The sequence below is a fragment of the Arachis stenosperma genome, chromosome 8, assembly GCF_014773155.1.
Source record: "Arachis stenosperma cultivar V10309 chromosome 8, arast.V10309.gnm1.PFL2, whole genome shotgun sequence".
NCBI lineage: Eukaryota > Viridiplantae > Streptophyta > Magnoliopsida > Fabales > Fabaceae > Arachis > Arachis stenosperma.
Window position 1 is genome coordinate 46027490 of NC_080384.1, and position 69605 is coordinate 46097094.

Consider the following 69605-nt stretch of genomic DNA (forward strand, 5'->3'; position numbering starts at 1 on the left):
GAAAGTGTTGAAAATTGAACTGGATTGCTAGAAATTGCTGTTGAGATTGGTTGAAACTTGTTTAATTATGAGAAGATTCATTGTTTCACTACCGATTTTGATGAATTGTGATGCTGGAATTGTTTGGATGATGTTTAATTCTTACCTGTTTAATTGTTGGAACTGTTTTGATTGTTTGGATAATTGTGAACTCATTAAATGTGTTCCATGAAAATCCATATAAATGGTCCTTTCCTCTAAGGCAGAACGCTCCCCTACCGATTCATTTTTACATTTCACAGCTTCGGTAGATCGCTTAGTCCTATTCATCTTCGGCGCAAGAGCGCTCGATCAGTGAGCTATTATGCATTCTTTCAAGGGTGGGTGCTTCTAGGCAAACCTCCTGGCTGTTTCTGCACCCCTAACTTCTTTATTATTGAGCGATCATTTAGGGGGCCTTCGTTGGTGATCCGCACTATTTTCCTCTCGACGATGAAGCTTATCCCCAATCGTCTCACTGGCCGACCCTGACCCTTGTTATTTTGAGGTCATATGTAGTATTCAGAATTTGCCTCGATTTGGTATCGCTCTCGCGGCCCGCACTGAAACAGTACTATACCCCTAGATGTCCAGTCAACTGCTGCACCTCAACGCATTTCGGGGAGAACCAGCTAGCTCTGGGTTCGAGTGGCATTTCACCTCTAACTACAACTCATCCGCTGATTCTTCAACATCATTCGGTTCGGATCTTCAATTAGTTTCACTCAAGCTTCATTCTGGTCATAGATAGATCACCCAGGTTTGGGTCCATAAGCAATGACAATTGCCCTGTGAAGATTCGCTTTCGCTACGACTCTTGTGGTTTTCCTTAACCAGGCCACTGCTTATGAGTCGCCAACTCATTCTTCAATAGGCACGCGGTTAGAGCCCTGAGCTGGGCTCCTCCCACTGTTTGGGAGCTTACGGTTTCATGTTCTATTTCACTCCTCGGTGGAGGTTCTTTTCATCCTTTCCTTACGATACTACTTCACTATCAGTCACCCAAGAGTATTTAGCCTTGCAAGGTGGTCTTTGCTGATTCACACGGGATTCCACGTGCCCCATGCTACTTGGGTCAGAGCATAGGCTAGTGATGCTTTCGGCTATTGGACTTTTGCCATCTAGGGTGCAACACTTCATTGCTTCGTCTAGTAGCACAACGCTTATATAGCTCTCCCACAACTCCATTTTCACGGTTTAGGCTGGTCCCATTTCGCTCGCCACTACTATGGAAGTCGCTTTCGCTTTCTTTTTCTCTGACTACTAAAATGTTTTAGTCGGCCAAGTTATCTCTTGCCTGCCCATGGATTTAGCAGCAGTTCGAAAGGTTGACCTATTCAGAAATCTCCAGATCTACGCTTATTTTCATCTCACTGAAGCATTTCGTTGCTTACTACACCCTTCCTCATCTCTGGGTGCCTAGGTATCCACCATAAGCCTTTCCTCGTTTAAACATCGCCCTTAACTTAAACGCTATACCATCCTAAGGTGCTGTTAGATGGAACGATATGATCAACGTCCATGAATAATAAATCATAGCATAGATCAAACTGTCGAATTGGAAAATTTGGGTGCTATCATGTAGCATAGCTTTGCATCGGCTAAGTTCAGAAGTTGGAGATAAGCAGACTCGAACTGCTAACATCCTCCATGGGGTAAACCACTGTCTCTTAGGCCCCAACTGATTCTACCATAGAAGCCACCGATAGATAATAACTCCCCCCGAGCACAACTTACAACTTTCATCGTACTATGCTCTCCAAAGAACAACTCTTCTCAAAATCTCAAAAGGTGCTGAGTTGGAATCCCATTCTAACTAAGGATTCTTGTGGTTCTGGAGGATCTAGCTACAGAAGAACTGGGAACAGAGAGCCCCCATTTTCGCCCGACTCTTTGGTCTTAAGAATGCTGGTTTTGAGAATGAGTGACTGCCCTTCTCCGACCCTTAAGAATGCTGGCTTTAAGAATCCAAATAATGTGTTCCACTTTTTAACAAGGTTCTATGGTCGGTCTGCGACCCCTGGATGCCGAAGAAGTCCTTGGAGTGATCTCGTAGTTCCTACGGGGTGGAGACAATGGGGTCAGTCCATGGATTTTCTTTCCTTTTGCTGCATTTCATTCAAATGGTTGAAAGGCGATAGTACATCAAGCTGTTCACAAAGGGCAACTTGATCCTCTTCCCCAGGATCCCAAGTGAGGAAACCCTAGGAGAGTCGCCGACTTTAACTACCGTCCATGTAAGATCCTTACTAAATCTGATCAACTACCCATCCCACCTCTTCTACGTTTTTGACAGCCCATCTTTGTCTCAATAGAGTCTTTCAGTGTCATGTTCCTCTTTCCTATTACTTAGAAAAAGTGAGTCACCGGTTCAAGTAGAAGAAACTATCGTTACTGCTTGGACAATTAGACATCCAACCCGTAATCACAATGACCCAATTGCAAGAACGGAGTTCAACCAACTGAGCTACAATTGGTCACTAGTTAATATGTTCCATCAAAATCCATATAAATAATTTGTGAAATTGTGAATCAAAATTAGACAATTAGTTAACAATTGTCCATGAATCTCAAAATTGACTACTTTTTTATACAAAAAATTATATTTTTATCATAATTAGTTATTAACTTATTATTGAGTCTCTATAGTAAGTTTCTAGATTGAAATTATTTAATCTGAATTTGTTTAACTTGTCATTTTTGTATAGCAATTAGTTTTAAACTATTTTTCAAATAAGTATTTAACCTCACCTTTTTATAGACCAACATACAACTATACATTGATATTAGATTAATGATGGGATTAATATTATGTGCACAAAATACTTATACAAATGTATGTTCTTAGGGTAATGAAACCAGTTTTTTGAAGTTAACCCTAATTACTTTACAATTAAACATTAAGTTTCACATAATCATTTTTTTAGGGTAATGCATTATTTAGTTAAGCAAAAGTTTTGATACAAGAAGATAAAACAAGATTAGTTGGAACGATGAAAGTTTGTTAGCTAGTTGATGTGCTGCTAAATTTTTGTTGTTCTTGCTGAAATTACTATATTGATGTGAAATGCTACTGATTTTATGTTGAATATACTGAATTTGTAGAAATTGATATCAAAAGAATGCTTTTTTTGTTGCAAATTTGATGAAAATTGAATTAAATGGCGTTGATTTGAAAACTAATTTTTGATTTTACAAAGTTAGAATGCTTTGAAAGTTTAGTAAATGTGTGCATTTGAGTTGATTAGTAAAAATGATTAAAACCTCTTGGTGGGTGGATTAGGATTTCAACCATTGTATGTTGCCTTAATAAGATTTTGGATAGAACCCTTGTAGGGTAGAGAAATCCGAATTTTAGGGGAGATTTTGTCGAATTTTTTATAAGTTTTTGAGTGAAATTGAGCCATTAAACTTAAATATGTTTAGTAGAGTTGGTGAAATTAATTGTGTTTTTGTCAGTTTTAGTAATATATTCTTTTTGTAGACATGGTGATAGGTAGCAGAAGTCGATCGAGTGGATTACGTGGGCGTGGCTGAGGGTGGGTTCCACCGAATTTCTGATGACTGTCCAGTCATTGCCCTTTATCCCGACCACTATGTCGACCCCTGTGACATCACAGGCGGCACCATTGGACCTGCAGTAGTTCATGATGGCCCCAAACCTTAATTATGTATCTCTGATAAACCCATATTTTATGATAATTTTTGGATAGAAAACGTGGAGTTTATCAACCTATTTTGTATTTATTCACCAAAAATGCATGCTTTTATTATTTTTTTCTAAATTGTGCTTAAGAGTTAAAAATATACTTTTTGGATAATTAAATTGACAATTTTAACTCAATGATATTCTATTTGATGCCGTGATGTGTTTGTTGAGTTATCTCGGGTTAATAGGGCAAGAGTGGCTTGGAAGATGAAGCAAAAGCATGCAAGAGTGAAGAAATCATGAAGAATTGGAGATTTGAAGATTTAACTGTCGTGTGTACGCATGACCCACGTACGCATCTTCTGCAGCTATCTCAACTTGCGCGTACGCATGACACATGCGTACGCACGACCTGTAGCGCATGCATCATTAATGGAAGCACGTAACCGCGATTTGGGGCTGATTTTTAGGCCCAAATCATCTTTATTCTGAAGGAAGAAAAGGCCAAGGGAATGGGAAGCAAAGGGGAAAACACTTAGTCATAGTTTAGGAAGCTTCTGTTCATAGTTTTTAGAGAGAGAAGCTCCTTCTTCTCTCTAGATTTAGGGTTCTTGAATTATTTTTTGTTCTAGTTTTTGAATTGGATCTTGGTTACAGTTAGTTTTGTTAATTGAATGTTTGTGTTCCATTTTATTTTTGCTTAGAATTCACTAGCTAGTCTATTTCCTTTTATCTTGTTACTTTGTGGATTTTGTCAATTTTAAATTTTCATTAATGCATTGGTGTTTTCATATTTTATTTACGTTAATTGAGTTGCTATTTTTGATATTTGGTAGTGATTAGATTCAATTTTAGCTAATTTCTACAATTCTATGATGTTTTCTCTTATTGCCCACCAAGTGTTTGATGAAATATTTACTTTAGTTATGGAGTAGATTTTTGAATTCTTGACTTGAGGTTGAGTAATTAGGCATCCTTGAGTTATCAGTGTCCAATATTGATTGGTAATTTAGGGTTGTTAGTTGATTTGGTTTCCACTAACAGTAGTATTTCACTATGTTTAATTAGTGAGTTACTAGAATTTGTGGATAGAAATCAATTATGCCTACTTGACTTCCTCTCCCGTGTTTAGGGGACAATGAAGTGGGAATACTCTTCATAATTACCATGTTTGTAGTAGGTAACAAGGATAAGAAGCCTAGTTTCCCACCCCTAGCCAATGCCATTTTAAACATTAGATTACCATCTCGTTTATTGACTTAATTCTCTTAGTCTTTTTAGTCTAGTTCCGTTACTTTCTAGTATAGTTATCTTTTAATTGTTGCCATTTCAATTGCATGCTTACTAGATAGTTGTTTACTTGCTCATTGCTTTTACTCCTTGCAATTTTATTGTTAGTTGCTCCTTAATTTCTAGTTGTTTTACCTTTCCGCATTCATAATTAAAAACCTCAAATTCTATAACCAATGATTTACATTATATTGCAAGTCCAATGGAGAACGACCCATAATTGATTTGATTTGTGACAACTTTTTAAATTCTGATTGAGAGTTATTTGTTAGTTTGGACTATACTTACGACGAATTTATTATGAATTTTTTAAGCTAACATTTAGCTCTCATCAGCCTCCTCAGCTACGCTCCCCTACAGGTCCATCAGCGACGACAGATGTTGCGGTGGATGATTCCTCTGGTGCCCCCCAAGAGGATGCCCCGCCACCACCGCCCACGCACCGGATGAGGATTTTGCCCAATAGTATGTAGGCATGAGTACTCGTCTATTTTTATTGTTTTAATTCGTAATCTATTTTGAAATTGTTAAGGTTGTATGTATTTGCGAATTTAAGTTTTTTAACTGATAGGTTTATCCCAGACAACAATGCCTACATGCAGGAGATCACGGAGGTCATCAGGTCTATGTACGACGACATGTGGTTGAGCTACACTCAGGTCCCTACAGACGTCAGAGACCACTGGTTCTAGAAGTGGGCGATATTATTTTGAATTTTTCAATTAATTAACTGTATGTAAACTATATTTTAATTTGATTATGTAATGTTACATTAAATCACTATGTGCAGTTGAAATTTGTTTGGGATCAAGATAACTCTATCTTGATCCGCAAGATTCGACCACCAGGCAGCCAAGCGCCTTCAGCAAATGATGAACGACCTTTGTCACGGGCGCCTGCACCTAGTGATCTAGATTTGTGTAGACATCAAGAGGAAGCTGGACAACCATTTTGCTAGAAACGAGAGCGTTGCCATCTAACAAACATCGCCAACCGGACTTCACCGAGGTCGTCCAGGTATCCAATGGGTCGGCGACCTTCATGAAACAAAGACCAGACTGGTAAGTAGTTTAAGTTAATAATACTCGTCTGTTATTATTAATTTGGATGAATAATATTTGCTGATTAGTTGTTTGATTGCTTGAATTGAATTGGTGCAGTCTAAGTCCTTGAATCGTGAGGCCACGCTCGCAGAGACCTTCAAGGATACACATACCTTGAAGGCGAACAAGGAGAGATTCGTTGACGAATGGTATACGGCCAATTATTTGAGTCTCGATTAATTTGAAATTAATTTGTTTTGCTTTAAAGTCAATTGCGCGTTATTCTAATCACAGCGTGTGGGACACTGGAACAATACACGCAAGCTTTGGAGGCCGCAACACAGCAATCTTAGTAGGCTACTGGGGATGACAGAGCCGGCTCAGAGACCTCAACAGTTCATCCAGAACTCGGTCAGAGGCTAGAGCAGGTAGAGAGATTGCGGGAGGAGATGGAGGTGTATGCTGCTCAGATGCGAGCTGGAGGTAGTGCCGCTGGAGGTAGCAGCACTGGAGGCAGTGACGCTAGTGAGGCCGGTGGCCATGCTGCTGGTAAGAAACCGATTTCAACACCCACTCTACTGCCCCAATAGTGGGAGGGGGACGACAACGTCTACCGGTAGTCTGTAGGGTGCAGGGATGTCATTTATTTTTTTCAATTCTAATTTTCTTTTTTTTAGTTTTGTGACATTTTTGTGGATTCATTCATGCTGTTTTTTTAAATAAATAATTTATTTATTAATTTCAAAATTTGATATATTATTCTGGTTAACCAGAGTGTTATAACAAAATAAGTTGTTCATTTCTATTAGGTGTGGCTTCATTGAGAAAAAATTAAATTATAAAAAAAGACCGTCAGATTTATCAACAAAAATTTTTGACAATAAATTGATGTCAAAAACCATTAAAAGGTGCCAAAGTTACCGTCGGATTAATCCAACGGTAATAACATTCTCAAATTAGACGGCTACATGGAGTACACCAACGATAAGTCTGATACTAAGTTACCGTTGGACGAAATAATCTGCCGATAAATGGTTTTCAGCACCATTTATACCGTCAGATATTATCCGATGATAACATTATTACCCACGGATTTAACAACCATATCCGATAGTAAATCCGACGGTAATCGGTGATTTTCTTATAGTGTTTTGAATTGTGTAGAGTTTTAACCATGATAATATGACATAGAAAGTTTCTTAATTTTGACACAAAAATTTCTTAGCCGTGATACTGGTTCTTATTAAGAGGGTGAGACAAGAAGAATTATGAGAAAGTGAAATAAGAAGGAGAAAATAAGAAGAAGAAGAAGAAGATCAGAAGATGATGATGATAAAAAGGAGGAGTATGAAATTTTTGAATTGTATAGAATTTATTAAAAAAATAAAACTGAAATTGTTTAACCGTAATACATGAGATTTTTTAATTTTGACACGAAAATTTATTAACTGTGATACGAGTTCTTTAAAGTTTCTTGTGTCATACATAAAAAAATCATGTTATTTACAACTAAAAAGGATATACTTTTATTATCGTTAAACTAATTATGCGATATTGAACTAATTAAGAAAAAGATGATGATGATATTGAAGGAGAAGAAAAAAAAAAGAAATCAAACGAGAGAAGAAGGAAGATGACTAATGAAAGAGAAAATGATGATGATGATAATGGTGAAAGAAGACATACGAAGGCATTGAAGAAGCACGAGTACGTAAATTTGACTTAGTTAAAAAAAATTAATTCTTTAACATTTCTTTTATCAATAAAGATTAAAATTAAATATTATAATTTTCATTTTTTGACCAAAATAAAAATAAGAAACTACAAGGACTAAAATAAAATATTAAAAAATTTTAGGACCACAATTTTTCTAACCTTTAATCAATGACTTACATTGAATGGCTTCAAAGTACAATTCATGTTGCATGTTTAAAATAGGGACCGATATTTTTAACGATGAAAAATGAAAAGTTGGTTAGTATTCATATAAAGAAAAAAAATATTGATTACCTATTATTTCTAAAAAAAAATCAACCTTTATATACTCAAATTGTTTTTATATTTATAATCAATTTTTTATATATAGTATAATTAAAGTAGGTTTACATTTATAATAAAATACAAGAACACAATTATATTGTGGTTACATTTTTTATTCATAAAAAATTTTAATTATTTTTGTTGTGAAAATGTTTAATAATTATGGTACACGAATAATTTAATTATTTTATGATGATTGATTACTATGTTAAAAAGAGAACATATATATATATATATGATACGTACGTGGTTATAGGTTTTCATGTTTATAATATTTTTATTGAAAATAATAGATAATCTAATAACTTTTAACGTATAACAATACATAATATAACTAAGGAAAGTATAGGGAGCCAATGGTTTAAGCGTACAATGCGTACAATGGAGATTTATGAAGTATTAGAGATATAATCATTAGTGTTACATTGTCCTATCAGGTTACACTTTTGAGATGAGTGGTTTCATGATATGATATTAGAGTTCTAGATCCGAAAGGTCAGGGGTTTGATCATTGGTGAACCCCAAAATCAGTTTAAGTTTTTGGGATGAGTAGTTTTATGACAAGAGATGTTTATTTATCCTAGTATTCGGATAGTTATTCTGGATTAGTATGAGTGATCCGGATGATTATTCTGGATAGTATAAGTGATGTTCATTCTATTCATGAATCAAAGATTTAATCCATTGTACACTTAGGCCATTGACTCCCTAACACTACTCAAATTAAAATTGTTAACTCTTATGTCTATCATACAAAAGCTTTCAAATATCAATTTCAGGTGAAGTCGACCTGAGTTTCAACCATAATAAAACTTCCTTCTTCCACTTTGGACCACGGCTTAAATGCTCCTATAAATAATTGCAGTAGTGTTCTAAATTCACATGCATATATCATGTCAATAACTACAAGGCTAAACCATATCTAGTTATCTACCATTATATTCTTTCCCATTTTCACTCAGCATCAACACTAACTATGTCTATGGAGGATGAGGAAGCCATTGAGGGTGAGCATTTGCTAAGCCAAGAGTGCAAGAACATGATTATCTCCCTGCCAAGAGAGAGAGGATGGAGAACACGTTATCTCTATTTTTTCCAAGATTTTTGGTGCCAATCAGCAGAAATCCAATCCATAACCAAATTCCAGAACCATTTTCAAGCAAAGGACACTGATATCATTATTGCTACCATTCCGAAATCAGGGACAACGTGGTTGAAAGCCCTAGCCTTCGCCATCGCCAACCGCGGCCGATTCGCCCCCTCGGAGAAGAATCATCCTTTGCTCACTTCCAATTCTCATGCCCTTGTGCCATTCCTTGAGTACACAGTTTATGGTGGTAGATTTGACCACGTTCCTGACTTATCCAACATGGTTGAGCCAAGACTATTTGGTACTTAATTTATTTTTGTTCATGGTTGCTATATATATTATATGCTTAGTTATTATGTCAAATAATGCTACCCTAAACTTAGGCTTGTGTGAAGTGTGACCACTGTTTATCTGTAGGTTGTGGTTGCAATGTGTTAATGTTGTGATTGTGGCCTTTGCAACGGGTATTATAGCTGTTGGTATATGATTCTTGTCTTTCTATATTTACGATTATTTGAATTTGAGTATGTGGGCATTGCAATCCAGTTTCAATGTGATTATTTTATGTTCACATTATGTGTGTCAGTATATCATACTCAATTATAATTTAATATAATTGTAATCGAATGGACTAATAATATTAGGTAGTGTTTGGTAAAGGTATTGGGATTTCGAGCATTGTGTTTGGTAGTTAGAGACTAAAACTAAAATCTCAATTTTCTCCTCTAAAATTTCAGTTTCTTTAGAATTATAGGAGATTGAAATTTTTGAAAATGAGGATTAAAATTTAAATAATTTCTAACAAAAATACCACTCATCCAACTTTCGTTTCCGTCTTTAAAGCTCTACTCTCTCTTGTTATTGTGCCTTCGTCGTCCTGTCCCTGCACTGTTTGAAGAAGAAAAGGGAGAAAGAAAAAGAGAGAATGAGAAAATGAATATTCAAGTAATTTTGTTTGTTTCAGTGTCTGTCTATTAATTTTTGTTTTTCGATCTCTATCTTTTAATTTTAGTCTCTCTTTCACATGCTGCTTAAGACTGTTTTTGAGGTAGAGACTGAGACTAAAAGACATAGACGACTGAAAGATTGAAATTGAAATTGAGACTGAATTAAATATCTATATTATATTTGATGTAAAATGTATTGGACTGAATTATGACTTAGTATTATATTTAATTTAAAATAAATATGGAGATTGGGAAATAGATTTAAAATTTGAAATTTAAAATTAAGATATTTTTAAGAAGAAATATTATTAAAATTTTCGTCTTCATCTATAAAATTTTAGTTCCTTATGTCTCAATTTTCTAAAGATATTAAAGAGATTAAAATTTTGAAAACAAAAATTTTAATTTTAATCTTTGATTATCACACACAATACTAAATTTCAATTCTCTTAACCAAACGCTACCTCAGTACCTAAGAAAATTAGTCTGGCTCAAAGTAAAAATATATAGAAAATATAACAAAGAGTAGAAGTGATAAATCTATCATGACACATGTGGTGGATTTCATGATATAAAGGTATTTAAATAAAAGAGTATTATAGGTCTAATATGTATTTTTTTTATATTGTTATTTTGTATCCAAATTTTCACTATAATATAAAAGTGATAAGATACTAATGCTACTATTTTTCTTTACACTTTTTTATAGTATAAAAGATATTTTTGTTTTTTATAAACTAATTTTTTTAACATTATAAATAAAAGACATATAATGGATGTGCATAAAAGTGGTAGATATAACAGTTCTGATAATGCGATCACAATAGTGATCTTAGAGTATAATTTAAAACACCCATTTTTGTTAAGCATGTATTTTGTTATATTTAATAGTCTTATTTGCATTTTGGAAACATAGGTACTCATATTCCATACCATTCATTGGCCAAGTCAATTAAGGACTCCAATTGCAAGATAATCTACATTTGCAGGAACCCTTTGGACACAGTTGTCTCAACTTGGATTTTCATCAACAAAATCAAGCCAGAATATTTGCCTACATTGACGTTAGAGGAAGCTTTTGAAATGTATTGTGAAGGAAAAATTGGGTATGGTCCTTCTTGGAACCATATGTTAGGTTATTGGAATGAGAGCACAGCTAGGCCAGAAAAGATACTCTTCTTGAAGTATGAAGATCTCAAAAAAGATACAATTTTTCATGCCAAAAATTTGGGGGAGTTTTTGGGGTGCCCTTTCACAATTGAGGAGGAGAATAATGGTTTGATTGAGAGTATAATCAAGCTGTGTAGCTTTGAAAATATGAGGGAATTGGAAGTGAATAAGTCTGGAACATTTGCAAGTAACTTTGAGAATAAGTACTTGTTTAGGAAGGCTCAAATTGGGGATTGGATTAACTATTTTTCCCCATCAATGGTTGAGAAATTATCCAAGATTCTACAAGAAAAGTTGAATGGATCTGGCCTCTCATTTGAAGTATTGCACTCTTAATTATATATATGTACAAGTTGGCTATATTATTGGTAACACAAGAACTATATGTTGAAATATTGTACTCTTAATTATATATTTACAAGTTGGCTATATTATTGGTAACACAAGAACTATATGTTTAAAGTATTGCACTCTTAGTTAATATGTACAAGTTGGCTATATTATTGGTAGCACAAGAACTATATGTTTATATAGTTTGCTTGCTCATCTATCCGGTATTAATTAATTTTTTACCTTAAAAATTAAGTATATTAAAAAACTAGTATATTAAGTATTTTAATACAATTTTATTATGAAACTAATTTTTTTAATTATTAATCAATAAAAAATAATAAATGAATAAAAGTATGAAATAAAAATATTGACTGATTATTGATTAAAAAAATATTTCAATCTTTTTTCTTTCTCATATATCAAATTTTTAAAACGATTAATTAACTGATACCGAAAGAACATAATGTGGTACAAATAATGCTGTCTGCGTTAGTTTTTGTACTTGACTGGATAATTAATTTATTCGTCTTATTTTTTAGTTACAAAATGAACATCCGGATTCACTAAGAATCGAACTCTTAATCTTTCGGATTTAGTGTTCTAATACCATGTCATGATATCATTCATCCCAAAAGTTTCAACTGATAGAAAACGTAACACTAATGATTATATCTCTAATACTCTATAAACCTCTATTGTACACATTAAAAAATTTAGAATCACATGTCTATTTTAGTCATTTTGCATAATATCTTAATTTTGTCTATATCTATCCAAACATAATATATTACATTAGTGTTTTGTCCATCGTATTCAAACACAATATACAAAAATTAATTTTTAGTGTCTCCTTTCTATTGTCTTTGTCTTAGTGTCATATACTGCCCTTCCATCCGGTGCATACCATCTCTCTCAAACAAAGTACATCAGTGATTTGTTACAACGCACTGGCATGCATGAATCCAAAGGTGTCCCTACTCCAATGGTTACAAATTTAAAACTGTCCAAGCATGGCACTGACTTATTTGATAGTTCTACTTTGTACAAGTCTATAGTGGGCTCCTTGCAATATGCAACTCTTACAAGACCTCCTATAGTGATCACTCATTGGAATTGTGTTGAATGAATACTCAGAGATATCTCCGGTACCATCGATCAGGGGCTTGTTTTTCAATCCAGCACTGATCTTCGATTATATTGTTTGCTTTTGTAGATTCTGAATGGGTTATGATCTTGATGATCGAAGGAGCACATCTAGTTATGGCGTTTATCTTGGAGGCAACATTGTCTCATGGTCCAGCCACAAGCAATCTTTTGTTAGTCGTTCGAGTACAGAAGCAGAATACCGTGCCTTGGCCGCTGCTGCTACTAAACTTGTGTGGATCCAGAACCTCCTTAGTGAGCTACAAGTCCGAATTCATGGTGTTCCAACTCTTTACGGTGACAATGTTAGCGCGGTTCTCTTTGTTGCCAATCCTATACTCCACAGTAGCACTAAGCATTTTGAGTTTGACCTTCATTTTGTTCGAAAACATGTCACTCAAAATCAGCTTCATGTTATTCACATATGGTCTGAAGAACAAGTTGCTAATATGTTTACCAAAGCGCTCTCCTTTGATCCCTTCTCTTGGTTCCGTGTCAAACTTAAAGTTACTCGTGTAAAGTTACTCGCAAGAGTAACGTTAAGTTTGAGGGGGCTAATATAGTAGTGTTACTCACATGACAGTTATGATAGTTGCAAAAATCAGATTCTGTTATACTATGTCAGTCTTAATTTCTTGGGTTCTTGGACAGCAAGACATTACTGATTCATAGCTATATATATCCCTTGTTTGCTACTATAATGTAACAACACTTCATTCAGATTACAATTCAATAATTCTCTGTTTTGGTCCTTTACTTTCTCTAGCTTTCTCTAGCTATTTCATTTTTGTATTTTTCTGCAAATCTATTACCATATAACAATTAAGGAAATACTTACATGATGACATTTTTATATTAAGATGACATTGTAAACCTTTAGATGATTAATCAAAAGAAAAGTTTAAGGGTGGCCAATACTTAATCATTAAAAAAAAAAGTGAGTGATCACTTATCATTAGATGTAATCTCACATCATTAAAAATTTTTACTATTAATAATTAATTAATAACTATAAAATACAAAAATTATTGACTCTTAATACTCCCCTTAATCAAATATATTTAGTCAAACCAAATCAACTAATCCACAATACTATCTTCATGTGAAGATGTCATCATAGGAATATCACCTAACAATTAAACCCATAGTTATAAAAATTGGCTCGACCTGCTTGGATTAAAAAATCGGTTACCCAGTCAAAATCAGGCCAAGTCACCAATCAGATCGAAGGTGCATCAGAAAACGAATGTAAAACCACTTTTAATGTTATGGATTTGATCAAAACCAGTGAACAGACCAATTTTGGAAACCGAACCGAGTCAATTTTTTTTTAGACCGCTAAAATGGCGTCGTTTTTTTTTTTATCAAGTGGATTGGAGAATTTCCAATTCTAGGTATCACAACACATACTCACACACTCACACTTTAAGATTTTATCAAATCTCATTCCAACCTCAGCTGAAGTTCGAATTTGGTGCAACTTGTTTAAGAGAGAATATGGTTGCCACTTGATCTAGGCCTCCGCTGCGCGCCGTTTTGAATTTCTGGAAGAGGATAAAACAAACCCCCGAAATCCGATATTACCCGAACCCAAAACCAGAGCCCGGCCCAGCCCAGGTCCCCAGCCAGAAACGGCGCCCCCTCCCCATCCCCAAGACCCCAACTCACTCTCCAATCTCCATCTCCCCGCTCGGCTCTCACCTCCCTACCTCACTCACCGGACACCGCCGAACATAACGGCAGCCAACGGAGGTCAGTCCCCGCGCCTCGCCGTCACCGTAGGCTCCTCTGCTGGTGCCTCCTCCGTGACTGTGCTCTGCTCGTTGAGTTTACTGGTGGAGTGAGAGGTTACTGCTGGTTATTGCGTAAACCCAAAACCCGCCACACTTCATCTCTATCTCTTCTCTGTTAGCGTTCGTCAGCTGCATCTCTCTGCCGCTGCTTCTTCTCTTGCCACCGCTCTGCTGTTCTTCGCTGCCAGGTGCAATGCTTTTTCTGTTCTCCGCTGCAATTCTTCTCTTTTTTTTGTTTCTTTTTATTTTTATTATTTTAAAATTTGATAGTTAGCTTTCTAACTTATGTGTCTAGTACCCTTACTTCCTGGTAAATTTTATTATTTAATTCCATTATAGCTTTTTAGTTATTATTGATGTCAAATGTGTTGCTGCTGCTTAAGTTTGAGTTTGCTGCTCAAATTTTGTTACTTTATCAGAATGATGTTAGGTGGATTTCATGTTGCTCAGTTTGGAAATGAAAGCTTAACTTAGATTGGTGCCGATGAGTTTTTGCAAATCAAGGAAAACGGCTCACATATGAATTGAATTCATTTCCATGTGCCGATGAGTTTTGAATGGATGGCAATTTCTTAGTATACTTCTCCGGCGAAGAAATGAAATACGGAAGAATTGCATAAACGAAATGAAAAGTAGTATTATCTTTTAATTTCCATTTATTGTGATTGATTATCGGTTTACTAATAGGATTTAATTTTATGTGAAGTGTTAAAACTTGTATATAGATATCAGAATATATATTGTTACCTCAGTATTAGTTTTCATACCCACTACATGAATGCTCATCTTTGTGAGTCAATTATTTTGATTGCATGAACTTTTTACATTGTCTGTCCATAAGATATCACATTATATATTGTCTGTGCATTAGAATCAACCTCATATTTTTTTAAAATGTCTATTAATGAATTGCTAATTGATTAAATTCTAACTTGGTGATATAGAAGCGTGGTTGTTTGGACCACAAGGAGTAGTGTGTTAAATCCTGGGCCAACATGGCTACCCAGACAATGTCTGAAACTGCCCAGAAAATCGTCACTCCTGAAACCCTCCGCTATGCGGCCAAACAATCTGAACGTTGCCTTGTTGTCCCTCTTCGTCTTCGCCGTGCCATTAAGAAATACCTTCGAGGTCTTTCTTTTCTCTATGCATACCTTCTTCCACTTTATTATATGTAACACAATAATTTATGAATTCATGTGTGTTATTGCAATTGTTCATGGCGGGCCTATGATTATAGAGCAGGAGGATCCACATATGAAGAGGAAAGTGTTGAGATTATCTCAATCTTTCAATACTATCAAGAATGTCAACCTGCAGCTGACCACCACTACATCAAAGGAGATAGTTGAAGACCCTTTAAAGTCTTTCGAACAATCAAAGCGTTGGAAGATCAAGAGTTCTTATGGCGACATCGGTCTGTCATACAGGGATGATGAGACGGTTGCATACGTCGCTTCTCGCATGCCTGCTGTTTATTCAGCTTGTTACAGAGTACTTAAGGAGGTAAGTGGATAAGTTTATCCAAAAACGAGAATTCTAGTCATATGTTTTATGTTAGTCCTTTCCTATACTATCATAATAGAGATAAAGAGTTGAAATATGATATAATGAGGAAAATGGGACGAAATTGTATGTCTGCTTGAAAAGATGAAACAAAAAACTCTAGGATTGTACTGAAAGGTATTTATTTTCCGGCTGGGCTTTATTAAGTTTCACACTCAATTAAAAATGATCCGCAGGACAAGAAATTATAAGGGTTACTGAGTAATACGGATACATGGGTGCTCTTAAGAGAAGCAATTACGCAACCAAGAACTACCTGAAATAAAAAAGGATGAAATGGATATGAAGTGATTTGCATAAAACAAGATTTATAGTTGTATATTTTTGGACTAAATTTAATCAAACTCAGACGCTGGATTATATTGAATGCAACAACAACAAAGCCTTGCCCCACTAGGTGGGGTCGGCTACATGGATTAAATGACGCCATTGAGCTCTATTATGTACCGTTTACATGTAGATCTCGTTTGACTACCTCATGGATGGTCTTTTTAGGTCTTCCTCTACCTTTCACCCTTTGTCCATCTACCATTTCATCCACCTTCCTGATTTGGTGTTCTGTCGGTCTTATTCTCACATGTCCAAACCACATGAGACACGATTCTACCATCTTTTCCACAATAGGTACTATTCCAACTCTCTCTCTTATATTTTCGTTCCTTATTCTATCCAATCGCATATGACCACTCATCCAATCTCAACATCTTCATCTCTGCCACACTTAACTTATGTTCGTGCTCCCCTTTGGCCGCGCACACTCTGTACCATAAAACATAGTCGGTCTGATAACAGTGCGATAGAATTTACCTTTTAAGTTTTAAAGACACTTTTTTGTCACATATAAAATCAGACGCATTCAGCCATTTTGATCAACCTGCTTGGATCCTATGATTTACATCCTGTTCAATCTCTTCATTATCTTGTAGGATGCATCCAAGATACTTAAAACTTTTAACTTTTCGTAGGATGTTTTCTCCAATTTTCACCTCCGTATTAGGGTTTTTCTTTCGGTGGCCGAACTTACATTCCATATATTTCATCTTGCTATGGCATGCACATACCATATACTTTTAGAGCTTCTCTTCAAATTCAACTTCTTATTTAGGTCTTCCTTTGACTCTCCCATAAGGATGATATCTTCGGCAAAAAACATGTACCATGACACAGGCTCTTAGATATGCTCTGTGAGTACTTATGTGGGATTGGAATCTATTAATCTCTAGTATCTGGGATTGGAAACTGTTAATCTCTCTCTTACACTTATGTGGGATTCGAGCATCCTTAAGGTCCAAATGTTTTACTTCTTTTATTTATGTTCACTATAATAACCTAATATAACTAACTTTTGAATAAAATGTTGCTGGATTTGAAATTAATCTCAAATTGCTTAATGTTTTTTTAGGTTCGTAGAAGGCTTCCTGGTTTCTCCCCAGCCAAGGTATTAGATTTTGGTGCTGGGACAGGTTCAGCTTTCTGGTAAAAGATTCTTGAACTTTACTTTGGTGAATGGTTAACTTTGATATCATAAGTTTTAGTTGTTTTGGACTAATTTATTATTCACTTTTGAATCTGATGCAGGGCACTGCAAGAAGTCTGGCCAAAATCTATGCAAAAAGTTAATCTAATAGAACCATCGCAGTCAATGCAGCGTGCAGGTCGAAGTCTTATACAAGGTAATTTTATGATCCGTTTTATCAAAATATGATAGGTTTCTTGAGGTTTTTAATTATTGTAAGGGATGATATAGAAATATAAGTTTTAGGAAAAGGCTAGAGGGGAAACAAACCAACATTTTGTGTAAATTTGCGGCAAGAGAAGATGGTGCGCTAAAATGCATATAATGATTGTGTCGATGTCATTCTTGAGCAAATCAGAATAATATTAGCTATGCATAGGGTTTATTAATCAATAATAACTGTCACATGCTACTGCAAATATAACCATCAGAATGGGGGATGTCATCATATCTTTTATGGACTAGGGTGTTGCATTGTGCTAGGCTTGCCTAGAAAAGCATAAGTTTAAAAATAGAAAGATTATATATGCTTCCTATAAAGTTTGGAATCATTAAAAGAAAAGTACATGCTTTATTCAAGTTGTTGAGCAAAGTTACTGAAAATAGTGAAGGATTTGCAAACATTTTATAAAGACTTTAAATTTTTTCCGGTCTTTTCATATACCTATGATACACTATCAGTAATCAACAGGATTTGGGTTGGAATTTTTGGTGATCTCGGTCATGTATCCCAAAGGATCTATGGGATGTATCATCAATGCCATGTTTTGGAAGCTAAAACAAAATAGATCAAGCAGCACCGGCATAAAATTTGAACTACCTCAGATTAACAGAGTACCTACAGAACTTTCCAAAATTTGAATATGTAACCTTCTCTGTCTCAGGTGGATCAGAGATAAATAACATACTCATGATTGTCTGCATGAGACTGATATCTGGAATCAATTTTTGGTTCATGGATATAGCCCTATTTACTTAAATCTTTTGGATGTTTGTATGGTATACAGTTGGGATTGTTGATTTGATTCCTTCTCTTGCATTATTGACAAAAGCCAAAGGTGATTAAATCACATAAATCAGTTTTTTTGTTAGAGGTGTTTGGTGACCTGACAGTTTGAAGAGAAGCAAACTTGGATTTGAAGATGGTCGCCACAAACTTAACACTCTAAGATTATTGATTGGCTGCATATGATAGAAAGAACTGTCAGAGGCTATACTTAATTATTACCTATCATATCATTCCAATTTAAGCAATTGGATAGAGTAGTAATAGTCTTGCTAAGAATGAGTGTTTTCTCATGTTGAGATGAAAGTATGTTGCCAGGAGAAAAACAGCGAGCCGTTGGTTTACCTGTTATAAGAGAAAATAGTGTCAGGCCTTGAAGGCACAAGGAGATTTTAAAGTGCGAGATATATCTGATTGATTTCACTCAGTGTGGTTACTCATTTCTACATTAAAATACTTCTCTTTCAAGTGACGATGCTTACAACGATCTGATAACCAACTGTATCCTAAGACTTTTTCCCTTATAAAATGTTGTGGAGTTTACATGAATTATGAAGTGGATTTTCTTGTGGGATTGAATATATTGAATTCTTTCATGTCTGATATTTCTTAGGAAATTCCAGAGAAAATTATTTGATAGTTGATAAAGTGTGGTTTTTGTTCTGCTATAGGTCTCAAGAATTTGCCACTTATTCATAGTTATGATAGCATTCAAGCACTTTCCAAAAGTATTGGGAAATCAGAGAGAGGGCATGACCTTGTGATTGCTGTAAGTTTATTCCTTTGGATTATTTACCTATATTAGCATCAAGTTATTTGGTCTTTAGTTTATGCAAACTATATCTGATTCTGAAATCAGTATGAAATTTTTGTTCTTAAGTAATAATATCAAATATTGATTATTGTTTTGACATGTATGCTAAAGTAATAATAACAATGTTCATATACAAAAGAATTGCATGAGTTCTATATAAAATAAATCTCTAGCAGCATCATCTTCAACAAAATGAGTAATTAATTTAAAAATTAGATAAACAATCTATACTTCATGAATATTCAAAAAATGCTATGTGCACACAAAAATCAGCCACTATGTATTTGTATATAAATACGTACATTGTTTTACTCATTTTCTAGGTGTATTTTGTATTTTAACATATTTTATACGGGTGGATGATTTTTTATGTGCACTTAGCATGGTTGTTCTTTTACTGCTGGTACAATATATTTAGAATTAGAGAAAACCAATGCTTAACTATATATAAAATTTTATTTCTGCATATTGTTTTTCATATATCAAAATCTATTTTTCAGGTCTGATAGATTTGCAGATCTATTTCTTTTTCACTACTCATTTGTCCTATTACATTGAAATATATATATATATAATCACAATTTTTTTCATTGTTTAATAGTTGATATAGAGTTTTAATAAGTTGCACATCTAGTTTAATTACTCCAATTTTTAAATTTTGGTTGAAACAAATTAAGTATTTAAGCTGGTTATTTCTGTTTGTTGGGTTTTCATTGTTTTGTTATAGAACTCTTTGTGGCTTCTCTGTCATGCTGCAAGGTGCATAATTTTGTTTGGCATTTCTCATAAGCATTAGCTGTGAAAACTGTAAATTATCTTTCTCATTTCTTAAATGAATGCTTATTTCTTTCAATCTGTTTCATGATTGAAGTCCTATGTGCTTGGAGAGATCCCATCACTACAAGATCGAATTACCATAGTTCGCCAGCTTTGGGATCTAACACAGGATGTTCTGGTATGATTCTAAGCATATAGTTTCTTGTACTATGAGAGATACGATTTCTGGAACTTATTTAGAATGTTACCATAGGAGCTTTAGGAGCAAAGGAAAATGTTTATAAATCATAGAAAATAATTTCTATTGGAAGAAGTTAATGAAAGCAGTTGTAAATTTCATAAAGTTATATTTTCGTTTATTCTTTTCCTTTGAATATTACTTTATAAAGTAACGATTTTATGTGATTTCGAACTTGATAAATTTATCTTTCTGTTTGATTTATTTCTATTTATTTTGCAGGTTTTGGTTGAACCTGGAACACCTCATGGATCCAATATTATTGCTCAAATGAGATCTCACATATTATGGATGGAAGAAAGAGTATATTTACTGTATTTATATTGTTCTGTTAGGAAAATCTTGAACAATGATAAACAAACTCTGAATGGTCTTTTGCTGAATTTGTAGAGACACCGTAAATCGAGTCTTAAAAATGAAGAAGCTTGTAAAGATTTGATGACTCAGAAAGCTGGGGCTTTTGTGGTTGCTCCTGTAAGTATTTTAGGGCTTTATTGATTTTTTTTTATAATTTATTCTTTCAAGATTTCGTAAAAACGTTAAAAATAGATAATACAATAAAATTGTGTTTCCTATTGTTTCTTATTTTCTATATTTCCTTTACAAAATCAACAACAAATGGAATTGAAACCAAACCAGCCCATTTTCACTCTGCATTTTTCCTATTATGCAGTCTAATTTTGTGTGTTCCATTCTATCTTTTTCATTTAGTAAATTCCCTTTGTGCAGTGTCCTCATGATGGGACTTGTCCGCTGGTAAAATCTGGAAAATATTGTCATTTTGTTCAGCGGATGGAAAGGACGTCCTCACAGCGTGCTTACAAGGTTTCTACTAAATCCATAGTTTGCTTAATGCATTGGGGAGATTCATGTGGTCCTCAATTTCTGTTTTTCTCTTCTGTTGATATCAAAGTGATTAACATTTCTTTCTTGTCTATAATCTATATTGTATCACTTTGCAGCGTTCAAAGGGTGAGCCTTTACGCGGCTTTGAAGATGAAAAATTTTCCTTTGTTGCTTTCAGACGAGGACAAAGACCAAGGCAAGTGTTTGTCTTCCATGTTTGAACCTAAGTATTAGCTACAGTAAGAGAGTAATTTTAATAATTGTCAATGTTGACTATTTTTCATAATATCTAACCTAATATGGACATGTCATCACTTAATGAATTGAACTATGCTTACAATTATATGCAATGTTAACTTGATTAAATTCTTAAAGGTGTAAATCTGTTGACAGCTTTATAACTAAATTCTAAGTAGAAATGGTGAGAGCTCTTTTCATGACTTCAAAACAAGCCTATGGTCATGTTCTGTGGCATATATGCTTTCATGATATGAACTTCTGAAAACTTTTCACTGTTGCATTGGACTAGGGAACCTTGGCCCCTCGATGATATAAAACTCGAGACTCTCAAGGAGCAGCATGATAAAAGAAATCCAGAGGACCTTGAGATTGATTATGGTACTTGTTTACGCTTGTGCGTATTTGTTTCCTGTTGAAATACTTTTTGAACAAAATATATGGTCTGAACTCTGAAATTTTTTCCCCTCATTGTTTTAGAGGATTGGTTGAAAATGCAAGAAGCTGATGATACCCCTCATGAAGTAGTGAATGCGATAACTTGTGATTCTGATGCTGCGGAAACTGACAAGGATGATGGTGATGAAGACGAAGAGTACAAGGAAGCAGAGGAAGAAACAGATAGTGCTGATCTTGGAGGCGGTTGGGGCAGAATTATATTTATGCCTGTGAGGAGGGGAAGACAAGTGACAATGAATGTGTGTAGATCCACCAACAGGAATGCCTCAGAGGGTTCTTATGATCGCATTGTTGTTACAAAGAGCAAGAATCCTACATTACATCATCAGGCCAAAAGATCTATTTGGGGTGACCTATGGCCATTTTGAAGCAAGCATTATGTGTGCTGTGTTCAATTCTCTTTGGTTCATTTCTTGGAGTTTTGGCCTTTCAATTGGAATATAGATTAAATTATAGCATTTTACAAAGCAAAAGATTCAAATCAACCTTCTTCCTTGTAATAAACCAGTTAATGCATGTTAACAATTTTGATACTTGTAAAAGAGAAATGCTGGCTGTATTCATGGGTCAATATGTTAGGCTCATACATTATCTACTATTGGGTTAAGTTCACATAACTCTCCTTTAGCATGAGTGATATATTTCTTAATTGTTATATATATTGTTCAAAGCTATGATTTTTTTTTTCAATAGTTACCAAATATAATGACTTTATTCAAGGTGTAGTTGTTGAGTTGATTATAAAACGAAAGTTAATGAATCAACTACTTAGTCAGTTGTTTATGAATAATAAAGCTGATTTGGCAGCAATTCAATGAGCTATTTGTGATGTAGAAATACACTTACTTAATTTATCTCACCATTTAAATTATATTTAGTACAATTTGGTTCCCCTTTTTCGGGGTTTTTTTTTTTTTTTTTTATCAGTCAAATTGTCTAACCGGAAAAGAAAAAATGCTTTTAATATAAGCAATGGAAAAGTTTATGGGTGCTATTGTGCTAGCGTAGAGTAGCAGTAGGGTTTCGTGAGAGTTCAAACTATGTGAATTTAATGAAAATGCAAGATAAACAATTATTTTGAACTTTGAAGCAATATACCAAGCCAAAAATTGTTGTTTTGATTATATTCTTTAAAACAAATAATTGAATCCTTAAAATGCAACTCTTATGCATTAGAGCTCCACGCAATAGGGCATATTGGATGCGTATTAAATGGCCTCCACAAGAGGCAAAGGAAATAGAAAATGAACCTTCAATAATGAGTCAACGCCAAGATAATTAAGTAAGGTTGCGTTTGTTTATGAGAACAGGACCAGACAAGATACTGAAAACAAGTCACAAAAGATAGAGACACAATTTTGTGTTCTTATATTCTGTTTAATGATAAATTAAAATATTTTATGAAAATTTAATTTATTTTTATTTTTTTTATCCAACCAATTTGAGAAGAAAAATATAATAATAAAAAATATAATTATAAAAAATTAACAAGAATAATGAAAAAGAAAATAAAAAATAAGTTGCGTTCTTGTATTTTTTTGTCAAGACGAACACAAAATATACTAATTCAATGTCTCTAGATATAATGTCTCTGACCATGTCTTATGTGTCAAAATTTGATTTTGGATTATCGTCTTGTATGTGTGCTTGTAAAAATTTCTATTATTTGGAAAATATATTGAACAAGCAGATGAGGTGGTTGTGAAATGCTAAAACGATCAATCAAGGTGAGATAAATTTTGTTTTCAACACCGTGTGTTAATTTTTAAAATGTATGGATAATTTGAAGCAGATTGGTTCTTATGGGTAAACTATTTTATTCACTCATACTATGTTCAACATTGACATAAACCAGGTGAGCACTTCATTATTCAAACGTTCTCCAAAATTTTTAAATTGTTGTAACCAACAAAATTATAAGTTTTATCATTAGTTATTAGTGTGTGAGTGTGTACCAGTTTTGCCTTTGGATTTGTGATGATACAATAATTAGTTGTTTATGAAGAATAGTAACATGCTGTTATTGATTTAGCAAAGCTAAGATGGCAGTGCAATTTAAGTGTTTATTATGTTTATGTTTCGTTAAGAATTAGGTCGCACTAGCTACCGAATTATAATTTGTAAATCAAATCACATCAAAATCAATGTGGTTAGAGTCTAACTCAGGTCATCGTCTTTCAAAGAAGGGTATATCATAATTGATTTGATTTTAAGGGGTTTTTATTTAATGAAAGCAAAGAAAATTCTATTTAAGCAAGATAATAGTAATTAAAGTAACGAAAATATTTGGTGATTAAAAAAAAATTAGCCAAACCTAATTTAGCAATTATTAGTTATCGTAATAATTAATGAATCTTAAATAAACAAATTCTAGTAATAATGAATGAATACTGCATAAAGTAAGTTTTTTTTTTTTGTTTTCCTAGCAGTACTGTTAAAGTAAAACAAGAGTAATTAAAGTTGTATTTATTTTTAGAAGTACTACACATACAAGTTATTTTGGTTTATAAATCATATAAGTTGGGCCAAATCCAACAAAAAGGATGCTCATCCATACGAATGTGTTAACACGCGCACTATTCAACGGTTTTCATAGCGCGCTTCGCGTTGCTCCTCCTCCTCTTCCTTTTTCTCTCCTTTTTCTTTGTGTTTTTTCTCATTTTTTTTCGCGTGTTTCATTTTCATCGTCGTTTTTTTATTACTGTTGTTATTGCTGCATTTTTTTCCCTCCTCTTTTTATTGATTTTGCAACATTATGTATTTTTTTCTTCCAAAATGAATTATGAAAATATGAAATAAGAAGATGAAGAAGAAGCAGCAGCAGAAGATAAAGAGGAGGAAGAGGAAGAGTTTTGAATTATGCAGAAATTATCAGCACACATACACCGAAAATTCTTAAACAATACACCTAAATATCTTCGTGTTACACCCAAATTTGTTGTAAATACAGAAAAGTTTTTCCTCTAATGCTGCATTTTTTTCTTCTTTTTTTCCTTATTTGTTTATTTCTTTTAGTTGAACGAATGTAAGTTCATCCTCTTCCAAGTAATTTTGTACCATTATGTGTTTCTTCTTCTTCTTTGTTTGATTTTTTTGTTTTTATTCTTATTAAAAGAGTAAAACAAGAAGATATTTGAGAAGATAAAACAAAAAAAAAAAGATGAATAAAAAAAAGATGATGATGATGATGATGAAAAAGAAGAAAAAGTAGGAGAAGATGAGGAGGAGGGAGAAGAAGATTTTTGAATTATGCAGAACTTATTAGCACACATACACCAAAAATTCTTAAAGAATACATCCAAATATCTTCGTTTTACACCCAAATACACAAAAATATTTTCTTTAATAGAGAACTTTTACATTACATTCAATTCAAACCATCAACGAACAACAATTTTCACAAACAAAAACATTATTTACCTACAGAATCATAAACTATTAACGAAAACATTAGCTAGAATCAAACCACACCCCAACCGCTTGATTGGATTCAAAATAATCAATTTCGTTCTAGTTCAATTGACAATTTGAACTTGAATTATTCATTATCTTCAACAACGAGATAACTGGTGTCTGATGATGGAGGAGAATGACGAAAAGAAAGGAAGAAAAGAAATTCTAATGAAAAAAGGAGGAATAAGAGGAGGAGGTAATGTTGGTGAGAGAGTAAAATAAGAAGAAACATGAGAATATAAAACAAAAAGAAAAAGATGAATAAAAAAAAGAAGATGGTGATGATGATGAAAAAAAGAAACAGCAGCAGAAGATGAGGAGGGGGAAGAGGAAAAATTTTGAATTATGCAGAACTTATCAGCACACATACACCAAAAATTATTAAACAATACACCCAAATATCTTCGTATTACACCAAATATTTTCGTGTTACACCAAAATTTACTGTAAATACAGAAAAGTATTTCCTCTAATGCTGCATTTTTTTTTTCTTTTTTTCTTTATTTCTTTCTTTCTTTTAGTTGAATGAATGTAAGTTCATCATTTTCCAAGTAATTTTGTACCATTATCTGTTTCTTCTTCTTCTTTGTTTGATTTTTTTTTATTCTTGTTAAAAGAGTAAAACAAGAAGAAACTTGAGAAGGTAAAACAAGAAAAAAAAAAAGATGAATAAGAAAAAAAAAAGATGATGATGAAAAATAAGAAGAAGAAGCAGCAGAAGATGAATTTTGAATTATGCAAAATTTATCAGCAAACATACACCAAAAATTCTTAAAGAATACACCCAAATATCTTCGTGTTACACCCAAATTTGCTGCAAATACAGAAAAATATTTTCTTTAATGCAGAACTTTCACATTACATTCAATTCAAACCATCAATGATTAAACATTATTTACCTACAGAATCATAAACTACTAACGAAAAAATTAATTAGAATCGAACCATACCTCAGCTACTTGATTGGATTCAAAACAATAATCAATTTCGTTTTGGTTCAATTGATAATCTGAACTTGAATTATTCATTATCTTCAACAACGAGATAATAAGGAGGAGAAGGAGGAGAAGAAATTCCAATGAAAAAATAAAGAGAAAGAGAAGGAGGAGGAGGTGGTGGTGGTGTTGGTGACGACGATAACAAAGAAAAGAAGAAGCACGTGCAGTAACGGCATGAAGAAGAATGTGCGCGTTGATTGAAATCTGTTAAATTAAGAGGCACGTGAAATGTGCTTGCGTAAGACGTGCACATGAGAGTAATTTAGAAAAAAATGACTTGTATAATAAAATAACTTGTATGTAAAAAATAATTGATTTATTTTTGTGGAACAGGATATCATATAATATTGGGACAGATAAAATAAAGACACTAAAAAATAATATTTATGCCACTAAAATAAACTCTAATATTATATTTGGATAGAGATGAATAAAACTAAAATATAATATGAAAGGACTAAAATAAGTATGTCTTTTTAAACTCTCATACCCACCTCTCACTCTCTTATGATCGGTGTTCTCTCCTTCTCGACTTGGGTCTTCTGTGTAAGCATTTTGAAGAAACTCCTCTTGTTTTCATTTTAATGCGATTGAATACTTCTCTGAATCTTTTCTATAAGCACTAATTATCGTATTTTTGTTGATGATAATGATAATAATAATATTAATGATTTTCCTTTATTTGAATTTATTAGAGCGTTACTTTAATAGTTGATCTTAAAAACAAAATATTTTTGTATTTTACATGATAGTTTTCTACGTTTTTGTGGCTTATTCCTGTTGCATTAACATATTTTTTTCCATTTGTTTCTATTAGAGATGTCATTAATGTTACCTTCTTCTATCAGCTTAAACTTTTGGAATGAGTAATTTTATAACATGATATCAGAGCTTTATATCCAAAAAACCTAAAATTCGATTTTCGCTGAACTCCAAAATAAAATATTACATAAAGCAAATAAAAAAAGAAAAAAATATCTTATGCAAAAATTAAACAATGTTATTCTTTTATATATTATTGTACAATATTTTGTCTTACGATTTTATGAATTACATACAATAATTTTCTGAGTCAAGATAGAAACTAGAAGTTTACTATCTTAGTAAGTTGAAATAAGTGATTTAAAATCAAATGATAATAATAATCATAACAAACTTATGATTTTTTTAGTAACATTATTTTAATGTCTTGAGCATACCTTGAATAAACAAATCAGAAGTTCAATGTCTTTTTGTTTGAAGCTTGTTTCTGTGATGATGAACTGTGGTAAGCGCAAGTGATCTCTAAATTTTGAGACGACCATTGTGCAAATGAAGAACTCAGACGATAATTTAAAATAGTTCTCTTGGATAGTCTTATGAAAGTGCACTTTGTCCTATGCCATTCATCTTGATCTTTGTCTTTGCACTTCTTTTCAGTTGCACTTTTATCATTTTTTGTTCAATATCTTCGATTTATTTTTTTCAAGAACAGTCACATTTATATACTCTGTCTAATATTCCTATACAACTTTAAATCAAAGAAATTGAAATGTCAAGTCTAATTCTATACAAAATTATAAATAATACAAAATTACTATCTAAATTATTTCTTAAATTTACCTTAAACTATTTCCATCTAAAATCTATATAGTCATTTGAAAAAAGAACAACCTTTGCAAACAATAAATTTATAACAATTATGACCAAAGATAATACCGTATTAAACTATTTATTATTTTAGCTAACCTTAAAGTGTGCCATTTTTTTATAATGAACTACTATTATTAAAAATATAACCATTTGTTCAGTATACTTGCAGGACATTCTTATTGAAGTTATTCCTTCACTCTTGCAATTTCCATGCAATATTTGACCTCTTTCTAGTGATTCAGCACCAATGATCTTCATAATAGTTATATATAATTTTCTTAGCTTTTCTACAAGCCAAAAAATTGTGATCCAAACACAAAAGCGGGCACAAATTTTCACTAAAGCTCGAATTGATGTCCAATCTGATTAGTTGTGATGTAAATAACATATAATCAAGCATAAAAGTGTTAATTAGAAGTACAAAATATATTAATATATATATTTTCCAACACATCAACGTTGGTTGCTGGATATGAAATCAGTAATGTAAAATCTTTCTTTCACCTCGTTCTTTTTGTTTTCTCTTCTTTCCTACATGAAGCTTATGTTAAATATTGTTGTGAGTATAATCTTGTTTATGATAGTGCATGATAATTTTGCCCGATGTGGGTCGTTGGTTCACATGGATCCAGATCTTGAATATCATGTTTAATTTTCTGAGTAACTGGTTCACATGAATAATTGACTACATTATAGGTATATGGTGAGTTCTGTGTGAAGCTGAAGAAAATTTTTTATTTACTTTTTGATCTGCAGATTAATATATGATTAAATGGTCCAATTTTAGTACTTTGAATAATAGAGTTGTAAACTATAATAATGTCTACTAATAGTTGTTATTATTGTTGTTGTGCAACTATTAAGATTATTAAAATCAACAATAATTTAGAGTTAGTTTGGATTAGTTTTTGAAAAAAATACTTATTTTTTTTTATCTTTTTAAAAAAAATTTAATAGGCAAAAGTTATTTTATATTTGGATAAAGTTATTAAAAGAAATTTTAAATATTAAAAGTGTATTTTATTTTTGTTTTTTTTAAATAGAGTATTGTTGGCTTTTAGAAAAAATAAATATAATTTACTTTTGTAATAAAAGTATTTTTTTAAAAAGATGTATCTAAACATGTATAAAACTTAATAAAAATATTTTATTTTTTTAAAAAAAATATTTTTTTTCATTCAAATAAGCCAACTCAAACTAACACTTAAGGTTTTAGAAAACACATTTTTTTTGCATTTTAATTGCTCATCAGTGATAGATTTTGTGACCAATTTATATTTTAAAAACTAATTTAGTAACATTTGCATAACCTTTAAAAGGTGACCAAGTTATTTTGGTACATTTTAAATATAGTCTGTGATTGAAATTAAAACATAGTCACTAATTAGCACCAATATATCAGTTACATATTAGTAATTGATTCTTTAGTTACCAAAATTGATGGCATATTGGGATAATGAATTTACTACTAGATTAGTTGCTACTTGCTAATATAACGACCGAAATTAGTTGCTAACAATTATATTCTATGTATACTAAAATAATTATGCCTCATATTTAAGTTTTTTTTTTTAGCTAAATTTAATTAAGTTCGTTTAAATCTAATAAAATCCACTCAAACAAAGTACGCATGAAATCACACGCAGATTTTCTTCTTTTTATCAGTGTATGTTTCTTTTTTTTATGCGTTGTTCTTGGTTCTGCTTCTTCTTTCTTTTTCTGTTAGTACTATTATTGTTGCGTTGCTACACACATCTAAATCTTTTTGACAACCAAGTCTAATTGAGTTGTTTTAAATCTAACAAAATTCACTTATACAATTATTTTTCGTATTTCTTCTTTTTTTTGCTCGTTGTTTCCGCCTTCTCCTTTTTTTATTGGTATTGTTATTGCTGTATTTTATTTTTATTTCTTCATCTCCTTCTCTTCTTCATGTGTTATTACAGTTATTTCTTCTTCTTTGATACAGAAATATCTTTTTTAATGTTGTATTTTTTCTTCTTATTTATTATTCTTTTTTCCTTCTTTTTTTTTCATTGCTCTTATTTCTTTTTTTAAGAACATTACTTCTCGTATTAGACTTGAATGAACATGTTTGTATTGTATTGCAATCTTATTTAGTTGAATGGATATAGGTTCATACTTATTGGATTAAATTCTTGGCAGAAATAAAAATAGTACCGAAATTTATCTAAAGTGACACCGAAATTTAAACACAATGACATAAAATGTAGAAAATAAATTACATATTAAGAGATCACATTGAGTTTATAAAATAAAACAAGATATATAACACCAAAATTTCTTAAAATTGACATGAAAATTCAGTAACATGACACAAAATATTGAATCTTTTTAAAAATATCACATTTAATAAACTGAATGCTTATCTCATATATAAAACAATACATAAAAATTTAGAACATAACACCGAAATGTCTTCATTCTAACACTGAAATTTTCAACAAAATAATGTGATAGAACCAAGAACTTATTTCATGAAGATTTGAGTAAATTTACAAATTTTAATAGAAAAGAAAATAAGTGAACAAATCTATAGATAATGCAGCGGAATTAAATAGAACAAGTGCAAAAATTCAAAAGAGAATCAACAGGGATATTTACGTATAAGAAGAAGACGAATATATAAAATAACACATAAATTTATAAAGAATAACATCAAATGTATTCATTCTAATATAAAAAATTTTAACTAAATGATGTGACAGAATTAATAATTTATTTCATGAAGACTTAAGTTGCAGATTTACAAATTTTGATTGAAAACAAAATAAGTGATAAAAAAAATCAGTAGATAACGCAGCGAAATTAAATAGAACAAATACAAAAATTCGAAAAAAAAAATTAACAGTGTTATTTACGTATGGATTGGTCAATTAATATGGTGAGAATTGGATTGGTCAATAAATTAATGAAGTCATTGATTTATTGGTTTAATGGTTTGACTGAAATTTAATCGGAGTTCAACCGGTTAAATTAAATATTAAATAAAATTATTAAAAAATTAATATATAATTTTAAATTCAATAATTTTTAACTTAATAAAATTTAAAATTTCACAATTTTACATAATAAATTATCCACAATTTAACATTAAAAGTTTACAAATAACTTCAAACATCAAAATTCATAACTAAAAATAAATCAAAACACGCATAATGACAAACACATAATGTTCTACTATCAAAAGAAACATTAACAAACAAGTTTTCAACCAATCAAAAGCGCAACTCATACCGTTGATCACTTTGTGATTGTTCCATCTTTAACATACAACAAAAACAACTATGAACGAAATTAACTTCAGCAAAAACTATTTGACAAAATCATTCAGCAATTCAGACATTCAGCATAAAAACCCGATATTATTAACAAAACTACAAAAGTATTATCAAAAAAATCTAAAAATTAGCAACTCAATATTATTAAAAACAACACAAATTAAAGGACATAGCTTACCGGCGGCGAGGGATGAAGGGGAGTGATGGCGGCGACGACAGAGGAGTAAAAACTACCGGCAAACACTACAACAATATAGACTATTTTTTAGGATTATTATGTGTCAAAAAAAATTAAAATTCGTCAAAAAAATAAATTTTGACACTATTTTAACTGTAAAAATATGTTAATAAAAGTTTTGTCAAAAATAGTATTTTTGACATATAAGTAATTGTAAAAAAAGTTTAAATCTTATTTTGATAAATATTGGCCGTCAAAAATAATTTGTTAGAAAAATTTGAGAATATATTTTTTGTGATACCTTATTAATCGTCAAAAATACTATTTATTTTGACATTTATTGACCATAAAAAATTCTCAACAAAAATTTTTAACAAAGAATGAGATGAGATCTTGAAATTGAAGAATAAATTGAGATTTTGAAGATGAAGAATGAGTAATATCATCCTAAATTGAGAGTAGTGTGATGCCAAAATTGATGGAGCTCAACGAAGAAAAAGAATAATGGAGTAAGTTGAAAATAAATATGTGTCAAAATTGAGGAGTAATTTTCTACAATCAAATTATTCATCAAAAAAATATAAAAAATTTGACATTTGTGATATGGGTACTCTAGTGTACAGATGTGAGTGGTATAGAGAGAATATAATTCATTTTATAATTATTTTTTATTATTTTATTATTATTTAAAATGTGGATCCTACTTTTATTAATATCTCTTTCATTCTATTAAAAGAAAAATCAGTAAATATCTTTACCATATAATTCTCCTTGTGATATTTGTCAAAAATATATATTAGCAATAGAACTTCCACACGACGGTAACACAACTTCCTACGACGACAACACAGCTTCCTAGGATGGCGACAGCGCCTCCACACGCAACAGAACTTCCTACGATAACAACAGATTTTCCACACGCGACGCGTGTTTCCGTCGGAGAAGACTTCGGCGATGACTACGAAGACAGACAGTGGCTGGGGGCTGCGGGGCACGGAGCTGCTGACTGTGTTTGGGAACTAAAGTTCTCCAAATGAATGTTCAATTTTCATTTTTCAGAGAAAAAGAGTGGAATAAGGCTGGCAACTGCGTCTTTTTTTTAAGATTAAATGGCACCGTTTTGAGGGGTTGATACTGAACCAGAAATTTTTAAATAAATTGGTCAATTCCAATAATTTGCCAATTAATTATCAGTTCGGCCAATTTTGTAAGTAATTTTTTGTCAAGTGATTTTTGAGGTCAATTAAATTAGTCAAATAATTTATTTTCGATTAACCAATTGGTGTGTTCGATTTGGTTTAAGAACTATGCTTTGTACTATATTTCTCGCTCATATTTAACATTTCAGCCACGCTTTGTATGGAAATGGTAGCGAAATTGGGAAAAAACATTGCCCCACAAAAGCTGAGTTGTAATTTTTATTTTGTTATCAAAAGAATAAAATTTACTCCTCCATTTGAATAAGTGATAAAATTTTAAATTTTATTTTATATATACAATAATTAATTGGTGATCAGTAAATTTTTAAACAAAACTAAAACTTCTAATGAAATAATCTTTAGCCTGTGGAACCGAAAGATCCTATGGACAACAAAAACAATCAAACTTTTCTCTCCAATCAAACCCTCACGAAGAACACAGTAAGTTCAAGTCCATTGTTCCCATGAGGCATCGTCATGTAGTAAGTCTCAGAGTCCTTGGACCCAACCACGCGCTCGAAATGCGCTCTCATGTACGAGAACTCGCCGTCGTGAGGGTCCGACATCTCCTCCGGCAGCACGCCGACCGCCATGGACACCGCATGCAGAAGCTGCATCACGCTCAGGTCCTCATCCGTGGGTTCCCTCTTCACCCCATAACCCATTTTCTTTCCATTGCAAAACATCGTCCAACATGGTTCGTCAACAAGTTCAACCTTATCGTTCCGTGGCTGCTTTTCGCACTCCATGGCGATTCTATTCATCCCAGTTCCCATGTCTTGGAGCAGCTTTCCCGTTGGGATAGCCAGCTCCAAGAGAAGGAACGGGAGAGTATTAGGTGTTTCTTGGAATGCAAGGTTAACCCTAGATTTTCTGTGGCCGAATAGCGTACCGGTTATTCTCTTGCCGCCGTGTATCTGCAGGTCTCCAGGACGGGTCCTGGGGACTGTTGGCATATTACACGGCGGCACCACGATGGGTAATGATCGGAACGTCGACTTGAACTTTCGAAAGAATCTTTCGGATCTTGAAGGAGTTCTTCTCTTGCTGTATGCTGGTTGTAGGGAGATCGGCATGTTGAGAGCCGAGCTCTTCTTTGCCGTGGCGCCTGAATCTTCTCTTTGTACTGGTGGTTTTGGAGGCGGAGGCGGCGGCGGCTGGGGCTGCGGCAGTTGTGGTGCCATTACTTAAGTCGAGATAATGGAAATAATGAGGAATAAAGGAAAGTTTTGTGGTTAATTAGGTTTATATTTAATTTCTAGGGGGAAATTCCGGTTGAATTAATGGTTTCGTGGTTTGTTGAATTTGGAAGGAGTTTATAGAAGGTGTGAAGAAAACTACTTTAAGTTGTGGATTCCACGTTGAGGGGGTTTTAATTATGATTTTGATATATGGTGGATTTAGTAATTTTAATCCTTTTTTTTCATGTTTTCGTTTTCATGGTACTGACTTCTGGTTAGGTATTTAAAGTATTAGTTGAATTAGATTGCTTCTCTATTATTTCTTATCAAGAGATTTGTGAGAAGTGGTTAACTTGTTTGTTTTTTGTTTTGGTTCTGTTTCAAATAAGATGAGCCAAACAAAGATAGCCAGATAGGTGACTATTACTGTAAATAAATCAGTTCTCTATTGTTCTATAAGCTTCTTAGTTTCAATTCTTTTGTGGTAATTCTATTTTAAGAGGTGGTAATAATAATAGAAGAATGTAAGGTTATTAAAATTTATTGTTTTTTATTTTATTTTTTATTTTTGATCAGATAGATTAGACAATTCTCAAGTTTTAAATATTACAATACATCCACACTACACACTCATCCACACAACACTTAATGATTGCTTTTCAATACTCTCTGTATTCACCAAGGTTCAAATCTGGGTGCAGCGTCTTAAGAAAAACATGATTGTAGTTAAATAACAATTTTGATTAATTCATATAAAAAACAACATAATTAGTAATGGCTTAGAGCTGTACTTTTTTCCGTTGGAAACCATATGTAGTAACCAAAGCAGCAGTATGTCATTGCTGTTGTCTGGCGAGGAATAAATATGATCAACAAGTAGAAAAAAATATTAGGAATAATTAGAAACATAAATTTTGAATCTGTACTATTTGGATTTTAACTGTCTAATTTTAGATTTTTGGATATGTAAATTTTTGTTGGTAAACTTTTATTGTCCCTTAAAAAAAGTAAAGAAATTAAAACATAGAACATACACCGCGGCCGTCATCACAATCTAACCTTTAGATTACATTGTATGGTACACAATATGATTTGATTAATCTAAATTGTATAAATTAGTAAAATTTACAAATGAAAAGTTTAAATATTATTAGGTCAATAATTTTCAGTGTGCCACTAAATAATCTAATAGTTACATCTTACTTTTGCTTTTCGCTAACATGTACACTTTAGGAGAGCAAAATAAGTACAGGTCAATTTTTTTTCTTAATATATTAATAAATTAATTGCTTAATTTAAATTTTATTTTATCACTCTCTATAATTATTATTTGGAATTTCAACAGAGTTTTACAAAACAATATTTTATAACAAACTTGTGTTGTATTTACCAAAAAAGATAAAAGCTATTAAATTAGATGAAAAATAACGAAAATAAATAAATAAATAAATAAAAGTTGGAACTTGGAAGCGTTTAACTTCCAAGGTCTCCACTTTTGGCAATATTCTATTAGGAGTTGACACTTTGGCAATATTCTATTTCATTCCCTTCTTTCCCCTCTTTTTAATTGTAAAAGAAATGGCAGCGTTTACTTAAAAATAGCAAGATATTTATCCTGAAAAGGGATTATTTTAAATTGTTTTCAGTTAATGGACACCCACAAATATGTGTCAGTTCTAACTTAAACAAAGTTATCACAGTATACTTTTTTGCATTTTCTCTCTTGGTAAAAACATAAGTATCTTTTTAAGCTAATTTTTTTATATGAAAAAAAATTATGTGTAATTCATCGTTATGGATCATTGCTGTGTTTTTTTTAAATATGGATTATTATTTTTTTTTTAAATTTAGAGGAGTAGAAAAATCTGAGGGTCAGATTTCATAGGATTACAAATCTGACCCTTAAATTTGTATTTTTTTAAAAAAAAAATTTAAACCACAAATCTGACTCTCAGATTTGTGGTTATTAACAAAAACAAAAAAAAATTAAAACACCTGATCAGATTTGTGGTATTCATATAAATAAAAAACACACAAAATTCTCACTTTATTCAAAAACACCACCTTCTACTCCCATATTAAAAATACAAAACGATCTTTTTACTGAAGACAATTTTATTCTAAAATTTAAGATTGTGTTAAAGTCAAATTCATGTATTTATGATGGAGTAAGCACAATATTCTCCTGAGGTAGTAAAGAACATATTTAGTTAAAAAAATTTTGGGAGAAAATATTTATTATGTTAGTGCTACTAATGAAGTACTCAAATGAATTAACCTAGATTTGCATCTTACTCTAACATAAAGAATATATTTAGATGAACATAACATCAGATTAGTTGGAACATTAGTGATTTAGGCAGGTGGGAGAAAGTATTTTTTTGTGAAAAAAAAGAGAGAAAATTTTGAAATTTATTATGTTGTTTTGAGTGTAAGGGTGTGTTTAAATCTTTTTGTGTAGTTTATTATGTTGCTGAATTTGATGGATGAAACAATAGAGGAGGAAGCGATGGAGTTGAAGTTTCAGAAAGTAAGGGGAAAGCGGAGCTTACAGTTGAGATCGGGGTCGAAGAGGTGGAGGGAAGAGATCAGAAAGGGAGGCGATGGTGGTGGTGGTGATGGTAATGAAGACAGTGATGGTGGTAGTTGGGGAGGAGAGTGGTGGTAGAGTTTGGAATTGGAGTCGCTAAGAATATTTAGAGAGAAAAAGGGGAAGGGGAGGGGGGAGGAATAGATGATGGTAGTAGTGGTGAAGCGATTTCTATTTTTATAGATAGATATCATATTTTCAACTTTATAAATATAAATAATAGTTTATTTTTAAGATAATGTTTTTCTTCTTATTTGTTTGATATATATGGTTTCATTAGTCAGATTAATCTATGGATCATTAAATCATTAATAATTTATTACATTGTACAATTAATACCTATTATTACACTTTTTGTTTCGTATCTTGCACATCCTTCTCTTTTTTACAAGATTTTTAAATATTTTTTTCATACAGCAATGAAATATTTCAAAATTAATTATCATGTGTAATTGTATAGTTAAGATTCATTTATGTATTTTGTTACGAATATTACCTGAAATCGAAAATAAAAATGTTGGACCTACTAAATATCAGGTTCAAACGATTTGGGAGGTTTTTGTCGTTTTCGCCTGAAAGGTGGTAAAAAAATATCTACAAGCGACTATAATATTTAAGTTAGTAAAAAAATTTTAGTAGATAATATAAAAATTAAATAAAAAAATACTTGAATGTTAGGATATTTATAAAATAAGAGGTTGAGTGAGTCCTGCCTTAGAAATGACTTCATATTAGAACGAGTAATTACTCCCCTTTCGGTGTGAAAAATTACATTCTATGAGGTGATTATCAACAATTTTTTTTTTTGGTCTTGGAGGTAATTATCACCTTAAAACCTGCTTAAGCGTAGTCGAGGATCAGGCCTATGGTGATTGGGTCTAGTCGTACATAGGGAACTTAATCTACTTAACAAGCCCTAGTGTTTTGTTTGGACGTTAACAGGTCCTGGTATAAATGAGTTGGATTAGACTGTCCCGTATTCAAGTACGAACATGTTTCATTTTATCAGGTTTCTCTATATCTGATAAATCTTTATTGGCTTCTTGACAAAAATTATACCATAATTTGTTTTTTTTTTCATACCACATACACATAGAAGAGGTGGCAAAAACTTTGTTGTCTAAACTTCCTCGATGCTGTAGCAGTCAATTTTTTGTTAGATATTATTTTTTAATTTATCAAATGTATTTATTAATAGTTATTTTTCTACTTTTTATCCTTTATCAATTTATAACTTTATATTGATAAATTATATGATCTTATATAATAAATATTTTTTTAATTTCATAAGAAAAATTATATTTTAGCTAGCATTAAAAGTGATTTGTACTAGAATAGTCGTTCATAACTTACGCACATAAATGATTTAATAATATAAATTTGTCTGATTGTATATGATAAGTTCGTTAGGAGAGCAAAATAGTACTCTCTACGTACTCCTATACGCACGTGTGTATTTAATTTTAACCAGATTAATTCTGATTTATAGTTTTAGTTTTACCTGAGCCGAATTATAGCAAATTGACGGATCAGGAACCAAAAGAAAAAAAAAAGCACTAGGATTCTTTACCATGAGCTTAGATTGAAGAAACAGCAATGGTATTACTGCCTTTTGTATTTTCCTTAAGAGTGAAAGCACTACACGAAAGAAAGACAGAAAATAAAACACTTGGAAAAAAGAAAGAAAAGAAGATGATTGAGAAAAAATTACCTCTCTCAGATGTAGATTGAGATTCTTTTTCGTTTGAAAAATATTACCACAGAAACAGCACAAAATCTTATACTCCTGGTGTTTTTGTTGAGCATGGTCCTCTAAGTTATTCGGATGATTGAAGACAGCTCCCTTACATTGAACACACGTGAACTGTTCTTCTACTAGTCCAGAGCGAACCTCTCCCACATAAATGCACCGACAAAAGATCAAAGAGGAGAAGGGATATATTATAATAATTTTCTGATGGTAATGTCGTAATTAAAATAATATAATAATTACCTCTCTTTGATGAAATCTCAAATCCCTTTTCTTTTTAAAGCCGTTTCCGCAAAGATGGCAAATAATATCACATTTTTGGTGATGTAACTTTGTATGGCGCGCTATTTCCATCCTGTTTTGAAAAGCATCATCACAAAATATTATATAAAATAATTAAAATAGTCTTGTGATTTTAAATTTTTTACATCAAATACAAATTAATTTAATAAAAATGAGAGTACGTAAGAGTACAGACGAAACTTAAAAAAATATTTAAAGAGACAAAATTTTAATAAAAAAATATATTAATATTTATATTAAAATAAAATTTATAAATATAATTATTTTATTTTTAAATTTATTATTAATATATAGATTGAGATTTTTTTGTCTGAAAAACATTACCGCAGAAACAGCACAGAACCTTGTACTTCTGGTACTTTTGTTGAGCATGGTCCTCCAATTCCTTTGGATGGTTAAAGATAGCTCCCTTGCAGTGAACACATGTGAAGTGTTCTTCCACGGACCTAGAGCGAACCTCTCTCACATAAATGCACCGACAAAAGATCAAAGAAGAGAAGAAATATGTTATAATAATTTTCGGATGGTAATGTTGTAATGAAAATAAAATAAAGATTACTTCTCTTTGATGAAATCTTAAATCCCTTTTCTTTTTAAAGCCGTTCCCGTAAAGATGGTAAATAATATCACATTTTTGGTGATATAACTTCGTATGGCGCGCCATTTCCATTGTATTTTGAAAAGCATCATCACAAAATATTATATGAAATGACTAAAATAGTCTTGTAATTCCAAAATTTTTACATCAAATACAAATTAATTTAATAAAAAATGAGAGTACGTAGGAGTACAGACAGAACTTGAAAAAAAATATTTAAAAAGATAAAAAATTTTAATAAAAAAATATATTAATATTTATATTAAAATAAAATTTATAAATATAATTATTTTATTTTTAAATTTATTATTAATATGTAGGAATACATATGATTAAGATTACCAAAAAAAATAAATCTGAATTTGATTAATAAAAAATTTTGTTTAGATTAATAAGCCAAATTAATTTTAAATAAAAAATAAGTTTTTAAAAAAATTCATTTTTACATGAAAAAACAATTAGTTTTTTACATAAAAATCTATTTTTATTTAGAAAACCATTTTTTTTATCTAAAAACTGATTTTTTAAAAAAAAAAACTGATTTTTTTAAAAAAACTGATTTTTCTTTAAATTATATAAAATCAATTATAATTTATAAATGATTTTTTAGCATTTTAAAAGATCAATTTTATTTTTGATAATATTTATCTTTCAAAAATTTTAAGATTAATTATTTTTGTTATTATTTTTATTACAAATCAAATAATATAATACAAGGTTAAAATGGTATTGAAGTAAAAACGATAAAAAGAAAAGAATTATCTACCCAATAAAAAATTCTACAAAAATGAGAGAGTACCTAGAAAAGAAAGAGATAGAGAAAGAGCAGAAAGAAGAAAGTACATATCAGAGAACAACGCAATAGGAAAAATAAGAAGGATAATAGTGAAATAATAAAAAATATCTATGGACAAAAATGAAAACAAAATTTGTAAAAATGTTCGTGTCCACTTTTCCAAATCCCGTGTCCATCATTGTCCATCGTAAAAGAGTGGACACAAAAGTATAAAAAACTATTTCGGAGACAATATGTCCGGTGTCCATGTCTCTGCTTCCAAACACTTTTTAAACAAGTATTGTCTATATCTCTGTGTCCTGTCCCGAAAACAAACGCTACCTTATATACTAGCACTAGTGCATCGACCTGTGCGTTGCACGGAGATGGCACAAAAATAATAAAAAAAATATTAGATATATCATATATGTTAATTAAAATTGAAAGACATAGAATTAGTTTTTTTAAACAAGTATTGTCTATATCTCTGTGTCCTGTCCCGAAAACAAACGCTACCTTATATACTAGCACTAGTGCATCGACCTGTGCGTTGCACGGAGATGGCACAAAAATAATAAAAAAAATATTAGATATATCATATATGTTAATTAAAATTGAAAGACATAGAATTAGTTTTTAATTAACTTAAATAATAAAAAATTATTAACTAATATATATAAATTAATTTTTACAATACATAAATTATTTTTTATAATAATTTGATTTACGTAATTTTATAATAATAAATAAACTATTAAAAATAAAAAAATACTAAGATCTTATGTTCTTTTTGAATGTATTTTATGTTGTCCTTAGTCAATTTATTTTTGTTTTAAGTTCTAAGATTAGTTTCAAAATTTGTATAACCTGAATTCTATTATTAAATACAAAATGAATAAATTTTTAATTTTAATTTGTCCCTTCATTTTTAAATTTTTTAACAATGGAATGATCAATCTATATATAAAAAATATATTAGAAAAATAAGTCTTCCAACTATTATTTAGGATATAGTATTCAAATCAACTAAAAGAAAAATCCAACATCATTATGTCATTTTCCTTACTAAATCACGTTCTCGAAACCTTCAACTCATTCATTTTCCTTTCAAAACCGATTTAATCCCAATCTTTTGTTAACTTGACTCTGAATTTTCTATTACGTTTGGCCACAATAAATAGATCCTAGAATATATGCCTAAGGCTAATTATTTCGTTCTTCAAAAACTGCATCTCTCAATTTACATATTTTTTAGCTTTTATCCATTCAATTATATTCTTATTATCTAACACCAACTTCAAATAGTCAATTCTGACATGTACAACATTTACCAATAAATTTACAATATATTTCCATTAATTTTTTCTTGTACCATATTTTTATCATATATATTACTTTACCTTTTATTTTAGACTATTTATCTTTATTAACATGATCCTTTTAACATCTAATAGTACAAAATATTCAAATCCAAATATGAAGCAACATACTATTTCATTGAAATCATCCATAATAAAAATAAAAAGTATAGGGAAAAAAAAGTAAAATAAAGAGAAAAAATTTATTTTATATGCCATAAAAAAAATACTTAATAGTGGAAAGAAAAAGAAATCAAAATTGAATAACAATAGTTAATAATAATAAAGAAATTGAATTTTTAAACTTATATCAGTTGTACAATTTCAATGACCCTTCTATCTTCTAAAATTCTTTTTCATCTATAGAAATCACTGCATATTTCAAATTCATTGGTGGTCCCTTAATTGAACAATGTATAAAACCAATCATTGCACTAACACGAAAATTTAAAATAAAACAAAATAATTATTATAAGATAAAGATACATTATTCAAAATTAATCCTATTTTTTATTTTCTAAATACAATTCAAAATATACTTAATCCCAAATTATCAAAACTAAACTCAAACTCAACTACATCCATAGTTTAAATCTGTCTGAAAATTCAAATAATAATAAGAAAATCTAAAAATAGAAAAAAATAAATAAAAGTAAGAGTGATGGCTTAAAAGATTCTACAATAACTTCCTGAAAGGAGAAAAAGAAAAAGTTTAAAACTAACAATGATATAAAGTACCATTTAAATTGCAATAAATCTAGACAAAGCAAAAGAAATCAAAATATCAAATTTAAAAAATGAACACATGAATGTCTGAATCATATGTATTTAGCTAATGGTTGTAGCAACCAAAAACATGTAACAAACATATAAGCTAAATTGAGAACAAATTTAAAAAAAAAAAAACATATGCTATAGCAAAGCAGATTCAGAACAGATAAAAAGTAACAAAGCGGATTTAAGAGAGAGTAACGAAAAATATATTATTAACAAAGAATTATTCTTTTGGAAGGAAAAAGATACTTTCATAAAGTCAAATAGTTGGTCGGAATATAAAATGGAAAAGTACTAACATATAACAAATGATATCTGATGCAATAAAGCTATATAAATCAGTCATTGAAATCAAGTACTAATAACCTCAACTTGTGACAGAATTATCTGCACCTTTCAAAAATTTGAAAAAAATTGAATTAAAAGATAAGAGAAAAAAGGCTAAAAGCTTAAGACTAACGCTAAAACTGTATTTGGATAAAACACTTCTAATCTTCAAACTCAACAAAAATGAGTAACATACTAAAAAATATGTTTTAATTTCAGCAACGTTTTTAAATTTTTGCCAAAGTTGCGTAAACATCATAGCATATACCAATCAATTTACTATATCATATATAGAAAACGTAACACACTTTCATGTGTGTGCAGAATGGAAATGCAGTATTGGACGATGAAACAGATCAAAAGAGAATGGTAGATTATGTATGGGACGTGAATAAATTGCTGTAACCGAGTTAAATACTGCATTTTGACATTGATTTTCATGTAGCTCACTGGTCTCAAAACTCTCATGGTTTTCAGATTTTATTGACTAATGTTAGTTTTGAATGTGGAATCACCAATAGAAGCCATTTAGATAAAGGAAAAATTAGTAAAATTGTGTATCGAGACAAAATGAGTTAGAGTCATTCTCCTATATCACATTATACGGAGAGCATTTTGAAAGCGAGCCATCCCAAAAATATTCGTTTTTGAATGAAGTTTAACATGGTAAACCAAATAGGCATGCAAATGAAGTACTTCATAACAGCAATGGATATGAAGCTCCTTTAAATTCCTACAGCCAATAGGTATACCAAATATAGCACCATCCCCAAGGTTTGAGTAATCTACCTGTTGAAGAGTTTATAGGAACTTGCATCTTTCTCCATCCTAAAGAAGACCAACATCAACAATTCTTTGATAGTAAAATAATGCCAACTCAATAAGACGTCTGCCAATAGAAAGCCGAGCTTAGCACCACAAACGAAAAATAAACAGAGAAACACACATAGCAAGCAATGAAAAATTTGACCAAATATAAATATAAAGAGGCCAAACATGTGTCACATGCTTCCTTATGTTGCCTATTTATTGAATGGTTAATTCATTCCTTATTTTACGTACATACTGGCAAGATCTTTCAATGAATTCTAGCCCCAAAACTCGAATGTATGTTGTGACATCCATTGACTTCAAGATGTGCAAATTTTTTGCATCCGGTAGTAATTGCTTTCCAACCCTTGTGACTTAATATTAGATTCCTTAACTTCTTGCATCCATTACCAATGGCAAACAAACCCCTGAAATTAACCATTATTCAAAGAAAGAATATTACTAACTAAAGCAGAAAAAAATGTAGAATTCTTGGCAAAACATCTCTTTATCTGAACATCCAAGTATCACCAAAAAAATTATCATCAACTACAAACCCAATCAATTAGTGAGACTTTAAATAATAAGCCAAACTGAAAGTATGACCCATAAATCTTACAATGACAAAAATAAAATACCTATAAAATAGTAATAAATCATCAATAGTTTGTCTCATTAGCAAGCTTCAAATATGGTATACCTTGTAAAAATTTCAGATTTATCATTCATCTAATGCATTTGGTCTTCAATCCATGTCCCTGGAATTTTAAACACATTATATAAAACTAAGAGACATGAATCATAAGATAGTACTTACAATAACAATAACAACAACAACAATAATAATATTAATTTCATTTTATTTACCCAAAAAAAAGAAATATTAAATATAACTAAGTACTACTATCCATGTAAAAAGCAGTTTCAGGTGAGTAATTTTGTATTAACAATTGATGATTATCTTTGGCTCTTTTGAAGCTTATAAGAACAAAAGAAACTCCCATTTTGAAGCAGAAGTGAGGTGGGCGTTGTGCATACAAAAGTAGTTATACACAAAAATATAGAGTAAACTACCATTTGTACCCATGAAAGTTAAAAACGCTGACATATCTACCCATAGAAAAAAGAAATTACTATTTGTACCCATGAAATATGGATTTCGCATAACAAAATTATCCAAACACTAAAAAATTACTTAAAATCCCTAAATTACCCTTATCTCCACCACCACACCACCTCCTTCACCCAATCATCTTTCTAACCCTAACCCTCTTCACCCAGCCACCACCCCTCTTTCCCTTTTCAATCTCAAATTCCACCACCACCTTCTTCACCCAACCACCACCCTCTTCACTCAACCACCACCCTTCTTTTCCACCACTGCTCCAATGGCTCCTTGCCACATCCTCCCCTCTTTCATCCTCACAGTCACAGCAACACTTGCTGCCGCTTCGCCGGAGAAGAAGAACACCTCGGCAGAGAGAGTTGAGATCGCGACCTCGACCCTATTCCTCCCAACTGGAAAGGAAAATTAAGGAAATCAATGGCGGAGGAGAAATACAAACCCTAGAGGTAGTAGAGAAGAACCCCAAATTAGGGGTATTCCACCTTTACTTGAATCGTTCGAGACAACGCAACGCTCTGACGCATGATTTCTTCACTGCGTTCCCCAAAGCCCTGTATGCCCTGGACCACAACCATGACGTCAACGTCATCGTGTTATCCGGCGCCGGTGATCACTTTTGCTCCGACATCGACATTTCCCAGTTGAAATCTATCACGCAGTCCTACCACGATGCCGGGGAAAGTCTCCGTCGGCAGATCCTGGCGATGCAAGATTCTGTCACAGCGTTGGAGCGATGCCGAAAGCCAGTGATTGCTAGTATCCATGGCGCTTGCATCGGTGGTGCAATTGATATCGTGACAGCCTGTGACTTAAGGTATTGCACGGAAGGCGCGTTCTTTTCGGTGAAGGAGGTTGATTTGGCCCTGGTTGCTGATCTCGGCACTCTTCAGAGACTGCCATTAATTGTTGGCTACGGTAACGCCATGGAGTTGGCCTTGACAGCTCGCCGATTTTTCGGTTCCGAGGCTAAGCAGTTGGGCCTCGTTTCTCGCGCTTTCCCTTCCAAAGATGACCTCGATCAAGCTGGCAGCTGCGTCGCTGGAAGGGACTTCCCCGCCGCCTTGTGCAACCGAAAGATTATTGGAGCTCGCTACTTCTCCGCCGGCTATGAGGCCACCAATGGCAAGATGAATGACACCCTTGAGTACCGTTCTCCCAGGGACTCCGATGGCCATGGCACCCACATCGCTTCCATCAAGATTGAGAGAGAGAGAGGAAGGGAGAGAAGATGATAGTGGTAGTGGTGGAGAGAGGGGTAGTTTAGGGATTTTAATTAATTTTTTAGGGTTTGGATAATTTTGCTTGTAAAAATTATATTTCATGGGTACAAATGGTAATTTCTTTTTTTTATGGATAGATATGTCAGCGTTTTCAACTTTCGTGGGTACAAATAGTAGTTTACTCCAAAAATATATTACAAACCATTTATTTCATTTTAAATGTAACTAATATCTTTTTATGTTTTGGTTAACTCTTGCCATTTATTTCATTTTAAATGTAACTAATATCTTTTATTTTTTTCTTGTAAAAAAAAGGTCTAGCTAACTAGGGATGATAATCAAACCATCAGATGTGTAAGACATTTTCGCGCTACTATTTTTACTTTTATGTGCCTTTTAAAAATTAAAAGAGTTATTGATTTATTTAAATACTTTACATAATTAGTTAATTACTATAGCAATATATAATTGAATAGTGACAATGCATATAATTAACATAATCAATCATATGTCACCAAAAGATATAATCAATCATATTGTATGAACACAAAACATTATATACTAAATTAATTATTTGTATAAAATATATATTAAAAATAAATTAAATAACATATATATTTACATATAAAAATATCATAATTAATTTGGTGATTGATTTTTTTTTGTGTATATATATAATATTTTTGTAATGAGGAAGTATAATATATTAAAAACAAACACATAGGAGATTCCATTATATTGTCACACCTATAAATAAAATTCAATCCATTTCTTTTTCGATAACGATTTTGGTTTTTTTTTTTGTTATTATTTTTCTTTTATTTTGACAAAAATTTTGTAGAAAAAAAGTCTATATTTGTATTTAAGATAAGAGTAACTATTATTTATACTCAAAATTAAAAATACTGACATATTTATTTATAGAAAACTAAAATTATTATTTGTATCCATAAAAAATATATTTTTGTAGGTAAAATTATTGAAATTCTAAAAAATTAAATAAAATTATCAAATTATCTCTCTCTCTCTCTCCACCCCTCCTCTCCTCAACCGTCACCCTAACCTCTTTGCCACACTCCCTCATCAGTGTCAGATACGACTCAACAACACCAGCACCACCATGCATCACCAGCATAATCATCTAACACAAGTTCAGCCTCTATCTATGCCAAAAAAAAATCCTAGATCTAAGAATGCTGCGAGCAATGTGAGTGATTTGTTGGGATCTAATAATGTCGCGGAGCATCACAACGGTCAATACCGATAGGTTACTCCTCAGGGACCTCGAGAACAATGGCGAGGACGACTCCCCCGCCGCCAAGAAGCCCAAATCGGAGAAGTTCTCTCTCAACAGCTGTGAATTTTTCGCCGCCGTCGCTGTATTCTTCGTCTTCGCCACCGGCCTTTTCTGCATCTACCTCACCATGCCTGGTTCTGAGTTCGGCCGCATCAAGCTCCCACACACCGTCTCCGATCTTCGTCTCCTTAAGTAAATAAGGATCCCTCTACTATGTTATCATCTTCATAGATTTATTTGAATTAAATTAACATTAGATGAACATAGCATCAAATTAGTTGGAATATTAGTGATTTAGACATGTGGGAGAAAGTCTTTTGTTGTGAAAAAAAAAAGAAAGAAAATTTTGGAGTTTATTGTGTTGTTTTGAGTGTAAGGGTATGTTTAAATCTTTTTGTGTAATTTATTGTGTTGCTAAATTGTGTTGCTGAATTTGATGGATGAAACAATAGAAGAGGAGGCGACAGAGTTGAAGTTTCAGAAGGTGAGGGGGAAGCGGAGCCTGCGGATGAGATCGGGGTCGAAGAAGTGGAGGGAAGAGGAAGGGTGGCGATGATGGTGGTGGTGATAGTAATGGTGGCAGTAATGGTGGTAATTGGGGAGGAGAGTGGTGGTAAAATTTGGAATTGGAGTCGCTAAGAATATTTAGAGAGAGAGGGGGGATAGATGATGGTAGTAGTGGTGGAGAAGAGAGTAATTTAAAATTTTTATTTAATTTTTTAGGATTTGGATAATTTTACCAACAGAAATTTATTTTTTATGAGTACAAATAATAATTTCTATCTTTTATAGTTAGATATGTCAGCATTTTCAACTTTTGTAAATATAAATAATAGTTTATTCTTAAGATAATATTTTCTTCTTATTTGTTTGATATATATGATTTCATTAGTCATGAACTCATGATTAATCTATGGATCATTAAATCATTAATAATTTATTACATTATACAATTAACACCTATTATTACACTTTTGTTTCGTATCTTGCATCCTTCTCTTTTCTTACAAGATTTTTAAATATTTTTTTCATACAGCAATGAAATATTTCAAAATTAATTATCATGTGTAATTGTGTAGGTAAGATTCATTTATGTATTTTGTTACGAATGTTACCTGAAATCGAAAATAAAAATGTTGGACCTACTAAATATCAGGTTCAAACAATTTGGGAGGTTTTTGTCGATTTTGCCTAAAAGGTGGTAAAAAAATACCTTCAAGGAACTATAATATTTAAGTTAATAGAAATTTTAGTAGATAATATAAAAATTAAATAAAAAAATACTTGAATGTTAGGATATTTATAAAATAAGAGATCGAGTGAGTCTTGCCTTAGAGATGACTTCATATTAGAACGAGTGATTACTCCCCTTTCAGTGTGAAAAATTACATTCCATGAGGTGATTATCAACTATTTTTTTTTGTTGGTCTTGGAGGTGATTATCACCTTAAAACCTGCTTAAGCTTAGTCAAGGATCAGGCCTATGGTGATTGGGTCTAGTCGAACATAGGGAGCTCAATCTACTCAACAGGCCCTGGTTTAAATGAGTTGGATTGGACTGCCCCGTATTCAGGTACGAACATGTTTCATTTTGTCAGGTTTGTCTATATCTAGTAAATCTTTATTGGCTTCTTGACAAAAATTATACCATAATTTGGTTTATTTTAATTTTTTTTCATACCACATACACATAGAAGAGGTGGCAAAAAATTTGTTGTTTAAACTTTCTCGATGCTTTAGCAGTCAATTTTTGGTTGGATAATATTTTTTAATCGATCAAATGTATTGATTAATAGTTATTTTTCTACTTTTTATCCTTTATCACTTTATAACTTTATATTGATAAATTATATAATCTTATATAATAAATATTTTTTTTAATTTCATAAAAAAAATTATATTTTAGCTAGCATTAAAAGTGATTTGTACTAGAATAGTCATTCATGACTTGCGCACAAAAGACGAATAATAATATATGATAATGATGATTTGATAATATAAATTTGTATGTTTTATCTTTTATTTTTTTATCAATCACTTTAAGAGTAAATGATCAAAATCATCTATAAAAAATTATTTATTCTCTAAATTAATTTTCGAACAAAATTTTTAATCAAGTTTGTGTTTCAAAAATTTTAAATTAATTACATTAGTCTTTCAATCTTAATTAATGGCTAGCATGACAAATTTATAAAATTAGATCAAATCAACACAAACTTAAAAGATTTCAATTCCTCAAAATATTTTCAATTTGGGATTGATTTAATTTAATTGGATAAATTTATCAACTTAGCAATCAATTAGAATTGGTAAGTGTGTCTTGTGATCAATGTGATATCATATAATGTGCTATATTAACAAATTTTAAAACCATACTCCCCATACTTTTTCAAATAACAAAAGAACTACATTTTGACGGTAGTTCTCAACGAAAAATAAAAAATGATAGAAAAAAGCTCTGCTAGGATTTCCACGCAAGAGGACGATCTAGTACAGAGAAGCACTAAAAAGGTCAAAACTCAGGGGGAAGTGGATCTTAATCAACCATCGGAGAACATGGAAATTGTCCAACATGAGGAATCTAGGGCGGAACCAGGAAAGGAATCCTATAAGGATACGCTGTTGACTAGCCCTGGACTTGAAAAAGACCATAGCGCCTCGCTAGACATGGATGATGATGATCCTAACCCTGAGGATAAGTGGTATAAAAACGACGATGACCGAGAAGATGATGAGAAACCTTTCAACCCGTGTCCCAAAATTTCGGTATCTAAGGAGGAATTTGAAGAGTGGTGCAAACCTTGGAAGAATGCCCTCATGGTCAAAGTACTGGGGAAACGTGTCACGTTTGCGTTCATGGAACAACGTCTCCGCAGAGACTGGGAAAAAAAAGGTAAGATTCACGTTATTGACATGAATCGTGACTATTTTTTGGTTCATTTTGCAGCTGAGGAGGACTACGCGCATGCGCTTATGGAAGGTCCCTGGATGATTGCTGGCCATTACCTTATCGTACAAAGATGGAGGCCTTTCTTCCTAACCGAAACCACCGAAGTTAGAAAGATCGCCGCCTGGATTCGCATCCCAAATCTACCGATCGAACTGTATAACCACCGATTTCTCTGGAGGGTTGGCTCGGCCATCGGACATATGCTCAAGATCGATCGTACTACCTCAATCCACTCGAGGGGAGAGTTCGCCCGGATATGTGTTGAGATCGACCTGGCAAAACAACTAGTGCCACGTATATCCGTTCTTGGTTGTGAGCTGAACCTGGAATATGAAGGACTGTACCAAATTTGCTTCACATGTGGTAAGTATGGTCATAGGTCAGAGCAATGCATGGAAGACGGTGCTAGCAACGGCGTCCAGACGGAGGAGATCCGTACAGCCGACACTCCGCAAGGTGGGGCCCCAACTACCAATGTGGCTGACGAAAATGGAAGGCTCACTGAGCAGCAGAATCACCGCGATCCTAGCAACGGGAAGCCCAACCCTGATTTTGAGCCGTGGATGTTGGTGAAAAAATTTAATAATAGAAAGAAATCCCAATTTGGACAGAAACAATCCCACGCCAACCGAGATATGACTAATTTCCATAACACTGACGAAGGAATCTCTCATAAAGGGAATATTACCAATTTGGGATCTAGATTTGATATCTTGCCAGAAGATAATCCGGGATTGGTCCAAGGCAGTGAGAATGAGGCGGTAGTGGGCCAGGACATAATAGGGAAGACTGGGCAACAATTTACCCAAGCCCAAAGTGAAACCGAGACAACCCAAATGCAGAGAAGGGTCATCAAACCGGGAGCTGGTAAGAACCCGCAAACCCATAAGAAATCAGTTCCCCCCCAAAAACCAATGACAGAACCGGGTAGGAAAGAACCAAATGGGAAAAACAAAGCTCAAACTCCGGGGATCTCCACCACGAACCCTAAAGGGCAGGAGGGCGCAACCAAATCAGCAAAGGGGAAGGAAAAAAGCGCCGAGCTTGAAGGTATGGAGTTGTTGTTTCGGAACACATGAGAAGGATGGTGCAGGACAGATGGGAAACTTTCGAATTTTCGAAGGGCAATCAAACCACCCTGGAAGGGCATACAGTAAGAGAGAATTTGATCTTCAATCATGAAAAACAGCAGCAACCTCCGAATTCGTGTATGGGTAGTTCAGAATACAGGGGTAATCACTTGAAATTACTCGACGTGGCTATGGCCGATGCGGGTGGTAGTGGAAAACTGGAAGCCTCATCCCCACAGGACCAAGGAGGTCCGCTGTTAGGATCCCGTAACCGAAGGTGAACCCAGCCGTTTTTGGCTTTTCATCCATAAGGTTATAATGATGAACATTATTAGTTGGAACTGCAGGGGAGTAGGCAGCAAAGCCTTCCCTTCTCTTATCCGTGATCTGAGGCATGAATATGGTGCCAATATGTTCTTCCTCTTAGAAACTCATGTGAGTGGTGTTTGAGGTAACCAGATTAGAGACAAGATAGGTTTTGATAAATCCTTTGTGGTGGATGCAGTGGGTCATGCTGGAGGTATATGGTGTCTCTGGGATTCTTCTGTCTGGAGTGTGGATGTGATTGGGCACGACAAGCAGTATGTGCACCTAAAAGTCTCAGGTAACAATTCCATGCCATGGCTCATTACTGCTGTTTATGGAAGCCCCCAGCGTGTGACAAGAAGAACGCTGTAGCAAGCCCTTAAATCTTATGCTGCTAATATCAACCTCCCCTGGTGCCTGTTGGGCGATTTCAATGCTATGTTAAACAACCATGAAAAGAGTGGAGGGGCACTGAGCAATGGCCATGGTGCATGTAAGGAGTTTCAAGAGTGTGTCTCGACCTGTGGCTTGGTTGATTTGGGCTTTGCAAGATGAGCGTATACTTGGAAGAGGGGCAATCTTGCTGAGAGGCTGGACAGGGGTTTGAGTAATCTGGATTGGCAAATTGCCTTTCCAGAGGCCCTCGTTAAACATATGCCGATGTTGAAATCAGACCATTCTCCTATTTGCCTGCAACTGTCTCCTGTTAGCATGCAAAATAGAGGAAGGAGGCCGTTTCGTTTTCTTGCTGCTTGGATTACTCACCCTGACTTTGGGAATGCGGTTGATGCTTCTTGGAATGTCCAGGGCTCCTGGGCAGAGGGCGTTCTTAACTTCAAAGAGAGGATTAAAGAGTGGAATAATTCAGTCTTTGGGGATATCTTTAGATGAAAGCACAGAATTCTTAGAAGACTCCAAGGAATTACTTCTAGTCTCGAATACTCTCATAATTATTTCCTTGATAATCTTCAAAAAGAGCTGTGGGTGGAGTATGAGCAAATTCTCCTTCAGGAAGAACTGCTTTGGTTCCAAAAAGCCAAGAGTAAGTGGATAAATTTCGGGGACTGCAACACCAAATTTTTCCATGGTTCTACTATGGTTAAAAGGCGAAAAAATAAAATTGCTTCCCTCCAGAATGATACCGGTGATTGGATAACTGACAAGGCTACTCTTAAATATATAGCCACCTCCTTCTTCTCAAATCTTTATAAAGATAACGAAACCCATATTCCCTTTATCCTGGTGAAAATGTTTCCTGCTATGAGCAGCTCTGACTTCAACAGTATAGGCAGGAATGTGTCCGATGAGGAAATCAAGGATGCAATGTTCAGCATTGGGAGTTGGAAGGCTCCTGGCAGAGATGGTCTTCAAGCTATCTTTTACCAAAGTCAGTGGAACAAAATAGGTAGCGACATATGCAATCTGACTAAAAATATTTTCCAAAATCCGGACAAGGTAAAAGAGGTAAACGAGACGCTTATCACTCTTATCCCAAAAATAGAACCTGTGGAACATCTTAAGCAACTGAGACCCATCAGCCTGTGCAATGTTTCATATAAGGTGATTACTAAAATCCCGGCCAATAGGTTGAGAAGTGTCATGAATAATTTGGTTATGCCTAACCAGTGCAGTTTTGTTCCCGGTAGGCAGAGTTCTGATAACATCATCATCACACAAGAAGTCATTCACTCCATGAGAAATAAAAAAGGTAAAAAAGGTTGGATGGCCATCAAGATTGACCTGGAAAAAGCTTACGACAGGCTCAATTGGAACTTTATAAAGGAAACACTCATGGACATTGGTTTTCCCCAGAACTTCATTAACCTAACCCTCTCTTGTATCTCCACTACCAGAATGAGAGTGCTTTGAAATGGGGAAGAGCTGGAAGAGTTCTCTCCCACCAGAGGTATAAGACAAGGAGACCCCATCTCCCCGTATATTTTTGTACTCTGCATTGAAAAACTGTCACAACTTATTAGTGCAGCAGTAGAACATGATTTTTGGAAGCCTATTCGTCTAAAAAAGGATGGACCGCCTATCTCCCACTTGTGCTTTGCGGACGATATCATTCTCTTTGCAGAAGCCAACGTTGACCAAGCCAATATTATTAATAAGTGTCTTGAAGCTTTCTGCAAAAGCTCTGGTCAAAAAGTTAGCAAAGATAAAACTAGAGTTTTTTTCTCCAAAAATGTGGGTCACAATGTGAGAACAGAGATTAGTAATGTCATGCAATTTACCAGAACAGATGATTTGGGAAAGTACTTAGGTGTCCCTATTCTCCATTCAAAAGTAACAAAGCACACCTTTGAGGGTATCATCAACAAACTCCATGTCAGACTAAACTCTTGGAAAGCCTCATCTCTCTCCTTGGCCGGAAGAACAACTCTGGTAAAATCCGTCCTTTCTTCTATGCCTTTATATAATATGCATTTTGCCTTATTACCTACTGCTACTTGTAATTCTATTGATCGCATTTGCAGGAATTTTATTTGGGGCGATACAGACCAAAATAAAAAGGTTCATCTTCTTAACTGGAAGAAGATATGTGAGCCAAAGCAATCTGGTGGACTGGGCATTAGACATGCAGGACAAATGAATCAAGTCTTTATGATGAAGGCTGGTTGGGGGCTTATAGCTAGAAAGGATGATCTTTGGGCCAGAATCTTCCGTTCTAAATATGGCTGTGGAAACGACACTATTCTTAAAGTGGCTAAAAGGAGAAATAACTCAAATCTTTGGAAGGGCATTTATGCCTCTTGGGACAACGTGGAAAGCAACTGTATCTGGAGAGTTGGCGATGGTTCCCAGATCCGCTTTTGGGACCATTACTGGGTCCCCGGAGTAGGCCGGCTAAGAGATTCCGCAATTCAGGTAAGCAATGGTATTAACTTATCTGAGATATTGATGGACTTTCTTGATGTTTCAGGGCTTTGGGACGTGGGGAAGCTACAAAGGATGCTACCAGAGGAGATCATTAAGAAGATCGTGGCTATCTCTCCCCCCTCCCCTTGGAAGGAGGCGGACCACCTGGCCTGGGGACCCTCCTCGGATGGATCATTCAGCACAAAGTCAGCCTACCAGTTGAACATGGAGAACCAACATGCCCCAAACAAGAACTTCCGATTGGTGTGGAATTGGCAGGGGCCGGAGCGCATCAGAACCTTTCTTTGGCTGGTAACCCATAATGCTATTCTTACGAACTCAGAGAGAAGACGAAGGCACCTGACTAATGATGACACCTGCCCAAGATGCCGAAGCCATGAAGAATCAACCATACATGTACTTAGGGACTGCCCCTATGCTATGAGCATCTGGAATAGACTTATTCCCCCTAACGAGAGGAGCTCCTTTGTCAATACCGAGCTCAATGAGTGGTTATACCAAAACCTGACAACCAATAAAAACTGGAACTGCCTTTTTGGTGTTGCGTTGTCGTCCATATAGTACCTCCGAACTAAACTTGTCTTCAATGGAGAATCGGCCCATGTCACCACGGCCGTTAACCAGATTAAAGCGCGATCGGAGGAGTTCTTCAGCCTTACCAGAAGCAGTTTAAAGCCGCAGAATTTCCAAGCTGCTGGTGAATCTCTCATCAGATGGTCTTGCCCGGAGGAGGGGTGTGTTAAAGTTAATGTTGACGGGTCCTGGTTTGGTCACACAAGGAATGCAGCCTGTGGCGGTGTTTTTAGAGACTCAGATGGGAGATTTCTACAAGGATTCTCCTGCAACTTGGGGAACTGTTCAATCATGCACACAGAATTATGGGCAGTTATCCATGGGCTGAGTATTGCTACTACTAAGGGCTACCAGTGTCTTGTTGAATCTGATTCCACTGAGGCCATTAACTTCATCAACCGCGGATGCTGCCCCACTCACCCCTGTGCTCCTCTAGTCCAGGACATTCGTGGCTTGGCAGCTAGAATCCAGAAAATCACCTGGCTATACTCTCTCCGTGAAGCAAATTCTGTGGCGGATCTACTTGCTAAGAAGGGACAAGAACTCCCTATAGGGCTGCACCTGTTTGATAAAGCCCCCCCCCCCCCCCCCTTTTCTATTAACTATGCTCTTCTGTGTGACTGTTTCGAGACCCTTAGGCTAAGGGGTCTTTAGTCTTTTATTTTTGCTTGCTGTTTGTTCTGTTTCCTTTCCTTGGGTCCTTGACCCCCTAGTTCACCAAAAAAAAAAAAAAAAGATTACTCTTCTCACTAATCTATCTCCGTGTAACTACTTAGAATATCATAAACAAACAATATTACAATACAATTAATAGGAAAAATGAAGAAGGAATAATATTCAACATGGAGAATAGTAGAACAATACACAAGGTTTTAATCTGAGAATCATGACCCTATGTTGCTATAGCTAGTTAATCAATAATCAATAATCAATTCACTCAATACATCCCATTCCCAAGCAGAAAATTGAGCTATTGATACAGCTGCTACTGGGAATCTCAAATTAACACTATAAAGGATTCAGAATTTAGAAATTTAGAATTTCTTTTTTCTTGTTTATTCAGCTACTACTAGGAAGCTCACAATAACAATACCTAATCAAACCTTTAGCATGAATGACATTTATTTACAAGATAGGCGCATATTCAATGTGATTTCATTGCTTGGAACCTTGGCATCATACCCTTGTAACATCTGCGGCTCGGGATGGCGAAATTTGTGCCCCGGATTCGAGTTTCTTTATTAGCAACTTCCCCCAAAGACCTTTATTTACAGCTATTTCTCGTCTCTAGTAGACTGTTGTAAGAAAACATGTTGTAAATTAAGGTCCATCTTGTTGAACAAGAGATTTGCAACTGCTCTATCAACAATGTTTGTCTCTGATTCCATTGGTTCCTTTTCCTCAGACCTAAACATAATGTTGTAACCACTTGAAATTTGCTTGGACAGAGATAAAACATTGTTCAATGTGGAGACTACCATTATCCAGAATAGTTTTTATTGTTTATCACCACTACTCTACTCTGATCATGGTTTTAAATTGCAGCTACGGTTGCGGGGGCACTGTGGACAAAAAATTGTGGCAGAACATGATAGTGCTGCAATTGCTGCTGCAATGCCGATGCAGTGAACACCACAACAGCAATTTTTCAGCCACAATTGCACCTATGCACAGCAATTTAAAACCATGGTTCTGACTTTACAATTAAACCAAACTGTCATCATATCAGGGTTTTTTTTTTATCAACTATTAAATAGAATAATAATTCGAAGGTAAAAAAAGAATGAAAAAGATAAAGCTCAATCATAGTTCATGCTGAACACTTAAGTACCTTACCAAGTGTCTTTTTAACGAGTTTCACTTATGTCTTTTATTCAAATAAAAAACAAAAATGTAAAAGTAAATCTCTCTATGTTTTGGATATACCTTAAATGGTTGGCAGATGATAACATCATGAATTTAAGGCGTATAAGAACATAACAGAAAGGCAGAACAACCAAATCAAATACCTCTCGGTTAAACCGTGAACTGCCTGTGGTATTGCCTTTACCATATAGAGATCTTGATTCTGATTCTCTCCTGCAGCCTGTTGTTTTGTATTTCGGGCAAGACGGTTCAAAGCATCTCGGAAACAAATCCGTGTCTTCTCATTGAACTGGTCATAGCAAAAGGAAAACAAAACAAATCAGCAACATGCATTATTCATTATTTCATCCAATCAGACGCCATTGATTTCAGTTTACCTGCACAATAACTGTCTCAAGATTCTGAAGTATAGATTCCTCAAGAGAGAACTGCTCATCCATGGTCTCATCTCTACTGCACCACTCGAAAGCATCCAACTCCTCGAACATAGGTTCCTTGAAGAGAAAGAGATACAATTAGTTGCTTAAAGCCTTAAAGTGAAATTATGTAAATATGATAAACCATACATATATTCTCTTTTCTCTTCTGTCTATACCAAGAAGGATGGAACATTCATTTAAGTACATTGCAAGTGGCAAGGGATAGGTCAGACAGTGCAAGAATATTTGTATTCTCAGCAAAAATCAAAGATCGAAAGGATGTCTTGAAAAGAGAATAATCTTAACTCTATCTCAAATCATAGCTTCTCCAAGCATGAAAATATGAATGTGATATTCAACATTGGAAAACACAATGCCTTTTAATTTTCAAGTCCATAGGTGCAGTCATCGAATCTTGGTTGAACATATATGAATATATAAAATACAAAAAGTACTAGAGTGGCATGTATTTAACCCAAACTACTGCAAAACAATTAATAAACAAGTGAGGTACCCAAATTACCAAATGAAACATCATTTTGCTAACAAAATTACCATGGAAACATAAAAATTCAAATCCTTAATAGAAACTTTCCCCTCTTTAGGTCAATTTGTCAAATAAGTATAAGCCATTTGGGTATACTAGGAAAATATTTGCTCTTCCATTCGAGTCAATAATTTCTATCTTATCAAGCAAAGTGTTACAACACTTTTCAACTACTAGTCAAGAGGTGATTATCACCTCTACATCGAGACAATCCTTAGATTCTGAGTCACATGGAACAAACGTTGAAGCCTCAAAATCTTTCTGCAATTGATCTGTCGAAAAGAAGCATATTTTTTCAGGTATTTTGTTCAAGTGTTCATCCACATATAATAGATAACTTTCAAAGTTACTTGATACATTAAATTAATATCTAGTAAAGAATCATCACCAGGTATATTGCAGCAACATTTTTCAGGGCACAAGAAAAATGACTTCTGTGAGTTTTCAACACAGGGAGGACCTTCAAATAGAGAATCCCTGCAATATGCAAAATAAGAGATGATGCTGTAAGAAAACAAATAATCATTTCGAACTGAAAATTTCTGTCCTATCATAATCAAGTGAACATTGAACGTCTCTGTCGAGTTACATGTGATAATGCAATGAGAAGTGAAAAATTAAAGCCTTTCCACAACAGAATGATTAAGGAAAATGGGAGCTCTTACCATGCCATAACAGGTTCATGCTTATACAGTTCTGGGAACCATAAGTATGATTGTGTTAGTCCACATTGGCTCCCAGGATAAAGATAAATTTGGCGAAATTTGGAATGCAACAAAAACACCACAGAGCAATTCAATTTGAACTAGTTAAAGCATGTCACAGAATCTAGATGATTAGTCCCAGAGGTTACGCTTATACACAAAAATGTCATCAATCTGTTCAAAACTTGATAGGTCCTGAAGCTCATAATTAGGCTCGTTGTGCGAAAATGCCATTTGTTGAGAAGGTTGTGGTCCACATACACTTGAACTATCCTGCTGAGAAGCTCCGAGATCAATCTTTTCAATGAAATATTTATCAATGTAACTGAGTTCCACCTCTCTTGCATTAGGGGCACTTAATTCCCATCTCGACCAATTCTCTGGTGAACATGCATTGAATAAATCTTCATATTTGGGAAGAATAAAATCATGAATGCCATGACCATCGTAGCAATCCATAACAAATACTCTGTAGAGTGTTCATAAGTGCAAAGATTAGCCAGTTAAAAAATTGTCTTTATAAATGGAATCATGAAAATATGGACTTCTAGACTCCAAAAACTTGTGGCACTGTCAATCAATACCATAAAAGGAAGGTTTTAATTATTCTGTTAGTCCCTATAATTTCATTGAATTTTCAATTAGATCCCTATACTTTTTTTTCTTTTCGATTGAGTCTCTATACCATATCAGATTTTTAAATTAAGTCCCTACTGTGATAAAAACACTGGAATTAACGGAATATTCCGTTAAGCAAAATGAATATGCCTAACACTTGACTGAATATTCTATATAGTTTAACAGAATATTTCGTTAATTTCAACGTTTTTGTCATGTAAGAAATTAGTTACAATATCTGACATGGTATAAGGACCTAATTGAAAAGAAAAAAAGTATAGAGACCTAATTGAAAATTCGATGAAATTATAGAGACCAACAGAGTAATTAAACCTAAAAGGAATTAATGCGCAAGCAGCTCCTACTAAAAGGGGGATTTTTGGGGCATTTTGTCAAATGTTCATATTTGGAGGATCATAGGTGTATTTCTTTCTTTCGTGTACTAAATTATCAACATCATAAATCCTATGTTCCTTCTACATGCTAAATATACAAATTTCATTATCAAACCTACAAGATTTCATCTCTAGTGTCATAGGAAAAGGTGGCAGACTCCAACTTTTAGAACCCAAAAGTCATGAATGTAAACTTAATTGGGTATACTTGATAATTTTGGATTAAGCTAGTTATATTACATTCTTATAAAAAAATTATATTTTTATGATAGATCCATCACTCTATTCTTTTTTATGTTGAAAATTATTAAATTAAAAATATGTTTCATGAAAAGCTTACACTCCAAAACATAGCACGATACTCCATTCATGATAGTAAAACTGAGAGAATCAAGGTTTAAAAACTAAAAATCTTTGAACCGAATTCACAAGCAAGCAACAAAAGGAAACGAATGGAAATAAAAATGACAGAATAAATCAAGGGAGAGAAAAAAAAATTAAGAGAAAATCGATGAAACAAAAAAAAACCTAAAAACCACATAACTCTCCTATCGTCATAATTTCCAAAGAATCCTCTTTGAACAGAAAACATATTTTAAATATAAGATTGATTTCAAAGACTTACCCGCAGAGAATGATAGAAAATAAAGAGAACTATAGTTGATGAAAGTTGAAAGCTAATAAAGACAGCTGAAGAAAAGTGTAGTGTCAGCAATGAACTTCAGAGTGTTTTCAGCACGCAAAACAGAGGCGGCTCTGGTTTTGTGGACTAGCTACGGTAACTTGTAAGAATTTTTTAGGCACATATATATCAAAAGTCGAAGGTTGAATTAGGAAATGTTCAATTCTTTTTTATATTATTATTAATAGGATATGACACAATATAGGATACGTGAATTTAAAATATATATAAAGTATTTTTTAAATAAATTATAATAATAGTTTAATATTAAAATATAAATTAATTTTTTATTTTTTTAATTATATAAAATATTTAAAATATTTTTTATTTTAATAATTAATAATATATATTATTTTTAAATTTATTTTAAAAATATATGTTAAAAATAAAGTTGGACATACTGATATTTAAATATATGTTTAAATATGTCCAAAAATTTTATTTTTTATTAAGATATGATTGAACACAAAAGACACGCATATGAGGCGAGTATTTTCAATAAGTCTCGTATTCAAAATGTTTTCAACATATAAAAATGATAACATAGCAAAGTGTCATGCTTTGTAATCAAGTCTATTCCTAAAATTTTTTAATGAAATACTTTAATTTTTATTAAATTTTGATCATTAAATTAATTTTTAAATTTTTATTTCGTTAAATAAATAAATTCTCATAACAGATTATTTACTAAAGAAAAAAATTTATATTAAAATTTTAAAAAATTTTAGAAACTGATCTCTTTATCAAATAAATTATGTGAGTCAATTTGTCTAATATTTTATTAAAATTTGACATAAAAATTGATATAACTAATAAAATAAAATATTAAAAATTAATTTAGTAATTAAAAATTGTAAAGGTTTAAACTGTCCCACACAAACTTTTTCGAAAACTACTTTGGTATATTAATTTTTTTAAGAAAAGAATATAGTCTTCTTTCTCTACTTTTTTTATTATTATATTTTTATATAAATATATTTTAAAGAATTACTGAACATGTGTTTTATTGTCAAATCAGTATATTTTGTTTAAAATTTTCATTATCAATTTAAGTTATGATAACAATCTTAAATATTAAAAATTGTGTTATTTATATTACATTTATAATAAACATGAATTATTTCTAGAATTTTTTTTATTTTAAAACGATTTAAAATATGATAGAAATTTAGTTTTTTTATATATTTTTAAATAAATAATGTTATATATCCAAATTTTTTATGAATTAAGTTTAATCAAGATATAAGAATTAGAATAATACTATTGATAACTATTTTTTGTTGATATTAGACTAGTCTAATTGAATTTGATTAATAAAAAGACTTAGATATATAATATTATTTTTTTTAATTATATTTTATTTATATATATTTGTATTGTAAGAATATTTGAGGCCAATCAATTTTTATTTATAAAATAAAAATAACAAAATGAGAAGTACATCATATTTAAGAAGCACATGGTAACTGGTAGTGCCGTAGTGCTAAGATATGCAAAGTATTGATTTTCTATTTTCCATCTCTATCCCTATTCCCTCTAAGGAGTTAAAAAGCAGGAAACACTTGTAAGAAAAGCAAAAGGCGAAAGATAGGGACTTGTTATATAGTTTGTGGCGGAGAATGCTTTGGTTCTGAGACTTGTGGCCTCAAAGCGCTCTACCTAAATCTGTAATCTCAGTGGCACACGTTGCAATACTTCGTCACTGTCTCATTGACTCATTCATTGCTACGTAGGTTGTTTTCATCGCAATCGCTTATATTCAAAATTCAAATTGGAATAGTTTTTTTCCTCTTTTGGGAAATACGGCTTCTATTAAGACAAAAGAAATTTAGGGATAAAGTTTAAGGATGAGATATTAAATGCTTAACTATTCATTAATTTTCATGGTATTTATCTTGCCTAATAATAATAATAATAATAATAATAATAATAATAATGGAATGTAATTTTTTTCTTTTAATAGTTTGGTCCATTATAGTTTGATTCTTCTTGTAACCATAATTTCAGTTTGATTTTAAGGGTTTTTTATTAATAAATTATATATCATATATTAATGATTTTTGGTTAAAATCAGAGTGACACTTTGATATTTAATTTGAACATTAAATTTATTTATTTATTTTTATTGAAAAGAGACTTTTTAATTTTTTTTTCTTTCATAACTGGGTAAAATATTAATAATAGTATCCGGAATTTTTTATTATTGAAAAATTAATTTTAAAATATATAATCAACAAATAAGGACTCTAAAAATTAAAAAAACGTGACAAAAATAACAAGATATTAAATATATATTTTTAAAAATAAATTGAATATTATTTTAATAATTTATCTTTTACAAATTTAAACATAAATTATCTTTTAAAAAATATACAAATGTCTTTAGAAGTAATTATAAACAAATTTTACAATCTTTTACTAATGATCAATCTCTTAAAGACACTAAATAAAATATAAAATGTATTCATATTTAATCCTTTTGTTTCATTATAAAAATCTTAATCAAGACTCAAATTTAGTTATACTCCAATACTTCAGAGCACATGTTGAGTTGTGAAAGTTATGACTTTAGCAATAATGCTTTTCGTATTGAGGAAAGGAAAGTGACACTTACCCATTTACACTGTCATCCGCACGAGGGCTTTACCAATAATGACTAAACCCTCGTTGTACCCTTCCTCATATATTATCGGATTACATGAAAAATAGTTTCTTTTCTAAGAAACTAAATATAATAATAAGCTCAAGGAGTAGAGAAGCTACCTATGATCAGGCTCAGTTTCTTTTCTTGGATTCCTTTTCAATGGAGTTAAGGCTCAAAGTGATTTTTGAAAAAAAAAAAAATTTGAGCCTCGTCATAGAGAGAAAAAAAGAGAAGAGAGGGATTATTATAGAAAATAATAATTAAATTTGGAGATTAGGATTTTTAATTTTGATTTAGGAACCAAGTTGCACCATAAAAATTTATTAATTTACATCAGTTTAGTCGTTATTTGGTCAGCGTGTTATGGAGGAGTCCAAATCAACTTTTCAATGACATTAGATGGGCAGAATGTGTAAGAAGGACGAATTTGAGTCTCGAAGTATAACTTCAGGAACGAATATAAATAACTATTAACTTCAGAAACTATTATGAATCTTGAGTGTAACTTCAATGATCAATTTGAGACTTAATTCTTGAACAATGACCTTGATTGTCCGCCGGATATTCACACAATATTCGAACATACCAAGGCTTTCCATGAAGTTGACCAATTGCAAAATGGTACATCAAGTCTGTGTGAATTATTATCCATATTTACAGTGTTATTATTTTTCATATATAAATTTTAATTTTGTTATTTTTTCCATCAACTTTTGTAACCCAATAGTGGCATAAAAGTTTTGGGATCTTAATCTTTTGTTGCAAATGGATAAACTAGTGTTAAGACCATTGCAACAAAATTTAATATAAAAAATTTACTGAAAATATTTTTTTTTTTGAAAACTAAAAATCAAGACAATTTGAAAAAGGAAAAATGCTTAGAAGCCATAAAATGTAGACTCACAAAAATTCTGTTATTAATTTACACTTGGTTATAGCATATTTTATATCATTGAACATTTTAGAGAAAAAGACAACAACAAAGAAGACTTGCGATGTATTCACTCTATGAAACACAGATATGGACATGGGACACGACACGAGAATTCCAAAAAGTTAGTGGATACGAAAACACGCATATATTATTAATATAATATATTCATTAATATTAAATCAAAAAGTATTTTCAAAAACAACCATATAATATGCATTTCTTACTAAAATATATAGATATTCAAAAGATAAAATCTTAAACTCTTATGTTTTAATAGAGTTAGCAAAAATTTTGTACATCACATGTATATAAAAAAAGTTATCTAAAGTTATACTATTTCTTCATCATATATGGTTGATATCTTCGTCATTAGAAAAAGTCACTCTTTCTAACTCCGGTTCATCAAGAGAAAGGTGAACAACTTCAAGAACACCATTTTTCTTCATCAATTGGTGAAAAAGCAGCTCCAACAATATCCCACATCATAGTTTCTCCTTTATTGTATTGTGGAGTTTTCTTAAAATAAGACAAAGATTGGTATGGACAAATATTAAATTTTTTGCACGTTGAGACTTCAACTTGTTTTTTTTTTAAGGGAATGGAGAAAAGAATAAGTGCTCCAATTCCTTTCACAACAAGAAGATGAAGATGATTGTCCTAGTAGCCTAAGAGTAATTGGTTGAAGAAATTTTATTTTAACACAATGAATTAGCCACCAAGATTTTGCATTGGTTATGCCTCTATCATTCAATGAGTCATAATCATCAAAGACACCTCTACCATCAGAAAAATTTGCAAATCCAAAGTTTACTTTTTACTTCTCTTCTTCATCAAGAAAATACCTCTTCAAATATTTAACTCTCTGGTTAGTGATCTCAATATCTTGAAGAGGAGAAACTCGTGTAGGATCTTCTCTCAACCATTGGTGGCTATAATATCTATATAATTAGAGGTTAAGTAAAAATTAGTAATAATTCAATTATCTTCATGATGAACGGATATTTTATACGCTTTTTGACATTATTTTCATATAGTTTTTGTTATGTTTTGTTTAAGTTTTATTATGTTTTCATAGGTTTTAGTGATAAATTCACATTTTTTTATTCTACTTTAAGTTTGTGTGTTTTATGGTGATTTCAGATATTTTCTGGCTGAAATTGAGGAGTTTGAGCAAAAGTTTGATTCAGAAACAGAGAAAAGACTGCAGATGCTGTCAAGATCTGACCTCCGTGCACTCGAATGAGCTTTTCTGGAGTTACAGAAGTCCAAATGGCGCGCTCTTAACGGCTATGGAAAGCTAACATCTAGGGCTTTCCAGAAATATATAATAGTTTATAAATTGCTTCGAAAATAAAGGCCCAAAACTGGTGTTCAACGCCAGCCACTTACCTTATTCCTGGCGTTGGACGCCCAAAAGGGAGCAGTTGGCATCCAACGGCCAAAAGGGAGTCCCTAGCCAGCGTTCAATGATGCGTGAGCATCTTTCCTATCTTTTTCTAGTGAATTTGTATTTAAATTGTTGAGTTTAATCAAGAATTAATTATCTTTTAGCCACTTGGATGCTACTTTGAGTCTTGTGCAATTCTGTTTATTTCAGGTAGCATTCGGCTTGATTTGATGGAGTTTCTGTAGCACAAGAATTAAAGAAGATGACAGTGAGGAGCGACGCGTGCGCGTACCTGACGCGTGCGCGTGATTTGAAGATTTGCACCGGACACGTGTGCGTATTTGACGCGTACGTGTGATATGCGAAGAAGACCATCGACGCGTACGCGTGACTGACGCGTATGCGTGACATGCGCCACGTGCAGAAAACGTTGGGGGTAATTTCTGGGCTATTTTTGACATAGTTTTCAGCCCATAAAACACAGATTAGAGGCTGCAGAATAGAGGACTCAGGAGAACACTTCCCGTTACTTCCCAAGTTAAGCGTGGACCCTACGAAGCAAGTGGTCCCCATCCATCAATTGAAGACTTGCTGATTATTTATTTAATTCTAATTTAAAACTTTATTTTTATCTTTAAATTAGGAAAATATATTATTTTAGTTTTGAGAAACTAGATTTTAAATTTATTAGGATTAGATACAAAAGGAAAAAGAAACTTCCTTTTTTAAAAAAAAAACATTAGTTAACTTTTCATTCCACCTCAGCCCAATTTACAACCCTAGTTTTCTCTTTAAACCATGAGCAACTAAACCTCCACTGTTAAGGTTAGGAGTTCTGTCTATTGTATGGATTGATACTATTATTTTTCTATTTTAATTCATGTTTGATTTATATTTCAAGAATTGTTTTCGTTCTTTATTTTATGAATTTGGGTGGAACGGAAGTATGACCCATGTTCTAATTGAGTTCTTGTATAACTTGGAAAAGCTCTTTACTTGGAAAAACTCTTTACTTGAGCAACAGCTTGAAAACAATTTCTCCTAAATTTTAATTATTTGGATTTAACGGGATACGTCACATATAATCCTCTTATTTTTGGATAATTAGAATTTTTGTGGCATATAAACTAGAAATTAAACTTCACCCTCTAATTGGAAGTAATTGACTAAGGAATTGGCGATTGTTGAAAGTTAGAGGAGACTAGAAAGGTCTAAGAAATCTAGTCACATATAGTTTGTCATGAATTGAATCTAGCATGATTAAAATAGTTAATAAGAAAAGTCAATCAGGAAAATAGATATCTCTAAAGCCTTAATTGTTTTCTCCCATATTTTATTCCCAACTTTTCACCTGTCTGTCTTCAAACTCTGAATTAATTGTTTAATGCTTTTGAACACTCAAACACTATTTTCTGTTTGCCTAAGTAAGTAGTTTAACCAACCATTGTTGCTTAGTCCTTTAATCCTCGTGGGATCGACCCTCACTCACCTGAGGTATTACTTGGTTCGACCCGGTGCACTTACCGGTTAATTTGTGGGTTGTAAATTCCGCACCATTCAACGCCCTTAAGGGGTACTAACTCGTGGAGACACTCAAAGCTCAGCCCAAACACTCATCAAGTGGGCTCCAAAAGTGGATTTTTGCACTACAAGACTAGTTTATCTAATTTCTGCAATTCTTAATTAGCATATTAGTATATATACAACAAAGATCACCCTTGTTAGGGATCTTTGCCCACTTTACACGTTTTTTGTTGTACTTTTCGAACAGTATGAGTCACTAACCTCCCTAGATTAAGGTTAGGAGCTCTGCTGAGTTTCATGGATTAATAATATTATTGTTCTAGTTCAATATGTTTGATTCTATTCTCTTATGCATTCTCATCCTTCATCTTATGAATTGAGGGTGACCCATGACAATCACCCTTGTTCTACATGGGTTCCGTGCGAGTCCTGATCTGGATAGTATTAAACCAAAGCTAGAGATTGCATTGCGGATTCCAATAAAGTACCTAGGCAACTTTGGATACGTAACATGAAATTCCGTTGACCGTTGGTAAGTGAGATCTCTGTGGCACTAAGGCTAGAGTATGAGAAGCAGCATTCCCTTATTTGAAAGATCTGCCTTCTCTGTGGCACCTTGAGTAGGATCATGAAGGGGAGTGGATTGCTTAGAGCTTCATCTTCTTCTACAGTGAGAAACCAAGAGGTGGCTTGATGAGAGGACATGAGTCACTTGCAACATGGTGGATTGCTGCAGTGGAGGAGATTAACTTGATGAGAGGACATGAGTTAATCACTTACAGTTGCCATTGAATGAATCAGAAAGTTATTAAAGCAGACAGTAAGAAAAGTTAATCCGAAAAGACAAAGTATCTTTGAAGCCTCAACCGTTCTCATACCATTGATTTCACACCTATCTAGTAACGTTTTATTTATTTATCTGGTTTATGCGTTTTCTCGTGACAACTATATTTTCTATCCGCCTAACTAAATCTGCAAGGTAACCATTGCTTGCTCAAACCAACAGTTCTCGTGGGATCGACCCTCACTCACCTGAGATATTACTTGGACGACCCGGTATACTTGTCGGCCTATCTATACGAAACGTGAGGAGTCAATTTTGTGCACCAAGTTTTTGGCGCCGTTGCCGGGAATTGTTCAGATTTGACAAACTATCAGATTATCTTGTTGCTTAGATTAGGTACTTTTTATTATTTTGTTTTGTGTCTTTTGTTTTCTCTTCAAAAAATTTTCAAAATCTTTTCTTTTCTTTATTAATCTTTGTCTTTTATTTGAGTCTACTGTCAGTTCTTAAGTTTGGTGTCTTTTGTGTGTTCTTTATTTTCTTTGAATTTTCGAATTGTTCTTGAGTGTTCTTTGTGGTATTCAAGTTTTTCTTATTTCTTTTCTTGTTTTGATCTTAAAAACTTTTAAATTTGGTGTCTTTTAGTGTTTGTTTTCTTAATTTTCGAAAATTAGTGTCTTTTGATCTAAAAATTTTAAGTTTGGTGTCTTTTGGTTGTTTTTCTCTTTCTTCATTAATTCAAAAAATAAAAAATATATCTTTTTTATCTTTATTCATAAAAATTTCGAAAATTCCAAAAAAAAATTCAAATTTTAATTTTCAAATCATTATCTTATCTTATCTTAAAGTCAAACTTTAAATTTTAAATCTTATCTTTTTAAATCTTTTCAAATCTTTTCTTTTAACTTCATCCTTTCTTATCTTATCTTTCTTTTAAATTTTAAAATTCAAAACTTTTTCAAACTTTATCTTATCTTTTCATCTTTCTTTAATTTTAAAAAATCCTATCTTATCTTATTTCAAATTCAAATTTTAAAAGCTCAATTTCAAAATTCAAAATTTAAAATTTAAAATTTTAAAATTAAATCTTTTTCAAAAGTAAAATCTTTTCAATTTTTTAAAATCAAATCATTTTCAAATCTCCTATCTTATCTTAATTTCAAATCTTTCTTAATTAGTTACTTATTTTCTCTTTCTATCTTAATTTCAAATCTTTCTTAATTTCTCTCTTCTATTTTTGAAAACTTTCTTCTTCCTTCTCTCTCTTCTTTTTCGAAAATCACATATTTAGTTTTCAAATTTTTTTAATCAATTAGTTATCTAAGTCTTTAATTTTCTTTTCATTTTCGAATTCAATCAATAAATAAAAATAAAAATAAAAATATTTTAATTTTAGTTTCCCTTTCTACCTCTTAAATCCAATCTCTCCTACCTTTCTTCACTATGAACCCAAATGGGAATGAACAATTCAGAAGAACTTTAGGGTCCTACATGGTCCCCACTCCTGACTTCTATGGGAGAAGTATCAGTATACCCCCCATTAGAATAAGCAATTTTGAGCTAAATTTTCAGCTCATTATTCTGGTGCAGCAAAACTGTCAGTACTCTAGACTTCCACAGGAAGAGCCTACTGAGTTTCTGGCAAATATTTTACAAATTACTGATACAATACACACTGAGGGAGAAGATTAGGATGTTTACATACTGCTACTCCTTTCCTTTGCTGTAAGAGATCAAGCAAAGAGGTGGTTAGATAACCAACCTAAATCTAGCTTGAAAACATGAAAGCAGCTAGTAGACAAGTTTCTGAATCAATACTTTTTCCCAAGAAAGTTGACCCAGTTAATACTGGACATCCAAGGCTTCAAGCAAGAGAATAATGAATCTCTTCATGATGCCTGGGAGAAGTATAGAAGAATGCTACGAAAATTTCCCACTGAAATATTTTTAGAATGGGTGCAATTAGACATCTTCTATTATGGCCTCACAGACATGGCTTGGATGTCTTTAGACCACTTTGCTGGTGGCTCTATACATATAAGAAAAACAATTGAAGAGGCTCACAAATTTATTAAGACAGTTGCCATAACCAGCATCTGTACTTGGGTGATGAGACTTCCATAAAAAGAGAGGTAAGGTAATATCTAATGAATCTAACCCTCTAGAACAAAATGGCCCATTGACTCAGTAGCTACACGCCCTTACACAGCAGTTGCTGGAATTACAAGAGGCTTTGCGAGAAATTCAGACTTCTAACAGGAATGTAGAAGCACAGCTGAGTTAAACTAGACAGCAATTATCTAAGCAGATAAAAGATGAATGTCAACCAATCTAACTGAAGAGTGGGAAAACATTGAACACCTAACCTCAAACAACAGGAGACCAGGGGAAGAAAAGCCGACAGAGGATAACCAGACTGCTATCCAAGACACCTCTGAGGATGTTGCATGCCCAAAGAGAAATGTCATTGGCG

The 69605-nt window shown here is 32.7% G+C and overlaps 5 protein-coding genes across 8 annotated transcripts; 3 read left to right on the top strand and 2 right to left on the bottom strand.

Annotated features, from left to right (window-relative positions):
• The first annotated feature begins 9022 nt into the window (after positions 1 to 9022).
• LOC130946062 (cytosolic sulfotransferase 15-like) lies at positions 9023 to 11583 on the top strand. The gene is made up of 2 exons (XM_057874743.1): positions 9023 to 9431; positions 10994 to 11583. The coding sequence occupies exons 1-2, from the start codon at positions 9023 to 9025 to the stop codon at positions 11581 to 11583; spliced, it is 999 nt and encodes a 332-aa protein (XP_057730726.1).
• Positions 11584 to 14156: 2573 nt separating this feature from the next.
• On the top strand, positions 14157 to 22621 carry LOC130943280 (uncharacterized). Of its 3 annotated transcripts, none has more exons than XM_057871073.1 (14): positions 14157 to 14704; positions 14936 to 15148; positions 15461 to 15647; positions 15762 to 16022; positions 17485 to 17558; positions 17661 to 17755; positions 19276 to 19373; positions 20290 to 20373; positions 20656 to 20736; positions 20824 to 20907; positions 21163 to 21258; positions 21396 to 21475; positions 21809 to 21897; positions 21997 to 22621. In XM_057871073.1, exons 3-14 carry the CDS (start codon positions 15573 to 15575, stop codon positions 22341 to 22343), a joined length of 1464 nt encoding a protein of 487 aa, XP_057727056.1. In that variant the 5' UTR covers positions 14157 to 14704; positions 14936 to 15148; positions 15461 to 15572; the 3' UTR covers positions 22344 to 22621. The 3 variants fall into 3 exon arrangements, with proteins under 3 accessions (XP_057727056.1, XP_057727055.1, XP_057727054.1); XM_057871072.1 differs by having other exon boundaries at positions 14158 to 14704; positions 15757 to 16022; XM_057871071.1 differs by lacking the exon at positions 14936 to 15148 and having other exon boundaries at positions 14159 to 14704; positions 15757 to 16022.
• A 10535-nt stretch (positions 22622 to 33156) lies between these two features.
• On the bottom strand, positions 33157 to 33921 carry LOC130946063 (protein MIZU-KUSSEI 1). The gene has a single exon (XM_057874744.1). It carries the CDS (start codon positions 33919 to 33921, stop codon positions 33157 to 33159), a length of 765 nt encoding a protein of 254 aa, XP_057730727.1.
• Positions 33922 to 44412: 10491 nt separating this feature from the next.
• Positions 44413 to 45651, top strand: LOC130943886 (delta(3,5)-Delta(2,4)-dienoyl-CoA isomerase, peroxisomal-like; the record flags this gene model as incomplete). The annotated part of the gene is made up of 1 exon (XM_057871965.1): positions 44413 to 45651. A coding segment is annotated over one exon (1149 nt), but the record flags the coding sequence as incomplete, so codon positions are not given.
• A 9808-nt stretch (positions 45652 to 55459) lies between these two features.
• LOC130943871 (protein LNK3-like) lies at positions 55460 to 59950 on the bottom strand. Of its 2 annotated transcripts, XM_057871936.1 has the most exons (7): positions 59803 to 59950; positions 58322 to 58633; positions 57849 to 57937; positions 57656 to 57732; positions 56872 to 56988; positions 56638 to 56783; positions 55460 to 56035 (listed from the first exon to the last, which is right to left on the bottom strand). In XM_057871936.1, the coding sequence occupies exons 2-7, from the start codon at positions 58621 to 58623 to the stop codon at positions 55903 to 55905; spliced, it is 864 nt and encodes a 287-aa protein (XP_057727919.1). In that variant the 5' UTR covers positions 58624 to 58633; positions 59803 to 59950; the 3' UTR covers positions 55460 to 55902. The 2 variants fall into 2 exon arrangements, with proteins under 2 accessions (XP_057727919.1, XP_057727920.1); XM_057871937.1 differs by lacking the exon at positions 59803 to 59950 and having other exon boundaries at positions 58126 to 58544.
• Between the last annotated feature and the right edge of the window lie 9655 nt (positions 59951 to 69605).

Bases quoted from the DNA above. Each gene is read 5' to 3' on its own strand.
- LOC130946062 (XM_057874743.1), top strand. From the start codon at position 9,023: ATGGAGGATGAGGAAGCCATTGAGGGTGAGCATTTGCTAAGCCAAGAG. The intron at 9,432-10,993 runs GTACTTAATTTA...TTGGAAACATAG, and splicing joins GGTTGAGCCAAGACTATTTG to GTACTCATATTCCATACCAT.
- LOC130943280 (XM_057871072.1), top strand. From the start codon at position 15,512: ATGGCTACCCAGACAATGTCTGAAACTGCCCAGAAAATCGTCACTCCT. The intron at 17,756-19,275 runs GTAATTTTATGA...GTTCTGCTATAG, and splicing joins AGGTCGAAGTCTTATACAAG to GTCTCAAGAATTTGCCACTT. The intron at 21,476-21,808 runs GCAAGTGTTTGT...GCATTGGACTAG, and splicing joins AGACGAGGACAAAGACCAAG to GGAACCTTGGCCCCTCGATG.
- LOC130946063 (XM_057874744.1), bottom strand. From the start codon at position 33,921: ATGGCACCACAACTGCCGCAGCCCCAGCCGCCGCCGCCTCCGCCTCCA.
- LOC130943871 (XM_057871936.1), bottom strand. From the start codon at position 58,623: ATGGATTGCTACGATGGTCATGGCATTCATGATTTTATTCTTCCCAAA. The intron at 57,938-58,321 runs GTATAAGCGTAA...TGCATATTGCAG, and splicing joins CAGATTGATGACATTTTTGT to GGATTCTCTATTTGAAGGTC. The intron at 56,036-56,637 runs GTATTTGATTTG...CATTATGTTTAG, and splicing joins GTTCACGGTTTAACCGAGAG to GTCTGAGGAAAAGGAACCAA.